We start from the raw sequence: 72,089 nt of genomic DNA, 5'->3' as shown, positions 1-72,089 counted from the left end.
ACACACACTCCATCTCTCAGGAACACACTTGTAGTCAGGAGCCCTGAGTCAGTCCTGGTTCGGCCACTAACAGGCTGTGTGACCTTTGGCACTCTTTCAGACCTCAGTTTCCCCACCTGTAACAATAAGAGCTATTGTATAATTGATCTGGGGACCCCTTCTGCCTGCTGCAGCTTGCCATTCGATTTTCTCTCTCTCAGCCTCTCCCTCTTCCTGTCCAGTCGAGGCTGATTGAGAAAATCACCTCTGGGAGGGTCACTCAGAGATGTCCATAAGATGACGCTCCTTATGAAGTGAGGCCTCTGTCGGCACACTGTGAACTCACCCCAGCCCCCCACACAGCCCCAGAGCTCTAGTCCAGGGTCCAGGGCAGGGGAGGCACAGAGGGCTTTCCTGTTCCCACCCACAGACGCATGCACACCCCCGTTCATGCTGGGGCGCATCATTACCAGCTCCAAGGATGGGATGTATCGCCCAGTGCCCTCCCAGGGCCGGGCCTCGCCCTCCCACGGCCCAGGACCAGCAGCACCATCTGTTCCTTGAATATTTCTCTGAGCATTTAGCTGGCGAGGGGCCAGCCCAGAAGGCCGGAGAAAGAGCATCTAGAGCCAGGAGCCTGAAGGTGGGTTAATTTATGCCCTATGGCTTCTCAGCTAGAGTGGGGCCCTGGGGACAGTTTGGGGGACGGGGTGGACAGAGTCCCCAGGTGGAGGCACAGCCTGGAGATCAGGCTGAGAGTAAACAGAGGTGGTGAGCATGTCACTGAGGGGTGACTTAAACCCCCCCATGTCACTGCAGGTGACAGGGCTTTGCATGTTACTGAAGGGTGACAGGGCCTTGTGAGTCACTGAGGGGTGACGATGTAAGGGTCCTACATATCACTGAGAAGTCACAGGGTTCTGCATGTTATCAAGGGGTGACAGGGTCCTGCGTGTCACTGAGGTGTGACCTAATGGCCCTGTGTGTCGCTGATGGGTGATGTAAGGGCCCTGTACATTGCTGGGAGGTGTCATGAGGGCCCTGCATGTCACTGAGGGGTGACAGGGTCCTGAATCTCACTGAGGGCTAACAGATCTTGCATGTCATTGAGGGGTGACCTAGGGCCCTGTGTGTTACTAATGGGTGATGTAAGGGCCCCGGAAGTCACTGAGAGGTGTCATAAGGGTCCTGCATGTCACTGAGGGGTGGTGTAAGGGCCTTGCCTTGCTGCTCCCTCCCCCACCCTGAAGCCACCTGAGCCCCACTTGTGTGACCAGAGGGCTCCAGGTAAAGGATAAATCCTGCCCCAGCCAAGGAGATTTAAAGAGTCCAGGGCAGGTAACGGGGGCAGGTGCTGCTTGGAGTCTGGCCTGGTTTTGAATCCCAGCCACTGACTCACTGTGGGAGCTGCGCAGCCTCTTTCGCATCTGGGCCTCAGGTTCCTCATCTTCTCAAGGGTGAGCAACCTGCGGGGACCCCACTCGGGTTCCCACCAGGCACAGTGGGGAGGCGTCTGCAGGTGCTCAATAGATGCTTGTTCCATCCCCTCTGCAGCCCCCACAGTGCCGGACTCCAAGTCAGCTGCCAGCAAATACTGATTAACCTGGTGAGATAATAAAAAGAGCTCATGCTTGTATCTGGGCCTCATGGCAGCAAAACCATTGGGAAATTGAGCAGCCAGAGGACCCGCTGGGTGGAGCCGTCGGGGATTTGGCCGTCAGACATCAAGAGGGACGTCTTACCCTTGGGCTGGGTAAGATCTGGATAGAGGAGGGGAAGCCATGCTAGCAGGGGAGAGAGCATGTGAAAAAACAGGGAGGTGAGAAGGGGAGGAGTCGAGCGAGACCACTCACTCTCGTGCTCTCCTGCCAGTGGTGTGACGGGTAAGAGTTTGGGGTTTGGAATCAGACAGACCTGTATATAACTTGCATTTGATGTTGGACCTCAGAAAAGTCCCTCCACCACTTGGAGCCTCAGCATTGTCAGCTGTGAAGTGGGATGATGACACCCCCTACTCATAGCGTTGCTGTGAGGCTGGCATGGGGCATTGTGTGTGTGTATGTAGTGGGGTGGTGATCCCAGCACAGTGCTAGGCTCCCAGGGGATGCTGGGTAATAGGGATGCCCTCTGTCAGTTCATCCAGGACACCTGGCTCCCTCTGTCCCCGGAAGTGGCCTCCTCACCTGGTCACATGTGGTCCCAGAGGAGGGTAGGCTTCAATACAGGGACCTGGGGGGACCATGAACATGTCACCCCCTTTTGGAGAAGGCCACCAGGCTCTTCTTGCCATGAAACACAGGCCCCAGAAGCTTGGAGCTCAGAGGCCCCCTCCATCCCCTTTACTCTGTAGGAATGTGGCACAGACAGGTTAAGAGAGTGGGCCAGTCGCTCGGCCGCCAGCACTGCCCTCCTAGTGCTCTGCTTTCTACTCAGTCTGGGGGGAGGGTCCACTGTCTACAAACATCTGAACAGAGAGCCTCAAGGATTCCTCTTCTCCCTCTGTCCTCCTGCTGCCCTCACACTCACTCGCTCGCTCACTCACTCACTCACTCACTCACTCACTAGACTGAGAAGAACCTAGAAAGGGGACCCAGGTCAGTGATCTGTAGACCCATCCAGCCAAGGCCTGGGCCTGTGCTAGGAAGGGGAGGGTTAAGTCTTCCGCAGCCCTCCCTGATTTTAACTCGCAGTTTCTAAAGGCCATCAGGAGCTCCATAGAGCAAACGTTTTATCTCTTATGACATTGCAGCAAATTAAAAAGGGACCCATCTCCCAGCCAATATTGAAGAGAGACCAACCATTACCCAGAATGGTCTGGCCTGGCAGATGACATAACTTTTCAAGAGATCTTGGTGGAGGAAGGCATGATGCAGAACCAGACTGGGAGGACACGGAGATAGGCTGAGGCTCAGTTCAACACGAAAAAGATCTCCCAGTACTAGTGGGCCGCACGATGACAACAGCTGGCCTCTTTGGGCTGTACTATGTTAAAGGTTGGCTTAGACAGGGACGCTATCTCCATTAATATTCAACAGGGTTAGACTGTGGGCCTGGCAGGGATAACTCCCATGCAGTTATCCAAGCTCTGTCCTCCATCAGGTGTGTGGTCCAAAGGCCAGGTGCTTCAAACCATGCACTGTGCTTGCGGGTAGAAGACAGGGGTCCAGGTCTTGCCTCTCGGACTTTGGAAAAGTGACTTTCCTAACAATAACCCCAACTCCCATTGCTTGAGCACTTGCTACGTGCCTAGCTTGTGCCAGAAGCTTCCATCCAACCTCTCACTTAATCTTCACAATAGGCACGCGGCTCTCCATTTTATACACAAGAGGACAGACTTGGAGATACAGGGGAAGACAAAGGACAAGCTCACCCAGGGGCAGAATGGGATGAAGCAGCTCTTTGGGACACCCACGTGGGTGAGCTTGGAGCAGCTATTCCTCTCATCTGGCTGCAGCTTGGTGACACCTTGATTGCAGCCCTGGGAGACACCCTGAGCTGGAGCCACTGAGCTGAGCCACTTCCAGACTCCTGTCCCACAGAAAATGCGAGATTAGAGATGTTTGTAGTCTTCAGCTATTGAAAGTTTGGGGCAATTTGTTATACCTCAGTAGATAAGTAATACAATCAGTCTCCAGGGTCTTCTGGGGAGGGTGCTGGTGCAGTTCCAGCGCTCCAAGGCACTGAGGTTCCCACCGGGAATAGCCCCTTCCTAGGAAAGGTCCTGGTGCGGCTTCCCCAGCCTGTCCTGTATCATCAGCTCCCGTCATAAACAGCCAAACACTATCTCCACTCTAACCGGCAAAGCAGCCCCCACTTCATGCTAAATGTGTAATTTGCTGCAAATTAAACTTAATTGGGACTAGAGTAATTATGTTGACTTTTTAAAATACTTTCAGATAAAAACATAATTAAGTATCTCAGAATATAATCCTTTTCTATTGTATTTCCCAAGGGAGCTGAGAGAGGAGGCTGAGGCAGGAAAGTCAGAGCAAGCAAGGATGCTGAAGGAGGGGAGGGAGGCCTTAGAAACCTGTTTGAGGATGATCTTAGACCCCTCGTGGGGAGTGGAACCCAGGCCAGCTTTCCAGGAGGGTAACTTCACAACAGGTGTCAAAAACCTTTAAATGTCCATACTTTGACTCAGTGAGAGCAGAGATCTGTCATAAGGAAATAACTAATCAGAGATGGAGACAAATATCTACGTGGAGAGTCAGTCACCCAGTGTCATTGATAATGGCCAAATGCTGGAAACCATCTAACAATGGCGGATTAGCTAAATCAATTATGGATGAAAAATAATTACGATGAAATATTGTGCTGCCATTCAAAATGAAACCTTCAAAAGTAATTTATGTTGGGAAATGCTTATAAATTAAGAGCTAGAGAAAAAAAAGCAGCACATAAAACTGAATATAAAGTACCTTCCAACTTTTGTTGATATACACATGGGACTAATAAAACCCACAAAGATGCATGCGAAAATACCAACAGTTGTTATCTCTGGTGGGGGATTATAGGGGATTTTAATTTTCTTTTCTATTTTTTATGCTTTCCAAATTTTCTGCAATGAACATGTACTACTAATATAGTGTTTTTAATTTTTTAAAATGGATGTAGGTAAGAAAGAATCTCTACATCTCCTTATCCCATGAGAGGACTTCCTGAATTAAGCTCTGGGGTTGAACTCTGACCTCAGGATAACTTTGTCCATATTCAAGTATCCTAGTTCTGGTTGGAACACAGGCTGCTGTTCATCTTCTAGAATCCTATCCTCCCCTTAGCTGCAGAATGCCGATGCAGTTGACCATGTCCATGTGCCTTGCTAAAAAGGCAAAATTCTCACTCATCTCTTATAGATAGATGGCTAGGGAAGGGGTGGCAATAAAATGTGAATAGCTTCCAGAAGAGCTCCCTTGATGGGAGCTTATGCAGCTGGCAGGAGCCTCCATGTTTTCCCTCTTCCTTTTTCTTGCTGGAATGGGGCAGTGATTGCTGGAGCTCCAGCAGCTGCATTGTGTCTATGAAATAATGTGTAAAATGAATTCATGTGCTGTGGATAGTGGAGCAAAAACAAGAAGGGAGTCTAAGACATTGACAAAATTGTGCATGAAGCCACCATAGAAGCCCTGAAACGCTTATGTCCAGAATTCTCTCACATGAGAGAAAAATAAATCTTCAGTTTGTTTAAGCCACTGTCTTTGAGATACCTATGAGTATCTGAATTCATTTCCTCACAGATATACTGAGTCAAGGTGAAAGATGGAAAAGATAAAGCAAGACCCCCAAGAAATTCACAGGAATCTTGATGCAAGGGAGAAAACCTGAGGTTCCTCACAACTCCAAGGACCTCTTACCATAACACGGGCTAGATGGTTAAGTGGTTAGAGTATGGGCAACAGCAGGAAATGTCAGCAGAGGGGAAAGCCTTGAACATTCCACACACATCACCCTCTTCCCTGCTTACCTTCAGCCTCCTCTCTGGCTCCTAGGGCTTCTCAGAGTGTGGGAGGCACAGTGTCAAGCACGAATATCTAGGAAGGGAGTCAACCAATGTCAATGGACAGAGTGAGTTCTGCCTGGCAGTAATGGGCCACATCTTCCATCACATTTTAAATGTGGAAAACACCTTTAGTGGTCTTCTAGTCTAACCCTCCCTGTAAACTCCACGACAGCAGTGGCTTTGTTCATCTTCTTCACTTCTCTATCTCCAATGTTACAAGAGGACCCAGAACATAAGAGCAACCTAAGAAAACTTTATCAAGTTAATTAATTAATCAATGTGACCAGGTTCCCATGCCCTTTTTAGTCTGGAGGCACTTTAGACAAAGGTTAGCTTATCCACGATAGCTCTCTACATCTATTATTACACCAACACCTCACTATACCAATTGTTATAGCTTTATAGTAAATCTGAAAATCAGGTAGTAAGAGTCTCACTTTGTTCTTGTCTTTCAAAACAGTTTTGGCTGTTCTGAGTCCTTTGTTTTTTGCATGAATTTTAGAACCATTTTTGTCAATTTCATCAAAAAAGACCCCCAGGGTTTTTATTGTATTGTATTGAATTGATATGTTCTGGGAGAACTATCTTAACAATATTGAGTCTTCCTATCCATGAACATTGTTTATCTCTTTATTTCTCTAGGTCTTTAATTTTTCTTAACAATGTGACAATCATCTTATCATAAGAAAAAAAATTATAACTATGTATAGGGACAGATGTTAAGTAGACTTATTGCAGTGACCATTTCACAATGTATACAAATATAGAATCATTATGTAGTACAACTGACACTAATATAATGCTATATGTCAATCATACTTCAATATAAAATATTGTGAAAAACCATCACAGCTATGCTAGAAAACATGAATTGAATTTTCAAGTTTTCCATTCACCTGTGACATTAGAGAGTTATCTAGCCTCTTTGGAGTTATCTAGCCTCTTTGGACCCTATCTGAAAATTATATGAGTATTCTTTTTTAATGTATTGGTATAAAAATATTCTCTTTATACCTTTACATTCTTTCTAAAGTCAATTTTATTTTATTTTTCAAAGTAAGTTCTTTTACACAGGATTAGTAAATGTAAACTGTAATATCTGTTTTATTCAAATTAGTTGCAATTATCAATTAAGGATACAAATTAATGAGACTTCACAGTTCTGATAGTTAAGAATTATAAGAAATCTATATAGTTCATATTTCTACTGTGGAGGATTATAAAAATATTCTAACTTCTTTGAAAGAATAAGCTGGCAAATTTTAAAGGCAAATGAGGAACATTTTCATTAATATTAATTATTGAACAAGTTTAGATACTAATGGTTTCATTTTCTTTACATTACCTGAATTATGATGTATCATGAGATACAACCTTGGGAAATACTAATACCAAGTAGCTAAAAAATAAACAGAAGCCAAAAAAAAAGTGACAACCATTTTCTTTTGATTATAGTGTTGGGACTAATTATAATAAAAAACCCACAGATTTATCGAGGAATAATTTATATACAGAAAACTTTACCTTTTTTGTTTTCAGTTTAATGAAGTTTGACAAATGCATAAAGTCATGAAGTCATCATCACAATCACTACATAGAACCATTTATCACTTTAAAAATTTCACTTATGCTCTTCTGTAGTCAACCTCTTTCCCTAAACGTCAGCTCCTGGCAACCACTAATCTAGTCCCTATTCCTTTAATTTTGCCTTTTCCAGAATTAGACTATTTACATTTGATGGAATTACTTTAGTGGTTAAATTTAATTATACCATCTTGTGCTTTGCTTTCTTCTTGTTACATCTGTTCTTTGTACCTCTTATCTTCCCTTCTTTTGGACCAATTGAGTGATATTTTATTATTCCATTTTATCTTTACTATTGGCTTGTTAGTGATACTTCTTTTATTTTTATAGTGATTTCTCTAGCACTTATAATATCCATCTTTAATTTATCACAGTCTACCTTCTTTCATACAATATATTTCTTTACCTACTTTAATTTATCACAGTCTACCTTCTTTCATACAATATATTTCTTTACCTAATCTAATAATGATATAATAGAACACTTCCATTTCCCCCCTCTCATTCTTTCCCTTTAAAGCCTGAATAATGTTCCATTGTACGTATGTATATATCACCTTCTGTTTGTCCATTCATCTGTTGATGGACATTTGGGCTGCTCTCACTTTTTGGCTATTGTGAATAATGCTGCAATGAACATGGGTGTGTACATATCTGTTTGAGTCCCCACTTTCAATTCACTTGGGTATATACTCAGAAGTAGACTTGCTGCATCATATGGTAATTCTATTTTTAGGTTTTTTTGAGGAAGTTCCTTATTGTTTATCACAGTGGCTGCACCATTTTACTTTCCTACCAGTAATGAACAAGAGTTCCAATTTCTCCACATCCTCACCAACGCTTGTTATATAATTTTTAAATATATGTAATAGCCATCCTGATGAGCGTGAAGTGGTACCTTGTACTCACTTTAAGAGTTGCTGAACACTTACACAACATGGGTCCACTGAAATTGTGTGCTTAGGGGGCATCGTGAACATTATATGTAAATGGGGTGGTAAGGATCAGTGGTATACATATAAGCATGTATGTCCTCAGCTCACACACATCCTCCATTGCCACTTCAGACTTCATTTACAAGAGATAAGATTATTAAGAATTCCAAAACAGTGGTAACAGAGTACTAAATCAAGTGTGAGGCCCTTCTGAGAATGGAACTCTGTGCAGATGTATAGGTCACATGTCCAAGAAGCCATCCTTGCTTCTACTGCTTGGAGGAGAAAAGAAGAAGGTGGAGGCTGGGCCAGTGGGTGGTGAGTGGAGAAGGGAGATATAAGATGCTGAAGCTCTGTTCTAATTTCCTCAGTCCCTTGAGGTTCATGGCTGCACACCTTTGCCGCTGTTAGGCATCCTGCTTACAGTATCTTTATTCCCTCATTATGAGTCAAATCCTGCCAATCTCAGCTCAACCCTATTTCACTAGGAAAGTCTTTCCTGACCACCCTGTATCCCTTCTCAGAACCCTGACAGCTTTAACTGTGTACATCAATCATATGGCAATTAGCCAGGTCTTGCCTCCTATAAGTTAGTCATGTTTTTCCAACTAGATGCTGAGACTCCTGGGGGCAAAGCCTTTGTCTCCCACTTTTTTGAACATATCACTATGATGCACTAGCAAGACTTGCACCTCTGTCACCCTCATCCCCCACTCTCCTCCTAACCCACCTGAGAATCCAGCCCAATTAGATCTTTCCATGTCCTCCTCACTTGCCCACTTGCATGGTCTTGAATTGGTTATTTTTCAGCTGTGCATGCCTTTCCTTCCTATAAATACCTGTCCAATTCCTACCCATTTTTCAAAGCCTAACATAGTGTAATAGAAATGGCATGGATTCACAATTTAGAAACACCTAGTTCTAATCCTGACTCTGTCACTCTCTGGGTATGTGGTCTGGCATGTCACTCCTTTTCCCTGAGCCCTTTTTCTTCATTTGCAAAATGAGGAGTTGAAAATAACCCCTGGGAAGGGCTGCTGAAAAGTTTAATGAGAGGGCATTAAAAAGATAGCAGCACAACAGAATGAATTGGTGTATACAAATAAATTTCAAACTTAGATTAAATAGATATCTTTCTATAAAAGTATAACTTACTAAAAGTGACTAAAAAGAAATAGAAAGTCTGCATATCCTTATGCTAGTTTAAGTAAACTGAATTACAAGTTTAAAGTAATTCCATAAAGAAAAATACCAGGCCCAAATTGTTTTATAGAAGACTTCTTTTTCAGCAAACATATCATTTAAAAATTCCAAAAAACAGAAAAGAAAGGGGACAGTTTCTAATGAATTTTAAGAGACAACTATTATATTTATACCAAAAATCAGACAAGGGTATTACAAGAAAGAAAGATTATAGTTCATATACTTCTCATGATTATAGTTGTAAAAATCATAAACCTTATTAAGTTACTGGAAAATAAAATGTATCATGATTGAGGTAGGTTTACCACAGGCATTTAAGGATCAATTTACATTAGAAAAATCTATAAATGACTTTTGCCTATTAGCAGATTAATCTCACTATATGCCTCTGGGAAATTTAACACCCATTAAAAAAATAATTCTTAGCAAACTAGAAACAGAAGGTAGCTTGTTTTACCTGATAAAATACCTCTATCAGAAGCCTACAGCATATGTTGGAATATAGAAGAATTTTCTTTAAAATCAGGAAAGCAAGATAGATTGCTCCTATCACCATTTCCACTCAATACTGTATTGGAGCTTCCAACCTCTCAACCAGAACCAGTGCAATAAGACAAGAAAATGAAATAAAAGGCTAGTGAATAAAAAAAGAAACAAAGTATCATTATCCTAAGATTCCTCGACTCTACTTGTACAAAATCCAAATGATTTTGCAAATTATTAAAACTAATGAAAGACTCAAAGTATATAGATCAACATAGAAACATCATTTTTTATTTCTATTTACCAGCAACAGTTAGACATCATAGTTTAAAAGGTACCATTTACAATAACAATAAAAAATATAAGAGACACAAGAATCTGTCTAATAAAAAAAATGTTCAAGACATTTCGGGAGAAAATTACTGAAAGGTACTCAAGACCTAAATGTGGAGGGCCGGCTGAGTGGCGTGTTGGTTAAGAACTGGCTTGGGATGCCAGAGGGCCCCGGTTCGGATCCCACATATGAGGGCCAGTGACACTGCCCTCAACAGCTAAGATGCTGAACAACAGCTCGACCTGGAGCTGGGCTGCTGTGAGTTGCTGGCGATGGTGTAGGCTGCAGCCCCTGCTGCAGTGGGCTGCTGTAAGCTACCATGTGTAGCCAGTAGCCAGCATCCAGCGTGAGCGGCCAGTAGCCGCGGTGAGCGGCCGTCCAGAAGCCGGTGACTGATCTGCCTCACCCGGGAAGAGCGCAATGATGGTGCCAACTTAGGCCAGTGAAGCGACGTCCTCCACAACTAGACTGAAGAACAAAAACGACGGCAACTTGTCTGTTCCCCTTCCCCCAATTCCCCAGCGCTGTTCCCCTCCCCCAATTCCCCAATTTAAAAAAAAAGACCTAAATGTGGAGACATCTATCATATTCATAGACTTAATGTTGTAAAGATGACGACAGTTCTTAAGTAGTTATACAGATTTAATAAAATTTCAATAAAATTTCCATAGCCTATTTCAAGGAATTTGACAAGCTGATTATATAAATGCGTAAGAAAGAGAATAAAGGGAGAAATAGCCAAGACACAACTGAAGAAGAAGGCAGGGAGCTTGCCGTTTCAGGCTTGCAAAGCCACAGTGATTTAGCATGAGCACATTGGAAGAGAACGGTGCCCAGAAGCAGATGCACATGCATGAACGAAGCCAGTCTATTATGAAGTCGTCACTGAGAAGGGATGAACTACGCTGCAACGATTCATTATCCACATGGGAAAAGGAAATCAAACCCCCAACTCAGAACACTACAAAAATCAATTCCAGATGGACAGAGATTTGAAGTGAAATGCAAAGCTTTAAGTATTTTCAGAGAAAATATAGACTATTTTTATGACCTTGGGTAGGGAAGGATTTCTTTACCACAGCACTAAAAGTACAAACCACAAAAGGAAAAAAAAAATAAGATTGAAAACTTGGACTAAATTACAATAAAGACCGTCTGTTCATCCAAAGACTACAAATAATATAAAAAGATAAGTCTCACATGGGGAGAAGGTATTTATAGCACGGAATCAATACATGGCTATTATTCTAAACGAATAAAGGACTCCTAAAAATCATTAGGATAACAACAAACAAACAGAAAATTAGATGAAAGACATGAATAGTCGTTTCACAGAAGATGAAGCCCAAAAGCTAATAATCTTTTGAAGATATGTTTCTTTTTATTAGGGATCAAGCAAATGAAAATTACGAATGCACAGAATCAACATTTTACACCTACTAGTCTGGTAACAATTTAGAAGACCGACAAGCTTGGGTCTAGATGTGGAGTAACAGGAACTCTTACACACCGGTGGCTGCTGGGAGTGGAAACAGTTACAGTCACGTAATAAAACAACTCGGCACTGTCTTGTAAAGTTGAACACACATCCCACAAGTCAGCAATTCCCCTTGTAGAATATATCCCAGAAAATCTCCTGTGTAGGTCATCAGGAGATGTGTGCATGAATGTTTACAGCAGCCTCATTTATAAGGACAAACAAACAAAAACCCCCACACAGAACAAAAACTGGAAACAACTCATATCCATGGAGAGGAGGATGGATATATAAATTGTGATCTGTTGGCATGATGAAATACCATAGATGCGTAAAATGAATGAACCACAGGTACGCTCAGCTAAGGGAGCATATCTAGAAAAACAGTGTTGAGTGGAAAACGTCAAAACACAGATGGATACATACTGAATGAGACCATTTTCATAAAGGTCACATGAGGCAAAGCCAAACAACGCCTTGCCTGGGTGGTACAGACATATGTGGTCGGACTACAAATGAAAGATGCACAGGGATAAGCACAAAATGCAAGGCCATGGTCCCCTCTGGGAGACTGTGGGACGCAACTGGGGAGGGTCGCCCAGGGGTTCCAGTTCTCTTGGAAGCCTTCTACTTCTCCAACTCTGAATCACAGCAGTTTATTTTATTATGCTTCAGAATTTTCACATTTGTTATACAGTTTTTATACAAATAAAATATTGCATCATAAAAAAGAAGAGATTTAATGAAGTAGTATATGAAAAGCTCCTGGCACAGGGCCCAGCACATACAAATAATGCCAGCCAGGGTTGTCCATGCTCTTTCCTGAGTCGGGCATGGCACCAAGCTATCTACAAGCATGGCCTCCTGTGGTTTTCAAGGCAGCCCTAAGGTATTCACCACACTTTACAGATGAGGAAGCAGACACCCAGAGAGGGCAAGCGACTTGCCATGGGTCACACAGCTAAGAAGGGGACCTGAGAGGGAAGCCCCGGTCTGTGTGACTCCAAATCAGTTCCTCTCAGCCACTGCATCGCGGCCTCTCACACGGCAGGTGCTCAGTCAATGGTGAGGCCGCTCTGATCTCTCCTGTTCTCACAGCAGCACTCCCTCCTGCTCCCAGCCCCACCTGCAGGCTCAGGGCATCACCCTCACTGTGGCCCAGAGCAGAGCCAAAGACCATGTGGGGGCAGATGAACAGAAGCCCCTGTGGCTGTGACCTTGACCATCAACATAAGACAGAAGGTGGAGGAGGAAGGAAAGGGAGGTGAGGAGGGGAAGAGAGGGAGTGAGAGGATTGGGAGGATACAGAGAAGGAGGAGGGGGAAGGGATAGAGAGTAAGGGGACAATGACAAGGAGAGAGAGAGATGGGAAAGGGGACAGAGAAAAGAAGGGACAGGTCAGACACCAGCAAAGCGTAGGGAAGACAGAGGACCATGGACAGAGGACCGCCGGTCAAGCTGGCTGAGCCTTGGTGCCCAAGGAGGACCCATCACGAGTGGATCCTGGTCTAGAAGGCGGTCTCCAGTGGTGTGCCACAGGGCTCTGCTCCCACCCAGGCCTCCTGGCCTACTTGGAAGAAGAACTACAAATACCAACCAACCAGATCCACAGAAGACAGGACCTGGGAGGGACACCGAACCCTGCCGGCCTCCAGCTGATCTCGGGGTGAGATTACGCAGATGGAGTGTAACACAGGCACTTGCAAAAGTTCTGCATTTAGGTTAAAAAATTAATTGCACATGTAGAGAGGGAGGAAGAACTGCCTTGTCAGCAGTGTCTGTAAAAGCCAAGCTGGAGGTTCTGAATGAGTTGGCGGGACTGTGGTTGCTGGAAAAGCTAGTGTGACATTGGGTGATGTAGATGCAAGTAGAGAGTCCAGGGAGAAGGAAGTGAGAGACCACCTTCCTCTGGGCTGACCCAGGGCCATCTGAGCCTGCTCTGTCTGCAAGGAGGGAGAACAAGCAAGGGTGGGGAAGGATGTTCTAGAAGGCTTATAGAGTCAGAGAAGACAGAGGCAGAAGACAGAGTAGCACCAGGAGGCCATGGAGTCAGATGGGGGCCTGGGTGGTAGCCCCATCACTTCCTGTGACCTCTGACAGGCCTTAGCCTCTCTGAGCCTCAGGTTCCTGACCAGTAAAATGGGAGCACAGTTCCCACTTCCCAGGGTTGTTGTGAGGATGCTGTGTGAAGACCTGAGCATCAGTAATCTCTTTGCTGGATTGGACGGCAGCCTCCCTCTCCCCATTGCCACCACATGGCCAATCTGTCTCCTTGAGACAGGAGTGGGATTTTAAGGTGCCAAATACTACCAAATACCACCCCCCAAATCTGACCCCTCCTTACTCTCCTCTCCATCTGTCCCACTCCCAAGCCCCCCAGAATCAACTCCTAGGCCCCTTGCAGGGCAGGCCCCCTACTGGGGAGGACAGGGACTTGCCACTTACTGCTACTACTGTGCACTAGCGTGGCAAGGCCCTTCACATCCCTGGTCATGAGGAGTGCAGGCTTTGTAGTCGGGCCTGGGTTCAAATCAGACCCTGCCACGTATCAGGTGAGTGACATGGGCAAGTCACTCAATTACAGTTTCCTCATCTGAGAAAAGGGGGTCCGACCTGCTTCGTGGGTCAGGATCCAAGAAGGAAATGTTCTCTAAAGTATCCCAAGTACCAGATGGTGCCTGGCACACCGTAGGTGCTCAATAACTAACATTCTAATGGGTGATGCACGTGAAGCTCCTGGAACACAGTAATTATTCAACAAATGATGGTTTAAAATACTTTGTATCTCGAAGCTGTGCTGAGAGCAAGGCAGGGAAAAATCAAGCCTAAAGCCCTGGATAGGTCACCCCCCTCCCCCACCGTGTCCCCCAAGCTGCCATATACCCAGACTCTCACCTGCCTTTGTCTGGCCTCAGGCCAGGCTCAGGAACAGAGCCCTGGATAGTTAGTTCTGTGTCCTCTCTGGATCCTGCTTATCTGCTCCTGGCAGCTCAGAGACCCAGTGCCAACTCATCCGTGTGTGCCCAGCCTGGCAGCAGCAGGGGCTACAGAAGCCAGAGCCCAGGTGGGGAGGGGGCAGAGCTGGCTCTGCCTCTGGAACCCTGGGTGACCTTGGGCAGGTCCATGCGCCCTCTGGGCCTCAGCATCTCCAGCCCTCAATTAAGGTGCATGGACCACAGTGTCCTGGGGCTGCCTGGTGGGGAATGAGGCGGGAGGGCAAGCAGAGGGGTCTCAGAAGCCCCACCCAGCGCCAACAAGAGACTCAGCTTCAGCTGCTCCACACACTGGGCTCCCAGGGGAGGTTTATAAAATTTTTTTTTTTTATATTTGTCTTCCCCGTTTTGGAGACAATTCTGTTACACTAGATATCCTCGATCTACCTGACAGCTCTCAGTTTCTGGGCTCTGAGCCTCTACAATTTTAAATTCTGAGATTCTTAGAGTCCTAAATCCTGGGTTTATGAAACACCAAAACTCCATGTTTCCAGGTTCTGGATTCTAAGTTGTGCTGGGATTCACGCTGCCCCCTGCCAAGTGCACTAGGACACACGCCCTTTGCAAACACCCTTCCGAATGGAACAGCCTCCCAGCTGCACGCCCTTCCCTGCACAGGGACATCTATGCCCACCAGACCTGGGCTGTAGCCAGGCCTCTCCATGTGCGGAGTCTCTGGCCTCCCACCATGAGCTTCATCCACAGGCCTGAGGCCTGGGCTAGAAATGACCCTCAGGGGAGGGGCTGGCAGGATACCTCCAACACACCCACCCGCTAGGAAGATGCCCCATCTATGCCCGTTAACTGTGTCTCTATGCCCAGTGGGCCTCTATGGCCCCTTGGAGGGTGCGCCAGGGCACCAGCCTCACTTCTCCCTGGCAGATGATGACAATAATGGTCCCAGAAGAGGATGAGGATGGAAAGCCCTCCCATCACCCCTACACATGCCCAGATGTCCACGTTCAGCCCCACCTCTAAGACCCGCGTGCTGTCCTTGCAGATGGTTGGAGAGTACAAAGTGGGGCAAAGAGTCAGAGGGGACGGGAACCACCCAATATGCCTGTTGGGACTTGAGTCCCCAGCCTTCTGAGTTGCACAGAACTCGCCATTCTCCCTATGCACACAGACATCTGTTCCTTGTCCCCAGCATGGTCCTGTCTTTCACTCAGGCTCGTCTCCTCACCATCCCCTTATTATCTAAACTCCTACCTCTGAGCCTTTGCTTATACTGTTCCCTGCCAGGAATAGCTTTCCTCTCCTGCCTACCTTTCCAAATTCTCCCCTTTGTTCAGTGGGGGGAGGATGGGTTCTCCTGTCCCACCATCTTTATCCCCTGGGAGGTAAGGAGGACAGTGGATTTCACACCTAGGCCCTAGTTAGGTACCTCAAGGATGGGGGATGGAGCGTGTCAAACACATCCTTGGCCTGGGGCCAGGCGCAGTCCCCCTTCAGGGAGTAGGTGAGGTCTCTACTTTCCTCTCCCACTTCAGGGAAGGGAGAGCTAGAGACACAGAACCCAGAGTCAGCATCTGGCCACCACCACCACCCTGTAGCCCAATCATAGTGGGTCCTCCTCCTTGGCAGAGGCCTGCTCCAGATCTCTGCCAAGGTCCCTCTGTGTCTACCCCCAGGGAGGCATCGATGGGCCCTGCTGCCCAGGCTGGGAAAAGAAGTCCTTGACAAGGTAAAATAAGTGGGACCCTCTTCTGACCCCACAGCTTTGGTTCCTCAGAGCCTGCATTTCATGAAGGACTCAAGGGATGCAGTAGGGGAGGCCACTTACCTTGGTGAGTAGAACGCAGTTCTGCCAGGTCTTCTGAAGGCGCAGAGCTGGGGTCTCAGAACTGCTCACTGAAGCCCCCTCCCTGGCTCTCCCGGGGCTGGAACCTTAGCAGGGACTTCGAGCAAGGGCTCTCTCTTGAGAGTCTCCCTTACTCATTCCCTCCTCACCAGTTAATGAGCTGGAAGCTTCTAAAATGAGGCTGCTTCATCATTTAATGTACTGGAACAGCCTCTGATGGAGAGGGGATGGGATGGGGGAGGGAGAGGGTGCCTGTCACCCCTCAGCCTGGCAGCCGCAGGGTCTGTCCCCAGAATGGTCCCCAGTGTGGAGGGCTCAGTCAGAGAAAAGAGAGGGCCTCTCCCCGCACCCCTGCAGCTCTCACTGTGAAAGCCCCGTGCTTATGGAGTGTGAGGGGGTAGAGGGCCGATTAGGAGCCCAGCCTGCCCCATCCCAGCTGCAGCACACTGGCCTCCCCAGTGATGACAAGCTCCTCTCCTCCATCTAGTCCAGGCACTTCCCGAAAGCACCCTGTGAAAGCCCCTCTGGACACCCTGCCTCTGCCTGGCTCCTGGTGCTTCTCTCTGGAGCCCGAGGCCTGGCAGGCCCTCTTCACCACCAAGCCTTTGCAGACACTGTTCCCTCCTCTGTCTCCAGTTCCCTCCTTGGGCCCCCGTGGTCCCCCTGTCCTTCTCTAATCCTATCTCTCCTCTGAGCTATAAATGAAAGTTCACTCCTCCGACAACCCCATGGAACTAGAAGCCCCTCAGGGCTCTGCGTCTGGCTCAGTCCACTGTTTCCCCAGAGTTCAGGGCAGTGCCTGGCACCTTAGCCAGCATTTACTGAGCACTGACTGTGTGCCGGGGACTGTGCTCAGCCCTTTACAGGCATCTATCAATTAACCTTCAAGATCATCTTCAAGGACGTACTGGACACAAGACAGCATCGCGGCTGGGAGCACAGGCTTGAAGGGCCAGGCCTGCCGGATTTCAATCAGGCTCTGCATTTACTGGCTGGGTGGTGTTTATGGAGTTAAATCAGCTCTTTGTGCCTCAGTTTCCTCATGTAAGATGGAGGAGTACTGAGAGCACTTGCCTCATGGGATGGTTCTGAGGATTTAAACAGTAAATATGTGTTTGCGTGTACACACACACACACATGCACGCACACACACTCTTAGTACGCGCCTGACATATACTAAGTGCTATATAATGTCGGCTATTAGGATTATCTTAGTTCTCCTGCCACCTTCTCCCATTTCTTGTGCCATTGAAACTAAGTGGACAGTGAGCGCAAATAAATGCTTGTTTACTACAGGTTTTTATGCCAATTGAGGGGTGGGCAATTTGCTCTATGTACCTCAGTTGTATTTCTGTGTACCAGCAACCAAAAAACTGGCACGTGAAATAAAAGTACTATTTTCTATTGTAACTCAAACTATACATAAAAAGAGACTAAACCAAAAAAAAAAAAAGTACAAGACCTATGAAAAGTGCAATAAACATGGTCAAAAGACTCCAAGGGACACGTCACAGTGGATATATGATGGCCATTAAGCACATGAAAAGATAGGCACTATTACTAGTTATCAGGGAAATGTGAAATAAAACCGCAACCGATAATCTGCTCCCACGGAAGGGGCGAAAATGAGTAAGACGGAGCCCAGCGAGGTGCTGGCGAGGGTGTGGAGACACTGGGACTCTCAGCACTGCTAGTGGGAGTGTAGGTGGTGCAATGGCTTAGGAAAACAACCTAGCAGCCTCTTCTAAACACACACCTAATCTATGACTTAGTGGTTCCACCCTGGTTATTTCCCTCGAGAAATGAAAACCTATGTCCTCAAAAAGTCTATTAGGAGAATGTGTGTGCAGCTTTATTTGTATGAGCCCCAAATTGGAAACAACTCAAATGCCCATTTCTTTCAGGTTTCTCCCCAGACTTTCCATTAAATCACTTGCACAAGAATCAGCAGCGACCTCAGCTCCCCCCCCCTCACCTTCTTCTGTAAGCAGGGTGGGGGGGAGGGGAGGGGGTTTTTTCTACCTGCCAGGCTCCCAGGAAGGCAGGAGGCATCATCTCAGGATCCCTATCAGCCCAAACTCCTACTATTCAGTCATCTCAATTCTCCCCACACTTGCTCTTAGGAGACCCAACCACAGATCGCTTTCAGCTCTTGCGTGATTAACAGAAGGTTATAAACAAGCCCCAGCTAGAAAGAACGCCAGCGTCTCGTCTCCCCAGGGCAGCCAGTCCTACTGGTAAATGTCACATTACCATGCAACCTATATCTATATATTTCTTTTATTTTTGTGTAGATAAACAGAGCTACTAAGCTAATTAATATGTTTTTCTTTCCTTCTTTAGGTTTTGGATGACAATCCTTTGGCCTCAGGGTGAATTGGTTACCAGGTGTCAGTAAGGGTTTAATCTTTGCAATTTCAGTTCATTGATAGATTTACAAGGAAGATGGGAGGTCCATCTAAGAGGATTGTTTTGCATTTTCTTGTTTAATTACACAGTTATCTCCTGGACTAAAGCTCTCTGAAAAACAGGGGGAATAAACAGACCCACCACCCCATCTGTTCCAGATAGGAATACAATTAATTTGGGGAAAGGTGGGAGCTGCCCAGGGGCTTCCTGCCAACTGGTGTTTCTCCTTTCTGTTTGCAGCAGCCTCATGGCTGGGAGCCTCAGCCACTACAGTCCGGTTGGCATCAGGTGTGTTGGTCTGGGGAGGGGCCTGAGTATCTGGGGATTTGGGTCAAGACAGCCTCGACCTTCTAATGAGCTACCACTTCTTGGGCACCTACTATGTGCTGGACTCATTACGTGGACTCTAACTTAAACTTCACTGTGCTCATTTTATGGACCCATTTCACAGAGAGAGGAACTAAGGCAGGCAGATGTGTGCAGGGCACTGGGCTGGGTGCAGACAGGGCAAGTGATGAACATTTTATAAGTGTTAAAGACGCTCAGAGGTGTGCAGGATTTGCCCAAGGCTCTCGAGTTGGAGCTGGAATTGGAAGTCAGGCCCCTTTTCTCTAAGTTTCTAGTTTATACTCTTTTTTTCTTGCTGTCATCTGTTGGCTCGTCCCTGGCTTCAGTTTCCCCATCTGTGAAACGGGCCCCAGGGGTAGGACTAGATGAGTGTGAAGGCGGTCTTAGGCTTTGGGGCGGTGTGTTTGGAAAAGGGTGGCCTTACAATGGCAAGCACGGGGCTGGTTTGGAAGGGTCTAGCGCTAGGGGGCTCTGTGGTTTAGGAATGAGGGACCTCTAATCCCAGGCACCAGGAGTCGGGCTCAGACTTGGTCAGAGAGAGCTGGTCTCACCTCTGTCACTTGAGGCACATGAGCAGTATCTGATCCCTTTAACGTCCTCCTTCCAAAGCCTTCTGAGGAGAGCATTCAACTCCCTCATGAGGAAACCCCATAAAAGAGAACTGTGCCTTCAGAGAAGGCTGTACCCCTTCTCTAGCTGCCCCCCCTCCTAGATCCCTCACCCCAAGGGGTCCATGCGAGGGTCTGGCAGGTGGGCTCCTCTCCCATCTCCTGGCCTTGAGCTGGGCAGAGGCTTAGCCAGGCCAGGGGGTGGCAGCCCAGATCTGATAGTTATGGGGGTGGCATGGGGGACAATTCGTGGTGACTGATGGAGCCCTGGCACTTACCAATTCATTGCAGGAGTTGTCAAACTTTTTCTGTTAAAAGCCAGATATTAAATATTTTAGGACTGGTGGGCCAAGAGACAAATCAAGGACACAATGTAGGTATTTGTGCAACCAGACAGAAAAGAAATCTCCACAGTCTTTTCTATGACACAATTCAAAATTTACTTATGACACTGAATTTTGAATTTTACATAATATTCACATCATGAAATCGTCTCTTGATTATTTTTTAATCATCTCAAAATGTCACGACCATCCTTGGCTCAAATACAGGTGACAGGCAAGATGTGAACAGCGAGTGGTAGCTTGCAGACCTCTGATTTATTGCCTCTCAGCCCCAAACTCCCCCTCGAGTCGCTCGCTGTTCCTGGATTATGGACAGAACCCAGCACTTCTCTTTGGCGCGCGCACTGTGTTATGCGTATCAGTAGAGGGAGCTGTAGGGTCACTGCCGGCAAGGGGCCTCTGCCTGGTTGGCCGTGCTGTTTTGCTTTTTCTTGCTTCTGTTGCACCTTCAGCCAGTGGGAGTATAGGGGGCCATCCAGTGGTGCTTTGCCCCAACTGTGCACCCAGGTTGCGTGGTCCCTCAGCGAACTCCCAGACCACACCGGGTGCATTGACCCCTTCACGGTGGTCTCCGAGGGGATTGTGTGTGCCATAGCCTCATACCAGCAGAGTCCCTACTCCCTCTGTGCACCCCCTACTAGCCTTGGTTGGCCTGTGCCCCCGCAATCTGCTCTGGCTGAACCCAGCAACTTCTCTACCATCTAGGGGATTGCAATCACACTTTCTCCATTGAGGTCTGAACTCTGGCCCCAGGAAGGGTCCCGGTCCAAATTGTCCTTCCTTAGTCCTTGGATTCCCTTCAGACTTCTCTTTATATCCTTATCATCACTACTTGTCGTTGTTTAATAATTCTTTATATTAAGCATCCCTTATTTAAATCACTGTGTGGTTTCTGTCTCCTGATTGAACTCTGACCCATAGGTATTCCAGGAAAGCCCTCAGGCATCCTGGGGAGAACAGTGCACAATCCAAAGGGTGGGCTGAGTCCCTGACATGCTGTGTGACTTTGGGCACATGACTGCCGCTCTGGGTCTCAGTTTGTTCACCTAGGAAAGGGGAGGAACAATTTCCTCTCGCTGGGGCATGGAGACTGAAGGGAGGCTGTGTTTAAGTGCCGAGCACCCGGAGAATGCCCATCGGTGCTCAAGTTTGCAACTAGATCTTTACTGTTAACTGTTGTGAGGGTCACAGGGCCTGGTGAGGAGCTGGGCTCCTAACTCAACCTCCCTCTCTCTCCCGCCTGTCTTCAGGCCAGCCCCTCCCCCAGGCCCTCAGGCCCTAGTTTCTCTCCCCTGGTTCCTGTCCTGGAGCCACCTGTGGAACCTCTTCTGTCTATGCGGTTACTATAGCAGCCACCTCAGCTCCTGGGCACAAGAGAAAATCAGGCCAGAGGGGTAATGAGGCTGCATATCTCTGATCTGTCCCCTGATGGCTTCGCTTCACAAGGCGTCTTCCCACATAGAGGTGGCTGTGGTCACTGTCTGGTCTTTGGGCGAAAGGCCTGGGATGGGTGTGAGCTCCCCTCTGTTTGCATCTGGCCAGCAGCTGCAGAGATGGTCCAGCAGGCCGGGTCAGAGGCCGCAGGAAGCAGATGGGTGAGTGTCCTCAGCCTCCTCACATGCAGGCCTCTGCTCCAGGCTGCGGAGGATGAACCCCCATCACCCCTGTTCCTCTGCTCCGTGGCTAAGTGTGCTGGGCTCTGGGCTCTGGGTTCCCTCTTTGCTGCAGGTGCCCTGGGACCTTCCTGATGAGGTTGGGGTGGGTGGGGAGGGGCTGCCCTGAGATACCACAGGGAACCCACTGTGGATGCAGCCTCCTCCGAATTCCAGCCCCTCCTGCCTGTTCTCCCATTTCTCCCTCCCTGGGATCCAATTCCTTTCTGGAGAAACCAAACTGAACCCGCAGGGCAGCTGTTACTCAGAGTCCGCTGAGAGCCGCCACATTAAACACTGGATATAGGAGATGACCTCTGTGCAGAGCAGGGTGAGTGGATCAGGAAAAACAAACAGGACTGACCTGAAAGTGGGCTCCTGGCTCCCACTCCTTCTGCTGCCTTTTTTCTGAGTGAGCTGCACCAGAAATTTTCCACTGGCATCCAAGCCTGCCACACTGTCCTCGTAGTATTTAATTTCCCAGGGAAAAGTGTGTGCAGCTGGGAGCACGTCTGCTGACAGGCTGGCCTCATAGACTCTGTCACCTGGGGCTTCAGGGACCATTTAGCCCACTCAGCCTGTGGGGGTGGCACAGGAGTCCCCAGGGATTACAACAGTGAATGCTGCCAGGAGCTCTGGGCGGGCAGCAGCAGGGGTGTGCCTATACCCACTGGCTGCCCTGGGTCTGGGGGTGGAGGGGGCAGAGGACAGGAGCTGGAAGGTGTTCCAGCCTATTTTTGGGGGTGTTTCCCAGGGCGTTGTAGGTGGAGGAACCCAAAAAGCAGCTTACAGACAGGTGTCAAGTATAGAGGCCTTCCTGGTAGGGGTCCATCTCTGGCAGGTTAACCAGGTTCTGGTGGTGGTGGGGATGAGGGTGCCTCCGGGATGCTTAGCTCACCCCTAGAGCCCTGCACCCTTGATGGGAGAGACTGGGGTGAGCCGGGTGATGACAGGAAGGAGAGGGGGAGTGTGGGGTCAGGGACTCCGGGGACCCACATCTTAGTGTGGAGAGGAGCTTGCTGCTCACCGCCCAGGTGTCCCCCCTTTGTAGACACTGAAACTTGAGAAGGGAAGGTCTTGGAACCTTTTTCTCACAACGTCAAGGATTTTCACACCTGTTCTTCTCTTTTATGGCATCTGTGATGCACAGGACCTTGGAATTAGAGCTTCTCTCATATACTCAAAGCTACCTTAACAGAGTCTTTGAATTACAGTGTCCGAGAGTCTTATTCCTTTCACAAAACCCTAGAATTATAGGATGGCAGATGCATTCATAGAACCACAGGCCTAAAGAATCTTAGAATTCAGGAATTGCTCGGAAAGACTTGTAATCACATTCACGGCATGCTTGGCCCTTAGAAATATGGAATGAACCAGGGAAGTGTGGGGTTGAAATAGACATCCTGGAACCAGAATCTTAGCACAGGATGCGGCCTTAGTCCAGCTCCCCCCAGTAGTGCAGGAAGCCCTCTTCGCTGTCCTGTGAGTAATGACTTGGGTCCTTACAGGGATGGGGAGCTCACCCTCTGACAAGGGAACCTGTCCCCCTGTTGGACAGATGCTTCCCTCTCTCTCCCTCTCCCCTTCCTCCTTCTGTTGGGTCCCTGCCTCCCTCCCTCCCTCCCTCCCTAACCTTTCTCTTCTCCATCTTCCTCCTCTCCTCCCTTCCAGGCTCAGAGCATCCAGCGAGGGGCCAGCCTGGCTCCAGCCTCCATCGTGGGGTCTCCCTAGCCCTGCCTCAAGGCTCACCCTCTGATCTCTTCAGCTTGAAAACCCTCCTTTCCTCTGAATTTTTGCTTTGCCTGGGGGTGAGGGTGGGGGTGAGGGGCAGCTGCTAATCCACGGGCTGGCCTCCCAGCATCTCCCATGCAAAAGCTCCTTAAAAAGAAATCCACACCCTGGAATAATTCCTATTTTCTAGTGAGCGGGGAAATATTAATTATGATCAGTGCTTTCATTGTCTCTTTTGAAAAACCTCAGTCTCGGAGCACTTCAATAAAGGAACTAAATCCTAATTAATAAAAGACAACACCAGGCTGAATCTGTGTTTTCCTGTTCTCTGAGATTATAACCAGCAAGGGAGGATGAAGGCGAAAGGTAGGGAGGGAGGAAAAGGAAACAAGAACAGAGAGAAAGAACAGCCGTTCAGCTGGGGGAGGGGTGCACAGGGCTCTGAGAACACAGCCAGGCCTCGAGTGATCCCTGAGACGGACAGCGGGTGACCGTGGCTGAGACCACTAAACCCCACAGAATTGGATATTTGTTTCTAGACCTCGGATATCTGGGCACATTATCCTCTTCATGTTGTGGTGAAAAGTTGATTTGTTCTAAGAAAATGAAATATGCTGCTGAGCTCTCCGTGTCCTGGGTACCAATCTGGGTAGGCGAGTGTGGCAGTGTCTCCTGTACCAACAGTTCCCACACCCAGCTGCTCTGGTGCCAGCTGTGGGTGCTAATAGTTCCCAGGCTGTGGATAGGACGGTGGCAGCTGAGGCAGCTGTACTGAGGGCCCGCTGCCTGCTCCCCGGTCCCACCCTCAGGGGACCCTCCCACTGGGCTGACGTAGCCAATGGGGGCAGTGTCCATTTTCTGTGTGGAGGTGATTCTGAGAGCTGAGCCTGTAGATGGGTGCATTTAGTCAAGGCGTGTCCTGAACAAATTCTTCATCTGTGTGAATTTTCACTCATCCCTTGACAGTTGTTTATTTGCCTTGTGAAGTGACAAAAACAGCCTTTCCAGCAGATTAATGCTTAAGAGTTGTCCCAGGAGGGGGCGTGACTGAGGAAGCAGGGAGGAGGGACAGACCTTCGGGAGGCAGGAGATCTGGAGCAGGCGCCATTCTCTAGCTGACCTGCTGTGTGGCCCTGGGCAGGTTGTTAGCTGTCTCGGAGCCTCAGTTTCCTAGAATGTCAACCCAGGAGGGTCTTAGAAATAATTCAGTGCAACTCATTCTTCACCAGTGAGGAATATGAGGCTCGGAGAGGGCAAGCGACTTGTAGGAGGCCCCTCAGCTTCAGTATCTGAGCGGAACAGAGGCCGTACTTCCTGGGTGACCCCTGCAGTGGGAGGCCTTAAAGACCCAAGGGTAGGTCTGAATCCCAGGGCTTGCTCACCAGCTGGGTGACCTTGGGCTAATTACCTGACTTCTTTCTCTGTGCCTCAGTTTCTTCATCTCAGGAAGCCCATTCACAGAAAAGCAACTCATCAAATGGGTGGTGGGCTTCCTTCTCTTTCAACAGTGGTCCCCGCGGGCCCCGGTTTTTGCAGACATGTCCTGGCCCTTTGTAGCTGTGGCCCTAACCTCTGTTTCCGCTTCTCTGGTTTCTAGGCCAAGACCAGGGCTAATGTGTCGGCCTGTCACTGGGTATCTCATGGATCACTGGGCAAATGGATTTTTGGTAAATTGGTCATTTAATGGATTGACTGTTTCCTAAATGGGTTTTCAGCAAATTAGCACAGAACCTCTATTTTTTTGGGGTTGTTTAAAAGATTAAATGAGATAGTGCATGAAAAACATAGCATAGGGCTGGTACATTGTTGGCGCTTGCTAAATATGTCCACTATTATTATTACTATTATTATTATTGAGGCTGTTGTTGTAGTGACAAGGTATGGTGGATGCTGGGTAAGTGAGGGTGGCAATACCCTGAGCTTGGTGGAGGGGGCAGTGGGACACTGATTTGAAGGGAGGGGCTGCAGGAGCAGAGCTGGGCCTCAGACCAGCTAGGCTTGAGCCCAGGCAGAGGACCCGTTAGGGGCCAGACTAGAGCTGGGTGCAGACATGGCCAAGCTCGGGTTCTCTGAGCAGGAATGGAGGCCTGGGGGTTGCCGCTGAGCTGCCAACAGGTAGCAGGGTGGCTCAGCTGGTGAGAGCACATGCTCCTAACAACAAGGTTTCCTGTTGGATGGTGTGCTATGCCCGCCCACAACTAAAGATGGAACTCAGCACCTTGAGCTGAGCTGCCGCCCGGGTGGCTCAGGAGAAGGAAGCTGAGGCTGGGTCTGCAATCTCAACCAAAGCGAAAGATGTTTTTGAAAACTTTAGGCCACAGCTGGCATTCCCTGGGTGCCACTATGTGCTGGGCACTTTCCCACATCACGTGCTATACCCACCCACCCTCCATGCTGGAGGTGTGACGTGGAGGCTCAGGGAGGCCAACAGTAGCAGAACCTGAAACACCCGGGTCTGTACCCGCCTCCATCCTGGCTCCACCCTGGTGGTGATGGTGAAGACTGCCTCTGAGGATTCCTCTCTCCCTCCCTTCCTCCCTCCCTCCTTCCCTCTTTCCCTCCTTTCCTCATTCACCTCTTCCTTTAGCAAACATTGCTGAGGACCCACGAGGTATCAGGTCCTTGGGAAGCTTGGGGGTCCAGTACAGGCCCCAGAAAAGACACTAGTGGGCAGTGGGGTCCAGAGCATTTTAGAGGAGCTGCGGGGAGGCGGGGGCACTGATTTGGCTCATAGGGGAGCAGGGAAAGTGAACTGGAACTCTCTGGTCAGGAGGGCCCTCCAGGCTGGCTGAAGTCAAAGCTGGGAACTGATTACATGAGTGGAGATATGTGTGCCAAGGACAGACCTAAGAGATAGGGAGAGGACAGCCGGCCCTGAGGAAGAAAGACTGCCTAGACCCCCCCCACTCTGTGATCCCTGCTCCGTACCTCCCTCCACAGTCCAGCCTTCTCTCTTTGCTGTCCATGTGGTGACTTGGGCCAAGGTCTGTCTCCCACTACTGGCCACCAGCAGGGGCTGGCCAGGGCCTCTCAGGCCAAATCCAAGCCTGATTGGTCTGGCCTGGGTCAAATATACAACCCTGGTCCAATCAGCTAAGGCTGGGGGCGTGGTGGTCCCACCGCTGGTTCCCCCCACCCTCAGGGCTGAGGATGGGGGCTGTGGGGGAGACAGGAGGTTGCTGAGAGCTGGGTGGGCCCCAGGAAATGTCACCCACAGAGGAGCTTGAGGGAGCCACTGAGCCAGGTGCTGAGGAGCAACCAGGAGCTGGTGGGGTGCACAGGGGGAGGGGGTGTGCCATAGGCCACGTGGGACACGGAGGGGGCAGCTCAATGGTCACCAGGGAGTTCAGGGCCTGCAGACACTGGTGTGGTGTGTCGTGTTGTTTCTTCCTCACTAAGGAGAAAGATCCTCCTAGAAACAGCATCATTCTCTTTTACTGCGCCCTATTTTTTCTCTGCCTTCGTTGTCCCAGCTGTAATGGTTTAATTCATGTTTCTGGTGTCTTGATGCTTGTTGGGCATGTCAGTTCCAGGAGGAGGGCACCCCATCTGTCCCCGTCACTGCTGTCATCCTGGGGGCAGCGCTGCTGGACTATGGAAGGTGCCCAGTTTATGTGTGGAATGAATGAATGAATGAATGCTAACAGGGAGCAGAAGTCTCAAAACAGAAGGAAGTAACAACTCCTGGTTTTACATTTTATTCAAGCAGTTGTTATAAGTATAATCAGCATTAATAATAAAAACAAAGGTGCATTGCCAATTTAGTACCTGCGGGGCCCTGTGCTGAGAGCTTCTCACCTGATTTCTTATTTGACCTCCAACCACAACCTTTGAGGAGGTGAAGGTGCTCTCACATTTTACAGAGGAGAGAAGGAGACCCTCAGCTACAAAATGCCTGGGTCACGTGTCTGGTAAAGAGAAAAGCTGGGACTCGTAGTCCCGCCCATCTGCCTCCAGGTCCCTGCTGGGAAAGTAAGTGCCCCAAGAGCAGGGACTTCTGTGTCTCATTCACTGCTTATCCCTGGGGCTTGGTGCAGTGTCAGCATGTAATAGGTGCTCAGTAAGTGTTTGGTAAATAAATGAACGAACATAAAATCCCTTTTGTTTCCCCAACCTTTTCACAACAGGGAGGTTTTTTTAAAATATTTTTATTGGGGAACTGGGGAAGGGGAACAGCGCTGGGGAATTGGGGAAGGGGAACAGACAAGTTGCTGTCCTTTTGTTCTTCAGTCTAGTTGTGGAGGACGTTGCTTCACTGGCCCAAGTTGGCACCATCATTGCGCTCTTCCTAGGCAAGGCAGATCAGTCGCCGGCTTCTGGACGGCCGCTCATGGCGGCTGCTGGCCGCTCACGCTGGCTGCTGGCTACACACAGTAGCCCATGGCAGCCCACTGCAGCAGGGGCTGCAGCATACGCTGCCGCCAGTACTCACGGCAGCCCAGCTCCAGGTTGAGCTGTTGTTCAGCATCTTAGCTGTAGAGGGCAGTGTCACTGGCCCTCATATGTGGGATCCGAACCGGGGCCCTCTGGCGTGCCAAGCCAGCTCTTACCCAACGCGCCACTCGGCTGGCCCATAACAGGGAGGTTTTACATTCAGCCCAGGCTCACCCAGGCCAGGGCTATGAGCCCAGTTTTTAGAGTAAAGTGCTCTTGGTTTGCAGAGGCTTCAAGGCTCACCCAGGGCTCCACAGGGCTCCACGTGGACTTGAACTTGGGCTCGAGGCTCCTAGAGAATCCTGTATGGTATGCTGGAGGTATAGTGGGCCGGAGCGTAGACTCTGGGCACAGACACATCTAATTCAAGTCATAATTCTGCCTTTTCACAGGTGTGGCACTGCAGGTGACGTACTTAGCCTCTCTGAGTTTCAGCTCCCTTTTCTGTAAAACGGGATTAATAATAATCCTACTTCACGGGACAGTTGTGAGGGTTCTGTGAGAAATGGCTGTAGCACTGGGATTCTCCACCTTGTCCCGGTTGTCGTCTGTGCAGATAATTCCGGGTTGTGGGGCGCTGTCCTGTGCAATGCAGGATGTGTAACAGCACCCCTAGCCTCTACCTGCTACATGCCAGGAGCATTCCCTACCTCCCCCAACGTGTGACAACCAGAAATGTCTCCGGACTTTGCTAAATGTCCCCTGGGTGGGCTCCACTGGTGTGAAGCTTTTAGCACAGAGCCAGCACATAGAGAGCACAAAGGACTGTTATTTACTCAGGTCATCATCATGATGCTGGTGCAGGGGGCAGAGGCCTCACCTGGCCTGTTGCTGCTGTGTCCCTGGGGCCAAGCTGGTCTGGCACACAGCAAGTGCTCAGTGCAAGGGAATGGAGCACCTCAAGATTCACTGCCGGCGGCTGGGGTCTCCTCTGCACGGCTGGATGGGACCTCCCTGGTGCGTCTTCTGCCAAAGGGACAACAGCCGAATTACATGACTCAAAGAAGAACCAATTTCATAGAACTCTGTTTCTCTTTCTCTCTCATTCTTGCTCTTAATCTCCATTAGCGTGCCAGCAGGGCTCTGGCAGAGCTGGCAGCGAAATGACAGGGGGCCAAGGTCTCAGCGCCCTTTGCTCCGGCTTTTTATCTACCCAATTTCACACAGCCGAAGGCCTGGCTGCCACTCAGCTGGAGAAATGTCAAGACAATATTAAATCATAGGGCATGAGTGAGCAGTAAGAGAGCACTTGTCACCCATCTCCTGCCTGTTCCCCGAGGCTCCCGCGTCCCAGCGGAGAGGGACCTTCTTGGCCTGTCTCATTTCCCCGGCCCCTTGTCACGATCACACCTGTGGAATTTGAAGTGATTTTGCTGAAATGAGAGCTGGAGGAGGTTGCGAGTGTTCGTCCACAAGCGGTAGCAAGTGACGGCCATAATGCCAGGCCCATAAACCCCAAGCCAGGGCCATGCAGGGGTGCAGAGTGCAGCTGAGTATAGTATCTATGTGTATTAGCATATTTTAGCAGCTTTATTGAGGTATAACTGACAGTCAATAAGCTTCCTTTTTAAGGTATGTGTGCAGTTTGGTAAGTTTGACACCCACGAAACCATCCCTACCTTCAGATAGTAAACACTCCATCACCCCTAACTTTCCTTGTGTCCCTTTGGTCACCCCACCATCCCACCCCTCTCCACTGCCTCCTCTGGAGAAATGTCAAGATTATATTAAATCATGTATGATTAGCTTGCTGTCACTAGAGATTAGACTTCATTTTCTACAATTTTATATCAGTGGAATCATACGGTATGTCTACTCAGCGTGGTTATTTTGAGATTTGTCTGTGTTGTATGTATCAGTAGTTCATTTCTTTTTAATGCTGAGTGGTATTCTATTATGAGGATATAGAACAATTTGTTTATTCATTCACCTATTAATGGATATTTGAGTAGTTTCCAGTTTGGAGCTATTTCAAAAAAACCTGCTATGAACATTTGTCCACAAGCCTTTGTATGGATATATGCTTTTTTTTTTTGGAACAAATACTAAAGAATGGAATGAATGGATCATATATAAGTATATGTCGAAGATTTTAAGAAATGAACATGCTGTCTGTCTTCCAAAGCAGTATATGGCATCACCGTGTAAGTTTTAGTTTTTCCACACCCTCACCAACACTTAGTATGGTCAGTCTTTTTAAGTTTAGCCATTCTAATTAGTTTAGGTAAGTAGCGGCATCTCATTGTGGTTTTAATTTGCATTTCCCTAATGACTAATGGTGTTTAACATTTTTGCACGTGCTTATTTCCCATCCCTATTGTCTTTTTGGTGAACTTTCTGTTTAAATCACTGGCCAGTTTTTATTGAGTTGTTACTATTCTTATTATTGTGGAGCTATGCCAGCTAAGCCCAGGGGGGGCTTTCCTGGGCCCCCAGCTTAAAGATGGCAGACTCCTCAGCCTCCACCATTCCATCAGGCAATCCCTCATAATCTTTTCTATATATCTATGTATCTATGTGTCTATGTATCTATATATTTCTATATATTTGTATATATCCTATTGGTTCTGTTTCTCTGGAGAATCCTGACGAATACATGTGGCAAGTGTGTGTTTAACTTTATAAGAACTTGCCAAACCGTTTTCCAGCGTGGCTGTCCTATGCTGCCTTCCCACCAGCGGTGTACAGCAATGCGTGGGGAGGGGAGCTGAGACTGAGGCACTTCCTGTGAGCCGGGCCCTGCACTGGGCCTTTACGATGCTAAGTCTCTTGGCTCTCCTGCCCACTCTGTGAGGTAGGTACTATTATTATCCCTTCTTCACAGATGGGGAAACTGAGGTAAACTTCCTTGCCCAGGGTCACATAGTTACTATGAATGGGGCAGGAGACAGAGCCCCAGGCTGGACACTTCCATGGGCTCCTGCAGAGAAGGTGGAATCAGGCCTCAGCTACTGACCATCCTGCAATCAGGCCTCGGTGGCCTCACCTGTAAAATGGAGAGAATGACACATCCCTGGGGCATGGCTGGTTGAGAAAGATCAGCAGGGGACCCTTGGGGTTCCTATAAGGTCAGCCACGGTTGGGCCCCCAGCTAGTCCTCTCAGGAAAAGTATGTGTGGCTTTTGTTAGGACCTGGAGAGGCTCAGTGGGCCACACCCAGCCTGGCCAGGCAGAGGTGCCCATTTACTCTCTCTCCCTCCACTGAGACATATGGGGCACGCTAAGCACTGCACCTCGCACACAGTCAGTGCTCAATGCATGTTAGCTGCTGTTTGCCATTTGCAGAGGGCTTTAAATTATAAGCGCCACAGGGATTTTTGTATTCTGTCAACTGCTGACGCAAGTGCCTAGAACAGAGCCTGGCACATAGTAGATGCTCAGGGAATATTTGCCAAATGTCTTAGTCTTTTTGAGCTGCTATAACAAAGTACCACGGACTGGTGGTTTATAAACCACCGAAATGTATTTCTCACAGTTCTGGGGGCTGGAAGTCTGGGATCAGGGTTCCGATATGGTCAAGTTCTGGTGAGGGCCCCGTTCCGGGTTGCGGACTGCCGACTTGTTGTATTGTTATGTTCTCACATGGCAGAGAGAATGCTAGAGAGCTCCCTAGGGTCTCTTTACAAGGGCACAAATCCCCTGTAAAATCCCCAGAGGGCCCCACTCTTACGACCTCCTCTAACCTTTATTACGTCCCAAAGGCCCCATCCCCAGATACCATCACACTGGAGAATAAGGTTTCAACACATGAATTTTGGGAGGACAGTTCATAACACTGAACGAATGGACGTCAGTGTGGTTTTTTAAAGCCTAATGTGATAGGGCCTCAGCCAGGCTGCAGGCCCTTCTGGGCTGTGAGACTCCTTTGCGACTGTGTCTCTAGAGCTGCCTGGGAGCCTCACTCCTGCTCTGGGCAGCTGGGGAAGCTTCACTGATGGTGCCAGGGGTTAAAAGTGTGTCTGAGCTGCCTCCTGCTGTGCACTGTTACTGAGGCACTCTCTCTCTCCCTCTCTCTCTCTCTCTCTCTCTCTCTCTCTCTCTCTCTCTCTCTCACACACACACACACACACACACACACACACACACGAGCACACGCACGTTAGACATTAGACTAACAATGGTCCTTCCTGAGGTCCTTGCATCTCCATGATGTTTTGGCCTTGAGGGGGGGCAGGATCAGTGGTCAGGAAGCTGGAGGGTCCCCTTCCACCAAGGTGCTGTCTCTCTGCTGCCTGAGAATCTTAGTGCCCTTTTCCTAGAAAGTGGAAGGTGCCGCCCTGGGGGCACCAGGCACCAGCCCCTCCCCCCTCCTCAGCTAGTCACTCTGCAATGAGAGTGGGTTTCAGGGCCTTTCCTGGGTACAGTGTTGATGGGAGAAGGGACAGAGAACACAGGAGCTGGGGGTCTGGGGGAGACAGAAGGTGCCGGAAAGGAGGTGGGAGTCACCAGAGACCCAACCCTCCCTCCCACACTATGGCCAGCATGGCTGCCCTCATTTATTAGGTGCCTTTGGCAAAGATTCACCGAGGGGCTCTACTGAGGGGATCCCAACCCCCAGGGATGTCTCCAGGGCTTCCCTTTCCCTGCTCTAGGTCCTGCGATCCCCTCTTGCTCTGTACACCTCATATTCTTTAAGGGCATCTAGTTCAGGTGTCTCATTTCTCCCGTGGAAAATGAGGCTCACAGAGGGACAGCAACCTGCCCAAAGTCACACAGTATGTTGGCGCAGGTTCAAGGTCACATCCTGGGTCTCTTGACTCTGGCATGAGTCCTTCCCTGAGGCTGGTGATCCTAACAGTCCAGCCAAGGGCAGCTGGTCTGGGCTGTGTGACTGCGATGACCTGGAGTCAGTGCTGCGAGGGCCTTGGTGAAAGCAGCTGCTTTTGTCTCAAGTCTGGCTTTTATTTCTCTCTCTTAATGATTCCAATTTCAGGAGCTTTTTTTGTGTGTGTTTTTATTCTCTCGTCTTTCATTGTGCTTTCTCTCTGGGTAATCCGAGGCTTGCAGGCAGCTAACTACGACGTGTACATTCAAATGAAATGCCATAAAATATAATTGAATGTATTTCTTTCATATCTGAGCAGTACATTAATCTCCCTATCACTTCCTATTTCCTCTGTGCTCCCTCTGCTTTTTCTCTGAGTATTTTCCTCGCCTCCCCAGAATCTCTGGGATTTGAATGTCCCTGTGGCCTCTGCTCACTGCAGATACACAGATGAACCTGACTTTACAGCTCAAGTACCTGTGATCAATAGATGATATTCCCGGGACTGAGGAGAGGGCACCGCCAGTATCCATGTGGGCCTGGGAAGGCTGCCAGCCCCTGGTGGGGAGAGGAGAGGGGTATCCGCTGATGAGGAGCTGAGAGAGTGTCTGTGGGCAAGACTGAGGGGTCTCCTGTGGGCGCACCTGTTACATAGGCAGGGACCCTCCTGGGCAGATACACTTGTCTTTGCACATGAACTGGGACAATGTAGGATCTCTGTTGCTCTGGAACTGAGGCTGGATGTTTGTGATCATGACTTTCAGCCAAAGCATCCATCGTGGGTCCCCAGTGAGGGACGGGTTAAGTAGGCACGCCCTGGGTGTGACCATGAAGCATGGCCTCAGCTCAGGATGAGAATGAGAAGCATCAGATGGAGGTGAGCTAGAAGGGTTCTATTGTCTCAGCTTATTCACTGTGAGACCTTGGACAAGCGAGCCAACCCCCTGAACCTCAGTTTCCCTGGCCATAACATGGGCATATATCAGTACACAGTTCAAGGGGTTGAGGAGTAAATGAAATGGTGCTTGTAAAATATCAGCACAGTGCCTGGTCCCCAGTTGGTACTGAATAGACGAAGTTAGTAACATTCACCCATTCATTCATCCATATATTTATTCATTCATTCACTCATTCATTCATCTGTCTAGCTCACTTTTAGAGCTATTATACTATCTGCCTACCTGTGTGCCAGGCATCAGGGAAAGAATAAAATCTGTTGCCTCCAGTAGCTCACAGTATAGTGGTGAGACTGCAACAAGCTCTGTTAGAGGGACATAAGCTGGGTTTTCCGGGAATGGAGGAGGGACAAGCAAAGTTGGCACCAGAAGAAATGGAAGAAGGCCTCCTGGAGGAGGTGACACTTGAGCTGAGCCTTGAAGGGAACTTGAGCTTCAGAAGGCAGGGGACGGGGGAGGGGTATTCCAGGAGACAGGACAGCAGGGCAAAGGCAGTTTCTCTTTACTCCTTCACTGCCTCCTCTCCTGGTGTCCAGCCCATTCCCACCTTTAAAAAATAACGCAGCAAAGAATTGCAGCTGGCAGAATGATAACGATTTGGTTTCTCACAGCAATTTTTTAAGAGAGAAAATGGCAGAGCACAGAGCCTTGTCTGTCAGTGTCTGTTGGGGGAGGGAGAGAGGCGCTGGCTGTCTAAGGCTCCAGCAGCCCAGGGGGATGGCTGCACAGGGGGTGGTGGGATTTGACAGGCCTGACCTGACATCGTGCGAGCAGGATGGAGAGACAGAGGGACATGGGGCGTGGCGGTGCCTTGTTCCTGCTGGAGCAAAGGGCGGCTGCTTCTTCTCTATCCCTGCTCCGCTCCGCACCTCTTCCATCTCTCATCTTCATGTAACTGCCAGGAACTTATCTTGTATTTGCAAAGCTTTTTTACATACAGTATGTTCATTGAATCATTCATTTACTTCTCCCGTCATTCATTCATGCTATTCAGCTTATGGCAATTGGGTCTCACCGTGGGCTGTGACTCATGTGGGGTTCTGGAGTTCAGGCCCAACAAGATAAAACATTCATTTTCAGAAGTCCAGGGTCTGCTAGAGGAGATAGAGGTGTAGACAAATTGCCGTGACTCTGGGTGTGGAGGGTTATGAGAGACATCAACTGGGTCTCTAGTAGGCGCTTCAATCAGTTAGAATGTGTTGAGTATCAAGTAATAGAAAATCCAACAATAATGGCTCAAGCACTTGATGCATGTAATGATGGTGCACAGAAAGGTGTCTGGAGGGAGGTAGTTCCGGGGTTGGTCAGGTGCTTGGTGATGCCAAAAAAGACCTAGGGTCTTTTTCTCTTTTCTGTTTATCACCCTTGACCATCCTTTTTCCTTAACTTATTGCCTTATGGTTGCAAGGTGGCTGCCACAGCTCCAAACATCACATCTCACTGCAGCATTCAAGTCTAGAAAAAAGGAGTAAAGTGATGCAGAAGAACTATTTCCCAGAAGCACTCCCTTCCTCCACCAGCAGATTTTCCCTCACACCTCAATGGACAGATTTGGGTCACATGACCACTCCTAAATTAATCTCTGGAGAAAGTTTGGCTTCACCCCGGGGATGGGAAGGCCTGCCAGGTCTGAGATTATTGCAGCAGAACAAACCCAGGGTTCTGTGAGTGAAGGAAGGAGGGGGTGGCTGCTGGGTGGTCAGCCACATGTGTCCACCTTTTCATCAGTGCTTGTGACTCTGTCCCAGGCAGTGTGGGGTCTGGGGTGGTGGCCAAGCTCGGGTCACGGGGGCAGAAAGCCCTGCTCTGAGCCTCTGCCCACTGAGGACCGTGTGACCTGGGAAGTACTTGACCCTCCCTTGGCACAGCCTCCTCCACTGTGTAGCGGGGGCCATAACAGCACCTACCAGGTGGGGTAGTTGTGAAGGTGACACGGGGTTGTGTGTGTAATTGCCTGGTACAGCGGGTGTTAACTGTTAGCTATTTCAGCAATGAGGCCCATCTGTAAAATGGGCCCATGGTGCCTCCTCTGTAACAGTCCAGGGGTGACAACAGTGGGAGCGCCAGTTCACACATGTGAACACTTCCTGTGTGCGCTGGGCACCCTCACTTACATTCGCTTGCTTCTTCCTCACAGCCCCCCATGAGAGGGGTCTGTTCTCACCCTATTCTACAGCTGAGGACACTGAGGCTCAGGGAGGTGACTCAGGCCAGGATTGTCAGATTCCAGCTGCCATGCTCTGACCCACTGCAGGGTCTGGGGGGAGCCTCACAGGCAGGTGCTCAGGTAACCCCTCCCGCCCTTCTGTCACCTGGGTCTAGGTGGTGGCTGGGGCTGACCTCTGTCCTGATTTCACTCTCTGTCCCTCCTGGATCTCCAGGGCCCCAGAACTTGTCTGTGGTGTGGGGAGATTTGCCCACTGTCCCAACTGATCCTCCACTCCAGGATCATGAATGGACATCTTTTGTGTCTTTGGTGGTTGGGGACACACTATTGTCAGGCTGGTGTCACTGTGTCTTGATGGTGAATTGGCAACTTGCATTCTTGGGGAAAAAAATGTGCACTTAGGTAGAACATAAGCGTATGCTAATGATGGATAATTACACTCCATATTTATAGATTGCTCAAATATGCAAAACAGCTCCTGACAATTGAACACCTACAAGTACATCCCAGCTTAATCAGTGCACACGAGGTCCTTGGCCAGCGCCGTAGTGTAAGCTTGGGTACCAAGTGCAAGTGAAATGTGCAGCCCAGCCCTGCTGGAAGGGTTTGGCCAGTCACCACTGCCAGTGCCCCACTCAGACCTGTGCCCCACTCAGACCTGTGCCCATCTACACTGTTCCATCTTCCTGGTCCTCTCTGATTCCCAGAGAGACAGAGTTTGTGGGGAGTAAGCCTGGGAGAGACCCTGAAGACCAAAGAGAGTGACTTCCCCCTTTTTCAGATGGGGAAGGTGAGGCTCATTCACCGGTTCATTCTCTCTCCCAACAGTTTACTGAGGGCCTACTATGTGCCTGGCTCTGTTCATGGGGGATCCAGCTGGTGTTCTGGGGGAGAGATGGACGATGGCAGGTGGTGGTGACAGAGTGAAGAGACCTAGAGTGGGCAGGGGAGAGAGTGATGGAGGGAGCCATGGGGCGCGGGACGGCGGTGGTCTCACTGAGCAGGCGACATTGAGCAGAGAATTGAGGGAGTGAGGGTGGAGCCCTGCTGGTCCCTAGCGGAGAACATGTGCACAGCCTTGGCAGGCAGGGGACTGAGCCTGCGCAGGGAGGATGTCCCTTTATCCACCCGCTGGTCACATGCCCCCATGCTCAGGGTGAGGCAAGCAGGGAGGTGCAAGCGCTAGTTCTTGTCCTCAGGGCCTCCTTGGGGACACAGGGGTCGGATAAATGACGACAATCCATGGTGGTCAGGCTGCTGACGGGGTGGGGGGGGTGGGCATGTCCCAGGAGCTGAGAGGTGCAGACGGAGCATAGGGTGGACCCAGACAGGCCTGGGCTCAGTCCTCATGTGGGCACTTCTTTCTTCAGCTCTCGAGCCTCTGTTTTTCCATCTTTACAATGGGGAGCTTGGTATTTATAATGTCTTCCCCATGGCAGGGTGGACGCCCGCACTAGGCCATGAGCTGGAAGGAGCAAGGCCTGGGGTAGGTCAGCCAGTGGCGTCTCTAACATTCCCAGAGAGAGGGGCCGGAGCCACTGCTCTGCACAGCAGGCTCACGTTTCCTGGCCCTGCCTTGCTCAGAGCCACCCAAAGGCTCCCTAGAGCCTGCTGGGAAAGCTCCGAGTCCTCCTGCTATGCCAGCACTCAGGGCCCCAGGACTGGGGCCTGCCTCACTGCACCCTCCCGTCTCATCTCCACTTCCTCGAGGACCTTCCTGGCTGGACAGTGGATGAAGCACAGATCAATGGACATAAAACAGACGTTTCATTTCTGAGCCACTCAGTGCCAGGCCTGTGCTAGCTCACCACAAATTCACAATCCTCCCTGAGGTTGGCGCTGCTCCTGCCCTGCCCTGATGTCCTTGAGAAATGGAGGTACAAGGGTCCCAGGGTGAGGATTTCAGCTCTCATCTCTATCCGAGGCCACAGCTGCCACTATCTCCACCTCCTAAGCTTCATTCTTTATGCATTTGTTCATCCATTTAATAGTGTTTACTGTGCATTGACTCTGAGCCAAGCCCAGTTCTGGGCCGAGGGTGCAGCAGGGACAAACTTGACCCACGCTGCTGGCGTGGGGCCTGCCAAGGGGTTGCTCTAAACCCTCAGGGGATTCCAACAGACAACCCGGGGTCTGGAGGTTTCAGAGGACTCCGTCTAGTCTTGACTTTATATTTGACATCTGTCTAGCTCTAGCTCTATAGCTATCTATCTATCATCTATCTATCTCATCATCTATCTATGTATATCTATTTATCCATCCATCTCTGCATCTACATCTATCAGTCACAAGGAGTCACACAGCACCTAGTCTGCACATTCACCCCTCACACCATTCACGACTTACTGACTCTATGAAGGGAGCTCTCACTCTCCCCACTTTCCAGAGGAGGTTGGGGAGGGATCCCAGAGTTCACCAGCAGCAGAGCTGACTACATGCAGGCCCCGCCCCTTGGCCCCTGTCTCACACTATGTGCACCTCGCTGTGTCCCAGAGGCTGTCATACTGTTTCCAAGGTCCTGTGACGTTAACATTCTACGGGCCTAGGAGGGTCCCGTTCTTACATCCGGCTGTCCTGTCCGGTAGCCCTTACGTTATGAGTGTGACAGTCATCTTATGCTCTGCGTTGCTAACCTGCAATGATGTTAACATTTCTTTACCCAGCTGTGCTTAACCTGCTCCCGTTCTGAAATTCTGTGAGTGTAGCTTTCAGTGAATCTAAGAGAAGACACCCTGTCCCCAGAATGCACAGCCAGTCGCCCCAGCCTGAGCGTCACTGTTTCCCTTTGAATCTTGCCCAAACCATCCAAGGCCTCTCCCTCTCTTGGGTCCACTTCAGACTTTCTGAGTTTATGGCTATCATACAGTGTTATTAGCCATGACAATGACAATTAGAACAATTATGCTGGATCATAAATTTCTGCAGGATTCAGGGCTGATAGTGAGTTTCTGGAGCTGAGGTGGACACCAGCCACCCGAGCTGCGCCCGACGGGCCTCCACATGGCAGACAGTGATGGCCACAGCCACGAAGTGATGCTGCCCCTCTCTAGCAGCGCGTCCTGTGTCACCCGGGGTCCCTGTGCGGAGCCCACCCAGTTTGTTTGCTGTTTTGGTTCCCAGTTCCACCCCCCCACCCCCGCCCCTTCCTCCTCTGAGCCTCCTGCTCTCTTCTCTCCCTGTTCTTAGGACCTCAGCTCTCTGTTTATCTCTGGGGGCCTCTCCAGAGGCTGTTGTTACATCCTGGTTCCAAGCCCTGAGGGAGGAGGCCCAGTCCCTGTTAATGGCCCTGAGCCCCAGGCTTGGTAGAGGGAGGCAGTGTGGCAAAGTGATTAGGCCACCGGTTTGAATGGCCCTGGTTTCATCCGGGCTTTGCCACTTCCTCACTGTGAGATGGTGGGCAAGTTACTTAACCTGTCTGAGCCACATCAGTTTTCCCCTCTGTAACACGGGCACTGTAATAATGAATACACTTGGTTATTGTAAGGATTTGACAAAATAAAGCAGCAGGAGGCAGCTTCCTGAGCTCACATGACACTTGTGGGCAGCATTTGGGGGTGGGACTCTGGGCAAACCCAGGGCCTCTCTGTGCCTCAGATCTTCATCTGTAACATGGCGAATGCGACAATCAGTTGCATAGGACATTGTGGGGACTCTGCACTCTAATGTGTGTTCAATGCCTGATACACAGCGAGCCCTAAATGCATGTTAACTGGCATTGTTACTATTATTATTATTATTATTATTATTATTATTATCATTATCACTATTCAGTTTGCAGGCAAATGCCCCCATCTTGTCTTTGTGCATCAAGCCCCTGATACAGGGTCCGGGCACAACAAAGGCTGACACTCAGTAGACCAGGAAGAACAGGGACTTGAGAGCAGACTCGATCCCTTCTGCGCTGTGTGACCTCGGACAAGTTTCTAAATCTCTCTGAGCTTCAGTATCTTCATCTGTAACATGGGAGGATAGTAATAGTAAGATTGTTACTTGTGGTCCTTTGCAGGACTGTTGAAATAATTTAGTGGACCAATGCATGCTCAGCATAGCACCTGGCACACGGCGCTGGCTTTGATTATTCTGGGCCCCATGGGAGCGTTGGCATGGACGGGGCTCTAAACATCTCCCTTTCTGCCACCACTGCGCTTAGAGATGGAGAAACTGAGGCCAAGAGACGCGAAATTAAATGCCTGAGAACAAGACAGTAGATGGCCATGCTAAATTATGCAGGGTTGGACAATTAGAGAACAAAACGATCTCCACTAAAGGGCTAATTGGGCAGAACAGACGCCAAGTGCACCGGGAGCCTGAGATGGGGGTGGGGGCTGTGCAGCCTGGGACTGGCCGGCCTCGGCCAGGGCCCAGGTACCTCGTTAACAATAGTGATTTTTCTTTTAATATAAGGAATGTATACTTACTGTAAAACACTTAGAATGTGCAAAATGGGTATGAAGCACTGGCTTCTCACCTCCAAATATAGTAGTTGATGGCTTTCTTCATTCTTTTGCTACTTATATACAAGCAAATATTTTCATAATTGATTGCTCATTAGCATGACTATTCTGATCACTTCCTAGTCACCTTACTGGTGAGGGAGGGATCCCCTGTCCTAAATAGAATGAAATGGGTAAACACACACCTGTCCCTGGACAGATGAGAGCAGCAGCACAGGTACTCACAGCCTGGGGGAGGAGGATGCTGTGTGCAATGCAGAGCCACACGGGGGCTTACACTCAGGAGCAGAGTGACCCAGAGGGACAACGGGAGGCAGGCTTTGTAGTAACAGGTGGGCGGGGTGCCCACCAGTTTTCATGGGAGGATGTGAGTGGTTTGTGTGAATAATTCCACACTGGCGGGCAGCTGAAGCCAGTTAGGTGAGGATGTGGTGAGCACCCCCAGGAGAACGCATGTCCCCATCACCTTGATGTCAGGGTGCCGGGAGACTTGCTCTGGCCAATGCAACTTGAAAAGAGGTGGAGAGTGTCCCTTTCAGGTGGAAGCATTTAAGGGTCAGAGCTCAAATCTGTTGGCTGTTCCCTGTCACGGTGATGGAGAAGCACATGTGGAGATGCTGACATCCTAAGACAGTGGAGCCTCTGTCAGCCTGAGTCCCTGGGTCTGTGGTGAGCAGAGCCCACCCTGCTGACCACGGTGGACATGTAACATGAGCGACAAATAACCTTTGTGGTTTCAGGAAAGGAAGGGGATTATCATGTCATATCCCAGCTTATCCTGACAATCTGTGCTGTAAGCCCTAAAATTTCATGTGTTTTCCTTGACACCTTTGCACCTCACGGACCTCAAAGGCCTAACAGAGAGTTCCCTAGATCCTGCCAGATATGTCTCCAGACGGAAACATGAGGCAGAAGAGCAAAGAAGCCCCCAAAACACATAACAGAGGGGCTGGACAGGGCTGCCCATTCCCTTTCCAGGTCGGAGTCACACCCAAGTTCATGAAGTTCTGAAGGACCCCTTGGAGTCAGGCCTCTCCCCTTCCCCTGCCTCCTTCCATTTTTCTTTGCTTAAACTAGATAGAGTATTTTCCTGTTACTTACAAGAGGAATTGACTCAATGCCAAGGAAACCTGTTCATTTAAAAAATCTGCATTATAAAAGCTCTCTTTCTAACAGTGAGTCTCTCTCTCTCTCTCAGAAAGCCCTCATAAATAACAGAAAGAAAGTTTTTGCAAACCTTTATAGAAATTAAACCCACAAGCTGGGCACACACTTGTTTAACAAGTGATAATTAACTGCCGACAATATAATTTCAGCTTGGATGCAAACATGTTTTTCATTAAAAAATAATCAAAGATCCTTGCGTTGAGGAGTCCGGTCCCATCTGTGGAGCTCAGCCCCTCTGCTGACAGCTTCAGAGTTGGTGTTGAGGGTCCACTGCTCTCTGCTAGGTAGGATTTGGACTCCAGAAGTGATGCTAGCATGGGTCTCTGGACTTTCTGGGCTCCGCAGGCTCCGGGCAATTCCCAGAAGACAGCTCACCCAGGTCCCCTCTCACTAAGGGTCTATCCTCTCTGGAATGTCCGGAGCCCCTGAATGTGCCTGGAACCAGAGCAGAGACTTGGCACCAACTGCAGCTTCAGGGAGGGAGGTGGCACTCTGGTCTCTGCTGCCCCTGCCATGCCTCGTGTCCTGCAGGGGTCCTAGCCCATCCTCCACTTGACAGAGAGGGAAACTGAGGCTCATAAAAAGGGAAAACTTGAGTCACTTACTCAAGGCCACATAGCTCTTGAGATGTGAGCTCTGACTTGCTCCATCCCCCCAGCTCCCTTTCTCTAATAAACTCATTTGTTCTTTGCTTCAGTTTCATCATCTGTACATTGGGGACCATATTGGGTCGTCAGGCAAGTCATGACATATTTTTCTATGTTTTTCAATAAAAAATGCATCATGACTTTCCCAACAACCCAATACTAATACTCTCCTTATGATGTTGTTTGAGGATTATATAAGGTGATTATCTATCTGTCTATCTATCTATCTATCTATCTATCTATCTATCTATCTATCTATCTATCTACACACAGCTCTTAGAACAGTGCTTGGCACATAATAAGCCCGTAACATGTGTTAAGTATAATGTGTATTAATTATCGTTATTAATATTATGACTATTAATGATAACAAATACTGATATTATCAATATATCATTATAAATAATTAATACTAACAATAATATCAGTGTCATGCTGATGTACGAGGCAAACTTCTTTCTTCCAACCCACATGTCAGATGGTTCTGCCCCTTTAATCACTTCCGTGTCCCCTCTGGGATGCTGTCCAGTTCTCCAGCACCCATTTATGAAGGGAAAGTGACAGGGACTTCGATCCTGAGTGTAGGGTGAGGAGCTGCCTCCAGGTTCTTGAAGGTCCGAGCCTTCTAAGGACAGACATATCTGTTTTCTGTTGGCTGGCGTCACAAAGCCCCCAGTTCTCTGACCCGTGCTCAGCTGTGGCCATCTGTGACCTGTTGGAGCATTTCTGTCCCCATTTCTGTCCCCTAGGTCTTCCTAGGAGTCTCCTGAATTGACACCCCCTCCTATTCTGCCTGACCACACCAGCTACGAAGAGCCACCTACTGCTCCCAGAACATTCCACACCCTTTAGCATCTCCAACCTTTGCACAGCCTCTTCCTCTGCCTGGAAAACCTTTCCCTTTATTTCCCACCTGGTGAAATGTTGGGTCCTGAGGCTCAACCCAAACACGTCTTCCTTGGTGATGCCTCGAGCCCAGGTCTGTCTGCCCTGACGGAGCTCAGAGCAGAGGCTCCTGATCCATTTCCTCAGGCACCACGATGTGCTCGGCGCACTGGCCAGTGAGTTATCTTGGTCTTCTCAGCACCCTCACGGTGGACTTTATTATCTCTGTTTTCCAGCAGAGGCTCAGGGAAAAAAACTGACTTGCCCAAATTCACACATCTAGAAAGTGCTAGAACCCAAGTGGAGATGCAGGTCTGGTCAACACAAATCCTGGGCTGTTGATAGAGCCCCTGTCTGCCTCCTTTCCACTTTTTGATCATAGAAATCCAGATTGTTCCTCCTGTAAAGGCAGCAGGGTGGGGTGCCGCTCAAGTTTGCACGCGTATCTGTCACTGATCCAGACCTCCGACACAAGAGTTCCCAGTTCTGCCTATGCAAGGCCAGGCACACAGGGACACAGGAACAAACCCCAGGTACACCTCTGTGGACACTTGAATGCTCCCAAAAGTGTTAGTAAATACATCTGCTGTACTCCAAATCCACATCCGTCCTCCAGCCCCCTGTGCTGAGCCCTGATTCATATGCGTATATCCAGTTGCCTCCCAGACCCCTGCCCTGGGTGCCCTGTGGGACCCTCAGACACAGTGAGCCCAGAAGGGCCTGGGGTGGGCAGGGCAGGAGACAGATCCAACTTAGAGACTGGGTTCTGACTTCCGGTCCTGAAAATCTTCCCTCTACAAACCCTAGAAGCATTTGATCAAATATAGTGAAAAGGGCAGGGACATCCCCAGGGAGTGGAGAGGAACTGACAACCAGGGTGGCAAGTGTGTGAACTAGGGCTGCCATGCTGGGGATAGGAGTGAGATTGTGAGTCTTGGTAACTCAAGGACTTGGGCTTAATATTGTCACAGGGACAAATGAGGCCTTATGGACCACATGAGCCCGGGAGTTGAGTATTTGGTCCCCACGCAGAGCTGGGACCTTTGACGTACCACATCCTCAGTGAAAGAGTGTATTAGAAAAATATATTCTATTCTATTCAGAGGAACTAGGAGATTACAGGGAAACTTATCTGCCTCTGTCTGGACTCTGGGTAGAGCAATAGCTACAACTAATTCTCTGGGGAAATTGTAAACATGGGCCTGCATCGTCCTTGGGCTTACGGTTTTAATTTACTTCTTAAGTTTGATTTTTATTGTTATTATTAGTTTCAGGTGTACAAAACAATGCAATAGTTATCTTTTTCATCCCTCACAAAGTGACAACCCCCCTCCCCTACCCACTGCCCCCCCACCCCCAATATCATATATATCTATGACAATTCCATTGACTCCATTCCCACACTATTTCTGAACAGAGAAATCAAGGAACTAATCCATAATTCGTCCCAGGCTGACGATCCTTATGGGGCATCTGAGGAAGCCAACCCGGAATAGTTCAGTACAGCCACAATCTCAGGCTATACAGGATTCCCACAGATGAGGCCCTAAAGAAGATGAGCTCAGAAACCAAAATTCCAAAACAAATGAAGAATGGACATCATACATGAGAGGTAGCAGACAAAGAAGAGTAGGAAGATAATCCAAAGAATGACTGCAAGGGAAACTCTAACATAAGTATACTTCAAATAAAGGCATGAAAGAAAGACTTAAAATCATAAGAATGGTGGGGGAGGAATAAACAGGTGGAGGACAGAGGGTTTTGGGGACAGTGAAAATGTTTGTATATCATTATAATGGCAGATACATGTCATTATACATTTGTCCAAACCCGTAGAACGTACAACACCAAGAGCGAACCCTAAGGTAAACTGTGGGCTTTGGTTTATTTGTCAGTGTAGGTTCATCAATTGTAACAAATGTAGCACCTGGTGGGATGTCGATAATAAGAAAAGCTATGCATGTGGGGAGGCAGGGGGTATGTGGGAAATCTCTGTACCTTCCTCTCAATTTTGCTGTGAACCTGAAAGTCCTCTAAAATAAAGAAAGTCCTTTAAAAAACCCCATAAGAATAGAACCAGATATTGTTGGGGGAAAAAAAGCAGGCATATTGGGAAAGGAAATATTTTCCTAAAAGTAAAATACATAATTTTTTAAATAACAACTCAGTGAATAAATAAAATAGCAAATTAGGCAAAGCTAGGAAGAGGAAAATAAGTGAACAGGAATGTAGACAAAAGGAAAGTTCCCAGAATACAGATCAGAAAAGTCAATTGACGGAAACTATGAAAGTGAGATTAAGAGACATTAGATTAGAATAAGATGAGCCACCATACATGAAGTAGGGGTTCTAGAATATAAGAGAAGAAGTAATGAAAGAGGAAATGACTATACTTATATCTAGACCTAGAGCTACTTCATAGATTTAGCTATACCTCTCCCTATACCTGTATCTGTATCAATGGGAATTGATGGACTACAACTACAACTGTAATGTTGAGAAGAAAAAAAAAAAGACACAAATGGGATCATGCTGTATAATTCTATTTATAAAAAGTTCTAAAACAGGCACACCTAATCTACAGTGTTACAGCTGGCTAGAACTGGTGGAGTGGTAGTGATTAAAAGGGAGCATGAAGGACCTCTGGATACACATTAAAATACTATATATATATATATATATATGTATATATATGTATATATATATATATCTATATCTATATATGCAATCAGGGAAAGGACAGATCAGCTAAAGAAAGACAGAATGACAGTAGACTACCCCATAGCAACAATAGAGACCAGAAAACGCACTGGAATACTATTTTTGATGCCAACAGGAATAACTACCAAAGTAGAATTCTAGTTTTAGCTAAACCATCAGTCAAAATTGATGGAGAAAAAAAAAGATATTTTCAGATAAAAATTAAGAGAGTTTACCAGTCACCAGGTCTTGCTAAAAGAAGGAATAAAAGATCGCTTCTGAAAGAAGAACCCTGAACCTAAAAGGAAGGAAGAGGATGAAGAAGGCAAGAAAGGCCTGCAGAAGCATCCCTGTACTTGGGGTAACTCTAATTACTCGCTGAATTTATGAAACACGAGGAAAACCATTACAGTAACAGTAAGAACTAAGTTGGGAGAGGTAGAGAAAATAGATCAGACCGTAACACTGGAGGAAACCAACATTAAGATGAGAGGGGAGGGGCGGCCGGTTAGCTCAGGTGGTTAGAGCTCAGTGCTCATAACACCAAGGTTGCCAGTTCGATCCCCACATGGGCCATTGAGCTGCGCCCTCCACAACTAGATTGAAACAACTACTTGACTTGGAGCTGAAAAAAGATGAGAGGGGAGATTAGAGTTAAGGCATTGGAAGGCGTTTGTGTGATTCAGAGGGAGGGGAGAGATGTTGATTAGCTTTAGACTGTGTTTGTTAAATCTAAATAGACACATTTCTTTCATTTAAGGTAACTAATAACTGGAGAGAAACGGAGTGCAGACTTTTGAAACAATAGATGCAGAAAGATAATATTTGACTGCTATAATGAACAGAAGAAAACGGGTCCAAAAGAAAGCAAAGAAAAAAGCTAAAGGAGAAAACCAGGATGGATAGAAAGCATTATAAGATGAAGGAATCTGACTCTGCTATTCATCATCTTGTGACTCTTTAGTGAGTGACTCCACCCCTCTGAGCCTCAGTTTGCTCATCTGCAAACTGGAGATAACGGCACCTTTTGTTAAAGGGTTATAACAGCAAGTTCCATATAAGGGCTACCAGCAGGGTTAAGTGCAGCAAGCACCATAGGAGAGGGAGTTGTTATCATCCTCACAGTTGCTCTGCGCCGGGCACAGCCCCATGTGTGTCCCACACACTGTTTTACTTACCCCTCACCACAGACCCCCTCAGGCAGGTACTGCTGTCGTCATCACTTTGCTGGCGAGGAAATGGGCTCAGAGGAGAGAGGCTTGCTGAGGTCTCACAGCTGGGGAATGGCTGAGCCTGGACACAAAATGGAGTTCTCTGACCTGGAAGCTACTCTATGACTTTGAGAAGCTTGCTGGGCCTCAGTTTCCTAATCTGCATTTTGCGTCACAGGGAGGTCTAAGGCTGGGCAGAAACGAAGCACAGGGTGACCGGTCAATAAATGCTGTTATCGCCTGCATTGTGCAGGCAAGGAGCCTGAGGCTTAGGCAGGTCAAGAGCTGGCGTGACCTTGCTGATCTGTGCTGACCTGTAGGCATCAGGCCTCCGGCTGGAGTGTGAGCTCTAGGTGGGGGCCTTGTCTGTCTGGTTTCATTGACTCATACCCAGGGCTGACCTGGGGAATGAATGAATAAATGAATGAGTGAATGAATGAACAAATGAATTGTCCTTGAGTCCTACTCCACACGCACATCCATATTCCTGTAAGAATGTTCTTCATGCCCAGGACCCTGCCCAGCAGGAAGCAGCGCTGAGAAACCTCATGGCGGCAGGACACAGGCAAACCTTTCATTAGGATAAAGGAGGCCATCTAACGTCCAGCTGTTTTTCTCCTTCACACTTATCACCACCTGACACATTCTACACCTTCATTCCTTATAATCTGTTACCCCCAGTACCAGGGGAGCAGGGACTTGGTTCACTGCTGAGTCTCACATGGCAGGTGCTTAGAAACATCTGTTGTTGAAGTGATGTCACTCTCTGAGCCTCAGTTTCCTCATCTGCACAACTGGAGGATGACGCCACCATGCAGCTGTTGCGGGGGCGCAAAGAAACTCTGCCCTTTGCCAGGGTGACTGACACAGGCACTGGCCAGGGGTTGTTCCCAGGCGTGTGTAAGAAGTGGATTTTGTGGACATCGCAGTGATAATAAAACTTGGATGAGAGAGCTTCCTGCAGTCAAGCTTTATTTTATCAGAAAAATAAGAAATTATCAAACTGGCTCAAGCAGTCCATCAGGGAAATTTCCAAAGGAACGACGAGGCAAGAAGCCTCTCTCTCCAGAGACAGCCTCTGCTTTATCTTTACTCTTCGCTTAGTTGATAACAGCAGCAACTGTGTGTTGAGTGTTTGCAGCATCCCAAGGGCTGCGCTGTTTTATCCACATTCTTTTACTTACACCTGTGACAGCGGCACCATCGCCCACTTCAGAAATGAGGAGTCGGAGGTTTGGAAGGTGAAGAGAAACCTGCACAAGGACGTGGCTGAGCTGAGACCATCCACATCTGTCTGACACTCTGAACCCTCCTGTTCTTTGCTCCTTAAATACCCGGAAACCTCCAGTTCTTTCATTATCAAATATGTTCCCTAACAGGAGTCAGTGCATAATATGATAAGGTCATTTTAAACGTCTGTTCATATAGAAGGAACCATGATCTCATTTCCTAGGAGCCACTGCTGCCCATTTCTTCTTCAATTATTATACCTTCTTCTACCTCTAAGGACAGTTTGTGATAATCAAGGGCAATTTGAGGAATTCGGCAAACATAAAAAGAGGAGCCCTGGCCGCCTGTGTCCTTGGAGGTGTCCTTGGCAGTCTCATACCTCAGCTAAGCAGGAACCCCCTGATCCAGTTCCTGGGGAACTGGCTAGGGCTGCCCCCCTGAGACTGGACTTGCTGGGAGAGCAGAGGGCGTGTAGGACTCGGGGCCAGCACAGCCCCGCTGGGCAGAGCTCGTGTATGTGACAGGCCGGATGGTCCCTAGGTCTCTATGCCCAACATCATCGGCTGAGATAGGAGATAGACAGGTCCTGGAAATGGCGGAGGATCTTATAGGTGAGAGACCTTGAGGTAGCTATGGTCATGTGGTTTCCTGGGCCCAGTAAGGTCACCTCCAGGCTCCTGAACCCCTGGGCCAGAGCGCTGCTAAGCCCAGCTGCACAGACTGACTGCGGTGCTCTCCCCTCCTGCTCCTTGTTGCTGATGGAGATGGAGTGTAAGTTCCTCCCCCTGGGCTCAGGACCTTTGTCATTGGCCCTGGCCTCCCCCTCAGGCTGGTCTTCTCCCATCTCACCCCTGCCATGGCCAAGTCTATCAGGGCTGATAGGGGAGGGACCGGTTGTCACCCAAATGGTGAAGAGGGCAGACAGACAAGGGAATGATGGACTGTCTGTTGCACCTTCAGGCTGGACAGGCCGGACCTCATTCGGTGTGGTTTCCAGTGCCTTAAAGAGAGAAGACCGTTGGAGCGAGCTGGGTGACTTGGGAAAGCAGATTCTGGAAGCAGGCAGAAATTCCAGAATCACAGGCGTGGATACGCAGGATTCAGTCTACACGATGGACAACACGGATGCCACTGAACCTCTTGTCAATGCTGGAGGTGTGAAGACCCAGAGGTTCGATATTTCCTCGTGCACTTTTTTGCTCAGAGCAGAGGCCCTCGGCCCCTCATCAGAGCCCGTTGGTAACTACTTACTGCACAATCATACCAGCTTGTTTCCATACTTTCCAGGCCCCCAGATATTAGAGCAGCACACAGGCAGTGGGGGAGGGGCCGAGTCAGGCAGACACTGATGGGGGATGAAGTGAAGGGAACACCTGGAAGAGCGTCAGAGCCAGGGGAGCCATGACAAGGTCCGAGAGGATATTGATGAGGGGCCATCTGCTTATCATACCTGGTTGTTCTGAAAGGGACTTAAGGCCACTTCTATAACCCTCACTTCACAAGATCCCTCTGTTCTTCCCACCCACGTTCACTGAGCACCTACTGCGTGCAGACACTGCGCCGTGTGCTGAGTGTGCGTGAGGTTCCTACACTCAGTCTGGGGGAGAAACACACATCAAAAGGAGGCCCTGTTACCCTGAGATGAGGGATGTGCCCTGTGCTGTGGGGGGCACAGGATGGGGACAGCGAGGAACTCTGACTAGAAGAAGAACCCCCGATTCTCCCAGGAAGGCTGGAAATTAGGGCAACCAACCTTATCGCATAGGGAAGGGACTGAGGCTCAGATGGGGGAGTGACTTGTGTAATGTCAATGACAGTGGATGGGACTACTGGGTCCCCAGACAGAGTCCCATGTATTGCTGAACAATCACTGCAACAGCTTCGACTCCTTTCCTCATTCCTGGGCCACACAGCAAACTAGTGATTATTAAAATCACGCTGGGGGTTTGCTACATAAAGGGAAATTACCTGTGACCTAATTGTGAAAACAACATAGTCAGTCTATTTAGCTCTTCCCCCTGGACCCAGTTTATGCCAGGGAGTGGCTCACTCCATGACATCATTGATATTGGTTTAACAGTGTTCTTCTTAAATCCAAACTGAAGTCACCTTCGGCCACTTCCCTGAGAGGAACATGCTCGTTGCCAAGAGCTTGGCCCCAGGTGTGAGTGGAGACACTTTGTTCTTAGCGTTGAGTTTTCTGCCCTGCAAATTACTTCCCCCATCACGTCCAGCCAGAACACATCAAACCATTTATCCACTTATGCATTTATATGGTTATTCTTTGCTTATTGTTTCTCATGCTTTTATATCTACTCATTCATTCATTCACTTCCTTCGTTTTTTTTCTTTTTATCCATTTATTGTTTCGTTCATGCCTTCACAAACTCATTCCTGTGTTAATTTATTCCTCGATTCACTCCTTGGTTCATTCATTCCCGCTTCCACTGTGTATCCTTTTATTCATTCTTCGTTCCATTGTCCATCTGCGCACTCAGCTCCTCACTCAGTCACCAGGGATTCCTTCTTTCATTGACTCATTGATACACTCACTGCTGAATGTGCTCATCCGTTCATTGCCTCATTCATGCATTTATTCACTATTCTTTGCTTTATTCATTTCCTCAATGGTTCATGTATTTTCTAATTAATTCATTCGTTCACACATCATTTGACAAAATTAACGTCTTTGTACATGTGCTCTGGGTGCTGGGTATCTGTCCAGTGTGACTCCTGCCACCTCACCCCTCCAGCATATTCCGGGCATCTCAGTAAAAAAGGGTCCTGTTCTTTTTTATAAACACACATTCGTTATGCCATAATGTAACATATATATATAAAGGAAAGCATGCACACTGTAAGCGTACAGCTCAAAGAACTCCCACTAACTGGACATACCCTTGGGATGAGCACCCTCCCAGAATGCCCCTGTGCCCCTCTCTGTTTCTCAGTTATCATCTTAGTTTGGGGTTCCCTGGTGGCAGAACCTATGACAAGGAGTCAGTGTCTGCGATTATGTTGGGAGGTGAAGAAAACCTGTGAGGGCAGTGGAGAGGTGAGACAGGAGGGTAAGCCCTCCAATAAAGGCCGTTTTATCACCTCAATTACCACTGTGGGTGGCCAGAGGGTGATCGGATGGGAAACCACCCACCAGGGCAGTGCGGGAGCTGGTTGTTTATATATAGCGCCTGCTACCTCGGCACTGGCGGAGGGCTCTTCCCAGGGCAAGGGCATTATTGCCCAGATGGTTAAATTCTGCCACACAGGGCATTGGAATGGGATTTGGTGACCAGAGAAAACCCCCCAGGCAACTGCAGGGGCTGGTGGCTGAACGTGGATCCTGGACTGAAGTGGTAAAGACAATGGCACGTTCATCATGGTGGTCCTTCCCGACTCCTTTCCACACCCTGCTCACTTACCATCCTCCGGCCAGGCCTCACCTAGACTTATTATCATGTTTGACTCAGAAGGTGCCTTAGACGCCAATTGGCCCAATAGCTCTATTTTACACATCGGGGACCCTGAGACTAGGGAGAGACAGCAACAGCTTACCAGATCACCATCCCACCCAGGAGTCCGGCCCTGCCCAGGCCCCTGCTCAGATGTGCCCCCCCACCCCCATACTCTCTGGGGTGATGTTTTATCTCGCCTCTGGATTCTGTGCCAGAAACATTCAGGCTCGAAGCACTGCCTTTGAAAAGCTGGAGGCTGATTTGCCCTGTGGCTCGCTTTGCTTTTTAGAGCCCCACCCCTCACCACTTGCACTGAAAAGCCACATTTGCTGATCCAAAGTGGCTGTCAGTCTCACTCCAAATGAAATACATGTGCTCTGTCTCCCACGTGAACAGAGCATACTGCTGACGCATTTTACATCCAGTTCAAATTCCATCTGGAGAATATATCAGAGGGGGAAAAGGTTGACCTGGGAGAATTCAGTCACCATGTGTTACTTGGATGCCATCAACTTTATTTATTTTGAGAAGAAGACATAGCCTTTAAAGGTTACCTTCCTCTTCAAATTGGATGGAGCACATGTTGAACACAGAAAAGGTTAGTGCCTGTCACTTACCTAATCCTGCCCTCTTGTCTTTCTCTACTGCTGTGAACATCTCACCCTCTGCACAAGGGACCCACTGCCCCTGCAACTCACCATTAGCACATTTTCTGTGCAGCCTGAGAGTTTGTCGTTTTCATCTCCTTGAACAGACTGGACCCAGCTCCTGGGCCAAGAGATGCGAGGCCAGGCAGCTGAGAGATTCCATTTCAAATATCTCAGCTCCATCCATGCACTACGGATGACAGCTACCATCTCGGGAGAGCCCACTGTATGCCAGGCACTGTGTCAGGCGCTTTCCACTAACATTCATGACAACCCTGCAGAATGGAGGCTTATTTATGGTCCCATCATCATCTCCAGCTGCCCAACTGGTCTCTGACTCCACAGCTCTGCCTGCCTGTAAACCCTATTCCACTCCTGCCTATGGGCACAGTGAAACCGACCAGTCTTGCTCTCAGAGTGAATTTTGGTCACTGAGCAAGCAGGATGGATGCAAGTTCCTCCCTGATCTCTAATTTAGGAGGTGGGGGCCAGGCAGTGAGTTGTCATGGCCTGGCAGCCCACTGCTGCAGGAAGGAAAGTGCATACTGGCTGGCGTATTATGGCTGGCAGTGGCTCCAGTGCCCATGTAGAAATATCCACTGGTCAGGTCATCAGAGAAAATTTGGCCTTTAGGTCCTCCTTGACCCTCGGGCCAGGGGGCGTGAGCGCTGGCTCATCTACCAGATGTATCTGGGACAATGGGCATCTTTTCCCCCTCGAGACCATGTGATTACTAGAATAACAATGAAAGCCACCATTTGTTGAGCATCTACTTCACTCTTTCAATAAATATCTACGAAGTGCCTACTATGTGCTGGGCACAGTGACTCCCACAAACCTGGTAATGATGCACATGGGTCAGCTGGAATCCCTGCTCTGTCCACTGTCTCTCACCACATGAGAGCTCCCATTCCATGCTCCAGCCCCTTTTGATGCTAAGTTTCAGGCACCGTTTTCCCCACTCATCACAGCTGGTCCTTGGTCTGCTCTTCTCCTTGGATCTGGGGCTGGCGGGAGGGGAGGAAACAAAGAGGCACATGGAGGACAAATCACAGAGCCACGTGGGGATCTCCTTCCTGTTTCTTCCCCTAAGAAATGACAAGTTCTACACAGATTCATTAAGCTCCACCCATAACTAAAGCAGAAGCCAGTTAGAGCCATTTTCTTATTTAGCTTGTACAAGTCTAGGATTAATCTACTCATCAGCCTAGTTCATCAGGAGGAAACATGCTTCTTCAGTTTTCTAACTGAAAATAAATGTCTCATTAAGTTAAACATATTAACCTGAGAACAGTATTGATGTCAGACAGACTAATGAATGCCATTGCAGGGAATGCACAATAATCCTCAGAGGGACCAGACTGGCCATTAGGAATTCTCTGCAAATGCGCTCAGCTATAGTACAAGGGACAGAATCACTGATGGGATGGGGGAAGGGAGAGAGATGGAAAAGGAGCTGGTGTGGAGCTACGGTCGTCCCTGGGAGTGGTGCTCCGATGAATTCCGGCACCTTTGAATGTTGTGAAGGGTGCAGGACCAAGGGAGGTGCTGGATGTGACATGACTCATTGTTGGGTCCAAGGGCATGGTGCTGATTTAGCCTCTGCAGAGGAGGGAGGGCAGGAGGGTCAGAGTTAGGGCATCAGAACACTGGATTCTCGTCCCAGGTCATCACTTCACAGGGGACGAGGTTTGGTTCCAGCTGATCTTTACTAAGCTGAGCACTGTGCTGGGCACTTTCACATGTGTGATGCTCATGCAACCCTCGCAGAATTCCAGGGAGACAGGCCTTTGGCCCAGGATTAAAGATGGAGAAACTGAGGCTCAGAGGAGCTAAGTGGTCACCAGTGTGTGGGTGGGAGACCTGAGGCTGAGACCCTGGCTGGCTGACCCGGTGGAGGTTTCCTCACCTGGCCTCTCCCTCCTGGTGGTCTGTACTGAAAGCCCTCACCACTCCATCCTCCAGGACTCTGTAAGACCTTAATTAGAGTTGTGTGGGGGAGATCTCTCTTTACCACCACACAAGGGACACCAAGGCATAAAACAAGTCACAGGGCTTAGGAGCCAGGGAGGCCTTGATTTAAATATGTCCCAGGAACACCCCAGCTGTGAGCCCTGGGCCAGATCAGTGCTCTGAGTCTCAGATTCTTTACCAAGAAAACAGAAATGGATACTGCCATCCCATAGGCTTGTGGTGAGGATCAAATGAGCTAGTAAAGGTGACGTCCCCAATATATAGTAGATGCTCTTACTTACTGTGTACTGGGTTCCTGGTCCATCCAGCTGGATTTGGTCTTTGGTGAAGTACCGGGCAGGTGGAAGGCAGAGGAGCAGAGCTGCCCTCCCTGCCATCCGGGTCAAACCCCATGGCCCACACACATCCCTCGGGGGCCTGGCATACGCCTGGTTTCAATGTAGAGATGACCTCGCCATGGTCTCCCTAAACAGGGAATTTGTATTTGAGTGAGGGAGATGACCTGAGGGCATTGGAGAAAGTTCAGTCCCTAAAGGTGGGGACAAAGAAGAGTGGGCGGAGCCTGGAGACAGAGGTGGAGCCACTGGGAATGGCACAGAAAATCTGGGAGGGCGTGGAGGTGCCTGGGCCAGGGGAACATTCTGTATAAAGAGCCAGGTGAGCTAGAGGCCTGGTCCAATGTGAGGTAAGAGGGGAAAAAGTAGAAATTCATATGTGCAGCTGTCTAAACTCCTAGCATTCTCTGCATCTTTCTCACCATTGATTTATGAGGAAAGGCATATATATACGTATGTGAGGCACGCATCCAGGCCATCACGTTGAAGATCTCATTTGACTCTAAAAGTGAAACAATCCCTGAAAGGTGATTATTATCAGCTCCACGTGTCTGGTGAGGAAACTGGGGCCCAGAGAGGCTGAGTGACTAGCCCAGGGTCACACAGCTCTTAAGAGCCAGGATTCACACTCAGATCTGCCCAACCTCAAGGGCCATGATTTCCCCACTGGCCATGGTGCCTCCCACATCAGCAGGTCCAGCTGGACAGTGTTTGTTTCCCCTGCAGACTACAGACATCCAGAAAATGGCTGCTGGCCCCTCTCCCACACTGATTTGACTCTAAGGTAGAATGCGTCTCATGACAGGAGGCTTGAAGATGCATGAACTCTTCCCAGCCCTGCCACCATATGTCAGCACAAGCCTGAGGGACCTGGCACAGACCTGCTGTGACTCCTCTGATGCAGAGCCCATGATCCCACCTCACAGAGTGAGCCCAGCTGTTCCCTGAGAGGTGTGAGCTCCCCTGCTTGTGAGCACCTGCTATCTCATAGGGAGGGGGGAGAGGGGGGGAGAGGGAGAGCTCTGCGCATTCTGGCTGAGCACTGCGGCTACAGCTTAATCGCAGGGGTGGGATGGTGCAAAGTTGTGTTTAATTCCGCTGCAATTGTTGCTGCTATTATGAGTTTGGCACTGTTCTCCCCTGTAAGCTCTTCCTTGGAGAGCTGCCTCCAGCTTTGTCCAACAAGGTAAAAGGAGGCGGGATCCTCAAGCTTTGTCAGAGCAGCAAGCTTCGTGAAGGATGTGTGATGAGTAATGGTGAAGGCAATGGGACCGTAAAACCTGGAGATGAAAAACCCTGTGGAGACACAAGTTGTCTTCAAATACAGGAAGGGCTGCCACAGGGAAGGAGTAACTATCCTCAATGTGGCCTGAAGGGCTTTCCAACAGTGAAAGCTGTCAAGATGGAATGGTCTACTTTGGTGAGTGGTGAGCTCCCTGTCCTTGGGGGTATGCAAGTAAGAATTAGATGACTACTTATTGAAAGGCATAATATAAGGACCACCTAGGTTTGAATCACATCACAGCTTTTGGGTGTTTTAGAGCAAATGGCTTTACCTCTTTGAGCCTCAGTTTCCCCCACTGTAAAGGTGTCATTTTACATGTCACGTTATGGTGTCATTGGGTTATTATGCAGTTTAAATGAAGTAATACATGTAAAGCTTTTAGCAAAGCTTTTAGCACAGGACTGGTCACATAATAAGCTGCCAGTGGCTGGGAGCTGATCTTATTTCTAAAAGGTGTCAATTTTTTTGTGGGGATCCTAGCATCATATGAAGCTTTGGGCCTTTGCCCCTTTCCAGCACTCAGAATCTTCAGAAATCACCCCTTTTTTCAGGTGTTCTAGAACTAGGGGAACATTTCTTTCCCCCCTTTTCCTCCCCCATGGCCTCTAAAAATGGTCTTTGCTAGTTCAGAATCCCCGAATGTCCCCCTTTCTTGATAAACAGTGGTGCTGAGGTGGCATTTTAGGGTTCCTTGATCCCCACTGTCCCTGTTGGGTGCCCAAACCAACTGCAGTGGGTGGGTAGAGGGGGGCTGTGGGAACCTGAGGCTGTTCCCAACATAGCCACTGGGTTTAAGGAACAGAGATCCCTTTGGGGGTGATCCGTGAGGGCCCCCTTTCCACCAGGAGGGGCTGATTTGCTCTAGAATGAGCCTCCTTTAATCCTCCTCTCAGGACTCAGAAATAAAGTTTCATTTCAACCACTGGGGAAAAATAAAATAGCAAGACTGATAAAGCCCCTACATAAATCCCACTCTAGGGCCCACAACAGGACAGCCAGTTAGCTTTCATATTGCTTATTCTTAGTCAAAGACCTTTACCTTTAGCAATTGGCCATTTTTCACTTGCTAATAGGTTTAATTTCCACAGACTCCGGGTGTTTCCTTGGAACTGATCTTCCTGAGAAAAAATATGCTTTGGGAGACATGAAATAACCATCAGAGCGCCTTAAATGAATGACTCTTTAATCCAGTGGAGAAAACAATGCATCTGAAACATGCGTTACGAGGGAACTGAAGGGCTGGAGCGCTTCTGGTCTGGGTGGGCAGGGTTAGGGCTGGGCGTGTGCTTGTGCTGCTGCCCCGGGGAACACTGCCCCGGATCACTCCTCAGCCATATGATGTGGCATTTCTTGCTCCACTTGCCACCCCAACTCTGCCCCCACAGGGAGAGGGCGTGCCTGAGTCATTCTCCTCCCATCTGGGGGCGTGATGGCTATGCCTGGAGAGCACCCGGGGCTGAGAACGAGCAAACGCCACCCTCCCATGACCAACCCAACCCCTGCCAGAGAGAGACGTGTCCTTGTGCTGCTTCCAGGTCCCCCGAATCCGCATGCCCCCCACTCTCCCCTCAGCCCCAGCCCACCTGCAGGGTGGAGAGAGGGCTCAGCCTGGACTTCTGTGTGTCTTGGATACTCTTGGGTCCCTTCCTCCTGGTTGCCAGATGGTTTCTAGCCCAACTTGAGTCCAGCAAAGAAGAGAGAGCTTCCCCGCTCCAACAGCTGATGAAAGCTTCTGAGCCTAACTCCCATGGGCCCCTTGGGGGTGTGGGGTTCCACAAAGGAAATTCTGGATGTTTTTCCAGGTACTGGGTGGGAAAGCCCCACAGATATCTTCTTCTGAGTTGGGATTGGGAGAGCCAAGAAAAACAAACCCAATCAGAAACCAGAGGGAAGAGGAGAGAAACACCCCACTAGTATGTATGGAACATGGCAGATCTCATTTCATGCTCCCAATAACCTAATGACTTCGGAACTACTTTTATCCTAAGTCCAGGATCCTATTGTTTCAGAGCTGGAGGTTATCTCCATAATTCCTTAGTCATGCCCAGACCTTGGTTTCTAATACTGTTCTCCAATAAAAGGAAGCACAGTACCTTAGAGAAACGGCTGATCCTAGGACTGAGAAAGGGTTCTACAGGGTGAGCGTGAAGCATCTTCTCGTGCCAGGAAGCAAGTGCTTGAAAAACAGAGCGATGGCCAGGAATACAGCCATCCTGAAAGGCAGCCCAAAACGGAACATCCAGTTATGGCTCTGACACCACTTCCAAGTTGAACTCCGCTTTGAACCGCTAGTGGGACGTTTTCTGAAGTGGTCTTTGTGGAGGACACTTGAGGAGCACCTATCACAATTCAAAAAGCACTTATCTTTTGACTCAGCAATTTCACATCTAGAAGTGAGTGATTCTGAAAAAGCTCAAGGATATGCCGGTATGCAAGGAGGCTCTCTACAGCATTACTTGTAATAACAAAGAAGACATTGGGGACACCTAAATGTCCATCAATAAGAGACTGGTTAAATAAATAATGGTGCATTCATACCATTGAATGCTAAGCAGCCATTAACAAGATTGAACTTGGTTTCCATGCACTCGCATGGGAGGATCTCTACAACATATTTTTGAATAAAGAAAACAAGCTGCTCGAAAATATGAGCAGAATGCTGCAAAAACATTCTATCCATATCCATCTTGGGTTGTGCACAGATCCATGTCTGGAAGGATGTGCACTTTTGTTGGGAGGCCCTGGGGAAAATTCATCATGAATCTGAGACTTATGTGTCCCTTGTCAAGGCCATTTGTGCATTAGGTCTCATCCTTTCTGGTCTGCTCAAAATGTCACTCAAGCAGCCCTCCCTTCCCTCCTGCATTATCAAAGTTCCCTTCTCCACTGGATCACCCCCATTAGTGTGCAAACATGCCATATTTATTTCTACAACCACAAAGAATAAAACATACAAAACAAAACAAAACTCTCCTGCTACAAGCACATTGCTTCGCTTTTTCTTTACAGTCAAACCCCTTGAAAGCATTATCTAGACTCACAATCTCCTACTTCTGTCCTCCAATTTTCTCTCACCACACTACTCTCAGGTTTTTACTCCCACCCCTCCATCCAAAACTGCTGCTGTGAAAGTTATCAGTGACCTCTATGCTGTCACATCCAGTAATCAGTTTTTAGTTGTCATCTTTCTCAACCCATCACTCCCTCCTCCTTGAAACCCCCACTTCCTGCTTCCACTCTCCCCTGGCTTTCCTCCTACCCACCTGGCTGTCCCTCTCAGCCTCCTTTGCTGACTCCTCCATGGCTCCTGGACCTGTACACTTGTGCTGTCTCTGGGCTCTGACCTTGGTCCTTTGTCCCCTTCTTCTTATCCTCCCTCACTCCCTTGGGTACCTCACCAGCCATGCAGTCATTACATGCCATTCGTATGCTGGTGGCTCCCACATTTCCATCTCAGCCTGGACCACTCCCTGAACCCCAGGCTTGTATATCCAAATACCTATTCAATATCTCCACCTGAGTATCCAACAGGTATCCAACATCCTTCACACATTCTGATAAAGACTGACTGGAACTTTAAATGAACCTCATCAGTCATGAAGTTCTATGGGAGAGCTAGGGCTTATGGGAGGAGTTCTCTCACTTTCTGTCATCTGTGAGAACTCTACAGGAAGAACTCTATGCTTACAAGAAAGCTCTACGGTTGTCACTGCCCCTCCCCTTAACTTCCTTTCCCCACCTCTATAAATACCCCCTCCATCTTGGCACACACTCTTCAGTGCATGTACGTGGCTTGCATGTTTGCATGCACTGGGTTGCAATGTTTTTTTTCCTGAATAAATCCTTTTTGGTGATGAAACACCTAGTCGATATTGTTTTCCAATCCACAGTCCCAACTGCAATCTTGTTCTCCACCTGTCTTGCTTCGAAACTTGCTGCTCCCACCATCCTCCTTATCTCAGTTAAGGCAAGTCCATCCTTCCAGTTGCTCAGGCCAGAAACCTGGAGTTTGGCTCGGTTCTCTATTCCTCTCACATCCCATGTCACATCTATCAGCAAGCCTGCTGGCTTTCTTTCAAAACAGTTTCAGAACCTGGCCATGTCTCATCACCTCCACAGCTACCTCTTCGGTCTCCTGACCCCAGTCACCATCCTCTTTGTCTGGAATGATTGTGGTAGCCTCCTAACTGTTCTCCTTGCTTCTTCCCTGTTCCACTGAGTCAGCTCCTCACAGATTCAGCCTGTGTGATCCTACTAAACTTGTCAGATCATGTCCATAATCTGCTCAGAAGCTTTCAATGATCTCATCTCAGTATGAAAAGACGCCAGGGTCCCCCCAGCCCTGCATGAACTGAGGCCCCACCCTGATCACCTCAACTTAACCTCACGCCTATTACTCTCCCCGCTGCTCCTCTCTCATGCAATTGCAATCAGATTGTGGCTACAGCTGGGATGGGGGCCCGATGGGGGCATCTGGGGACTGTCCAGGCATCTTTTTCCTCCCTCTTGTAATCTCAAAGCTTCTCTATTTTGATGGATGGGTTTGAGCTTCCTCACCATGGTGACCTTGGGGCAGTCAGAATATTGAAATGGCAGCTCAAGTCTCCAGCATGACTATTCCCAAGAACCAGGCACAGACTTCATTACCTGTTATGACTTGGAAGCCACACAGTGTTACTTCTGCTGTACTTGATTGATTGGCCAGTAACTAAGCTTACCCCATATTTGAGGCGATGTGACATAGAACTTACTTTCCTGATGGAAGAGCATCAAAGAATTTGCGAGCATGTTTTGAAAATGAATCACATAATGTGTATTATTCTTAAAATCTTGCAAGATTCTGAGTGGCCTTGCGGTAGAAAGGCTACATGTCTGTACAAAGAGAAGAAAACGCGAATTGACTGCAAATGCCTGTCTAAAATTCACTTTGTCTAGAAATTATATCCAGACAGACCGCTGTTTCTGGCCAAGATGGAGTCGCCTCATTCCTCCCAGGCCCTCCTTCTGATAACTGAAATCCCTGGACATAATGCAACCAAAATTCAAAGGAAGACTCTAGAAGGTGGAAAGAAGAAGGCAGGCTGCATACAATCTCAGAGTTTTAGGAATAACATGGGGGTGAGTTCCCTCATTATGTCCCAACCTGGAACAACCCACAGGCACAGACAAAAGGCAAGCTCCAAGAAAAGCCTGTTTTCCCCAAGCAAATAACCAAGGAAAGGGTCATCTAACGGAACAGAAATTATTCCAGCCAAATGCCAATAGGAAAACCTCTCGCACCTTCGTGGCATGACTAGAACAAGCAGAGAGACAATCTGCCCCTCTCCTCACACACCTGCAAAGTAAGTTAAGTGGTGGTGCTCTGATTCCCCCACTGGTGCTGTCAGCAGCGCCCAATGCTGAGAGGACATTCCACCGCCACCCAGCCTCAGCAATGATTGAATGAGGTACTATGACGCAGGGTCAGTTAGCACTCCACTCATCCCCTACCCACTCCCAGTCTCAGCAGGGAACAGTGGGGAGATAAACACAGACCAGGCAGCAATGAGATTAAATGAGAAAGTGAGAAACAGGGCTAGTCAGCCTCTTGGTGTCTCCCACCTACCCGAGTATCCAGGGGGCTCAGTGAGGAGCTGAGCCTTCACCCCCACCTGGAATTGACAAGGCAGAATGCGGTGGTTCTGCGGGGTAGGATTACCTGCCACTCTACTCTCCTTGCCCCATGTCAGTGAGGACCGAGTGACACCTTCCGGTTTCTTACGTGTGGACTGGAAATTGGAAGCCTCTAGAAATTGTTGTGGCTGTTGTTTTTAGACTTCTTGTGGGTTTTCCATGTAGAAAATCATGTCATCCACAAATAGGGACAGTTTTATGTCTTCATTTCTAGTCTGTATACCTTTATTTATTTTTCTTACCTTATTGTGCTGGCTAGTACATCAATACTGTGTTGGATAAGGTGAGAGCACACATCCTGGCTTTGTTCCCAGTCTTACGGGGAAAGCATTTAGTCTTTTACCATCAAATACAATATTAGCTGTAGGTTTTGGTGCTGTTGTTTGGGTAGATTCTCTTATTACATTTAGTAAGTTCCTCTCTATTCCTGGCATGTCCAGTGTTTTTATTATGGATAGGCATTGGACTTTATCAAATGGTTTTAGTCCATCACTGCATACCTAGCAGAATGGTTAAAATAAAAATCAGTGATAGCGGCGGCCAGTTAGCTCAGGTGGTGAGAGCGTGGGCTCATAACACCAAGGTTGCCGGTTCAATTCCCACATGGGCCACAGAGCTGCACCCTCCACAACTAGACTGAAGACAACTACTTGAGTTGGAGCTGATGGGTCCTGGAAAAACACACTATTCCCCCGTAAAATTTCTTAAAAAAAAATATCAGTGATAATAGCAAATGCTTCTGAGGATGTGGAGAAATGGATTACTTCATACACTGATGGCGGGAAGGTAACATGACACAGTCACTCTGGGAAAGAGTATAGCAATTTCTGCAAAAGTAAATCGATATGTAATAACCTTGATTTATGGATGCTTCTGTTTAAATACAGCTTATTTAATATATGAGGTTGATTCATGAGCATTGAACTCATGGCTCACAGAATTATAACCTATGCCTGGAAGACGCGTCTCTCACACATGTATTTTCTCCCTCAGGCACTTGACAGTCTTCTTGTGCTTAGAAACACTGGACCGCACTTCAGCGCTATGCTTGGAGGCCATTGTAAACAGCAAAAATCACCAACGAAAAGCACAAAAAAATGTAAAAAACCTGGCACTACATAGGGAAAAAGACACTTGTGTTAGCCTGAGAGCTGAAACACATCGGCGGAGCTTCACCTCAGTTGACTTCAGCTGGGATCATGTGCGCATTGCGCATGTCTTTGAGCGACAACAAAAGCACCACCAGAATTGATTTTTTCAGGTTACAAATAAATTTTAGTGAACATGCAACTATGGAATCCATGAATAATGAAGATTGACTCATTAGATAGATATTGAGAGAGAGAGAGAGAGAGAGAGAGAGCGAGAGAGAGAGAGCGAGAGAGAGAGAGAGAGCGAGAGAGCGAGCGATCCAGCTTTGGGAGTAAAGGCTATTTACAGTTGAAAGAAACTCTACAGTTTACCAAAAGATTTGCCCGAGGCTCCCTTGAAGTGCTGTGCTCTCCAGAGGCCAACAACAAAGGATTTGGATTTACAAACAGTTTCTCTCCATGCTCTGATTCCACCTTTGAGAGCTTGTTCATGTTTCAAGTTCTGTCTAGTTCAACCAGAAGCTTCCTACATGTCTACTGATGTGCCAGCACTGTGCTTGGCACTGTGGGGAAACCGAAGTGAGCGAGATAAGGTCTGTGTTCAAAGGGCAGCTGGTGCTGTCCACTCTCTCACAGAGGAGGCTTTTCAGGAAGAGCCGTTCAGAAGCTGGGCCAGGGGCTATTTAGCAAGTCCCTCTTTACTGTCCCCATATCCACTCAGAAGCCAGATGGCAGAGGCACCTGTGGTCTCACAGACCTGTGGGGTGTCCACAGGGATTCAACGGCAGGCACAGGGGCAACTGGAGGGAGGAGAGGGGGCTGCTCTGCCTCCCTCACCACTACCACTGAGCATCCTGCATAAAAGGGACATCTTATGAACATTTTTTTAGGTTATATGTTGGCAAGATGGTCTCTGGAGCTATGACAAAAAGAAGTATGTACATGGAAGCTTGTGAAGGTGCATTTTAGTTCTACCCGGAGAAAGCCAATGAGGAGCGAGAGGTTTCTTTTCAGAGTCTTGGTTCTCCACCCACCAGGCATGGGCCTTGTAGTTTACTTTTAGGGTCACCCGCCCCATTTTGGAACCTTCTGCTTGTCTTAACTGGGCAAACAGAGAAATGTGCTCCTGGCAGAGGGAATAACATGAGAAAAGGCCCTGAGGTGGGAGGGAACATGGCCAATCTGAGGTGCTCTAAGAAGGCCTGTGTGCCCGGGGTGGGAACATTTGGGGGGAGCACTAGTGGTGGCCATTGAGGCTGGAGAGAGGAGAGGTGAGGCGAGGCTGGAGCTGTGTCTCATCCTAGCAGCAGGGGGAAGTCAGGAAGCTGCTCTCTGTGTTGCTCAAGGAGATGAGAGCTGGGGGCGCCAGGAAGGTGGAGAGACAGAGCCCGCCCATTAACTCAACTCATTTAGCCACCTGCGTGGAGCACACCCATGTGGTTATGTTTTATTCCGATTTTCCAAAGTTTGGGGCCACCACTCAGGCCTGTCAACAAACTTCTGTCAATGTTTTTCTTCCTGGAAACCGCTTTGTTTGGAGACAGGACAGCGCGGGGCTCAGAAAGGCCCTGAAGCAGGTGCATCTTACCCCTGTTCCACATCATCCTCCCCTCTCCTAGCAGGTGAGGCAGCCTGGACCCTGGCCAGCAGGGGAATGGGGCAGGGGTGGGGGAAGAGGAGCTCAAGGCCGAGGCCCAGGTGCCAGCCTGTCGCAGCTTAGCAGTTAGTCCTGGAGGCTCCAAGGAGGTGGGATTCAGAGAGAGGGATGTACGGATGAATGATCAACATTGCAGGAGTTTCCCGGGACTTGGCAGGGCCCAAAGGTAGGGCTGGAGCTCAGGGGTCAACTGGGAGCACAGCCCCGGGAGCCCCGGGCAGAAAGAATGGACCACAGAACAGATGCAGGCTGAGGCCCAAGTCAGCGCTGGCCAGCAGGAGAGAGCACGTTGCTCCAGCTGATGTCATCTCCCACCTGCATCACAGGCTCACCAGGCATCAGCCGTCAGGCATCAGGCACAGAGCTTGCGGCTGCATCCAGAGCTGGTCCATCGCTTCTCAGCTTCTGTAGGGCAGGGCTGAGCCCACGGGTGGGTGTGTAGCTGTCCCAGGATGGGAGAGGAGGGAGCAGAGATAGGACCCTGTTCTGTCCACATGTCTGGTTTGTGTAACACCCGGCTTCCTCCTGCCTCGCTGTGGAAGGCCTGAGAGGGGCGCAGGCTGGAGCTCAATACTGGCCACACTAACGATAGTGAGCAACTACTGAGTGATTTCTGTATACCTGGCATGCTGCTAGAGGCTCACACATTTCATTTCCTTTCATCCCACGAGGTAGTAATTGTCATTATTCTTGTTGAACAGACGAGGAAAATGAGATCAAGAGATTTACCTGAAGTCACCCGGTGTGTAGCATGTAGAGCTGGGATTTGACTTCTGGTCTGTGTGGCTCTAGCTCAAAGTTTCGCCACTACCCCGTGCCTCCTTGTTGGTGAGTGGCTAAGAGTGGCCCCAGGAGGACGGCAATGCGCTTCCTCCTAGAACACGCTTTCTGGCCTTCTTGCTGGGCAGCTGCCTCCTTTCCCAGAGTCCATCCTGGGTCCATGTCTGGGAGTCACATTAGAATCACCAAAGAAGCCACACAGCAAGAGCGAGGCCACACTAGCCACAGACTAGTGAACGCTCAATGTAAATGCGCCAGTGACAGGCGCAGGTCACAGTCACTCTCCTTGTCTTAAGGACGCGTTTGCTCTCCCCAGCTCCGGCCATGCCCCATGACGTGGGCCTCACCTCCCTGAGCTCGCTTCTGATGCCTCTCCCTGTCACTGGCCTTCCCTGGCCTGGCTAGCTTTCTCGCTGGCCTATGAGTGCACCTGCGCTGCTTCACCAGGGGGCCCTCATGCACGCCGCTCCCTCCCTTGGAACCACGCCTACCCCAGACCTGGTCGGGCCCAGCGACTTGTCCTTGCTTCCGACCAGCCCCCCAGCCACCCATCCCCCCTGATCCAAATCAGGTCCCTGGCTCTCACTGCTCATTACGTCTTTAACTTTTTTATATCATCTATCAAAACCCACAATCATATATTAATTAGTGACCCTTTACCACCTGTGAGCCCTGGCTCTGTTGGACTGTTGACTACCCGAGGAGGGGCCGGGGCTGTGCAGTTCTCCTTGTGGCTCCATATCTAATACAGAGCCAGGTGTCTGTATAGTAGCTACTCAATAAACACGTGGTAAATGAAGAAATGGTAGTGGTGTCATCCCCATTTTATTGGTGTAGGAACTGAGATGCAGAGAAGTTATGCCAATGTCCAGGGTCGCCAGCTGATCAGAGGCTGAGCTGGATCTGACCTTGGGTCTGTCTGACTCTCAAACTGGTGCTCATGACCACTGCGTTCTGCCCATCCCTCCCCAAGCTTCAAGTAGAAATGACTCCTTCAGTCAAAGACACACGATGTCTGTGAAGTTCCAGGCCCTGTGGTAGATGGTGGAAATGACAAAAAGGACAAAGACACAGTGCCTGCCCTTGGGCAATGAGCCAGAGATGTGTAGCAGGAGGATGGCAGCCCTGAGGAGGGAGGGGCTCACTCCACCTGATAGCTGGAAGGAGGGGGGGGGGTCAGGAATTCACATGGCCAGGGCCTTGGAAGGTCAGTAGAGCTTCCCCTGCAGAGCAGGAAGCTGTGCATCTGGCAGAGGAAGCAGTGGGGACATTATTTAAGTGTATGCTGCTATTCACACACGGAAAGAAGTCCCGTAGGTATCACTCATGGGAAAACAGGGAGAAGGGACCCCAGGCACCAGCTTCTCCAGGCTCATTTGTCACCAGTTGCCCCACCCCTTAAACACACATCCCATTCTCTAGCCATTCAGAGCCAGGTGTTCTTCCTTGCACAGGCTAAATGCTTCTGAGCCTCTGCACATGCTGTTCCCCCTCTCTGGAGTGCCCTTCCCACCACATACACTTGACAAGCTCTTATTCACCCTTCTCCGTTCAATGTCATCTCCTCTGTGAAGCTTGCCTGCACGACTCAGGCAGATGCAGACAAGCCCTGCTAGGAGCTCCCCAGCCCCCACATATCTCCACAGCCAGCTCCTCTCACTGCACTAGATGCACCTATTCCTGGGGTTTTTTGCTCACCAGGCTTAAATCTCCTGGAGGACCAGGCCAGGGCTTATAAAATGGTAAATAAATGCCCCTGGGTGAACAAATGTGTCAGTGAATGAATGAGTGAATGAGTGAGCAAGAATGCATCGGACCAGGGAGAAGTGAAGGGGCCACTGCAGTCATTCCCCATCCTCCTGAAGTGTTAACCTCAAAGGTCACCAACCCTGCGATGATACAAAGAGGTTTCAGGAACTGGAAATGGCATGAAAAGGTTTTCCAGTCCATCCTCCTCCCTCTAGGCAGGAAAGAAGTGTCATCGCAAGCTCTCTCTCTCTCTCTCTCTCTCTCTCTCAAAATTTTTATTAAAAATATAGCTAACATACAATATTATATTAGTTTCAGGGGTACATCATAGTTATTCAACATTTATATACCCAAAAAAGTGATCACCACGATAAGTTCAGCAACCACCTGACACTGTGCTACGCTATCACAATATTATTGACTATATTCCCCATGCTGTACACTATATCCCCATGACTTATTTGCTTTATACTTGGAAATTTGGACCTCTTATTCCCCTTCACCTTTTCCCTCCCTTTTTAATTTTTCAATTACTGTAGAAACTCAATATTATTTTATATTAATTTCAGGTGTACAACATAGTGTTTAGACATTTATATAATTTAAGAAGAGATCTCCCTGACTAGTCTAGTACCCACCTAGCATCATACATAGATATTACCATATTATTGACTATATTCTCTATGCTTTACATCCCCATGACTATTTTGTAATTTACCAAATGGTACTTCTTAATCTCTTCACCTTTTTCACCCTGCCCCCCAACCCCCTCCAATCTATCACCTAAACAAATCTAGCACCCATCTGACACTATACATAGTTATTGCAATATTATTGACTATATTCCTTGTGCTATACTTCATTGCTATGACTACTATGTAACAACCAATTCGTACTTCTTAATCCCTCCCCCTTTTTATACCCATACCCCAAAGCCCCCTCCCATCTGAAAATCACCAGAATGTTCTCTGTATCTGTGAGTTTGTTTCTGTGTTGTTTCTTAATTTTGTTCTTAGATTCCGCATATATGCAAAATCACATTGCATCCGTCTTTCTCTGTCTGACACTCCACTCAGCACAGTACCTTCCAGGTCCATCCATGCTGCCACAGATGGCAAGAATCCATTCCCTTTCTTGGCTGAGCAATATTCCATTGTAGATATGTCCTTTTTAGTGCTTGCTATCTCTTTGTCGAAGTTCTCACTAAGTTCCTTGAGCATCCTTATAACAATTGTTTTGAACTCTGTATCTGACAGGTTGCTTGCCTCCATTTCATTTAATTATTTTTCTGGAGTTTTCTCCTGTTCTTTTATTTGGGATATATTTTTTTGCTTTCTCATTTTGGCTGCCTCTCTGTGTTTGTTTCTATGTATTAGGTAAATCTGCTGTATCTTCTCAGTCTTGGCCAGGTGGCCTTATGTAGTAGGTGCCCTGTGGGGTCCTGGCACAGTCTCTCTGTTCACATGTTCTGGGTGCTGCATGAGTGTCCCTTTTGTGTGTTGTGTGTGCCCCCCTGTTGTAGTTCAGTCTTGATTGCCATTGGCACATCAGTAGATGAGATTGTCCCCCAGGCTGATTGGCTGTGGGGTTTGGCTACATCCACAGAATATGGGCTGCTGTGTCAGGGGCTTACCCCACTGAGTGGGATTCACCCTAGTGAGCTCTGGTGCCTGTTGAGATCACCCTTAGGGTGTGCCACTAGTGGGGCTAATTGGGTTGTGCTCTGCTGTGGTCTGAAGCTAACCTCCAAGTATGGAAGCCCAGGTCATCTGCTGCCCATGACCAGCCAGGGCTACAAAGTGGTCCACAGTTGTTTGCTGCCTGTGCTAAACCTGGAGGCATGTGAGAGAGGCCATGCTGCAAACTGAGGACGTCTGCCACCAGTATCAGGCCTGCGGTAGCTCTGCAAAAAGCCAGGACACCCCAAGTCCTGCTGCCACCTGCCGGCTCCCTTAAGGTTCAGCTGCTGACAGAGCCTCATGCAGTACACAAGTTGGGTGAGGCAGGGTCTCAGGGAGCCACTAGAGTGGGAAAAGTTGTGGTCATCAGGTTAATGTAAATTTTGGCTTGGTGCCAGTGCTGAGCCTGGAGCTACTCAGAGCACAGCGAGGTCAGTCACCGCTTGCTTGGGGCCTACAGACTTTAATAGTTTTCCAAGAAAGAGTGCAATGCCAGTAGGGCTGGCTGCTCACTGAGAAAGTACCTCTGGTGTTGGGGGCAGTATCCCAGTGAGTCAGCAGGGTAAAGCAAGTGGAGCTCATCAGACCAATCAGATGCATAGTTTGCCATTTGGGGGTGGGCTCAACGCAGGCAACATGGCCCCTGCCTTCCCGCTGCCTGCTGCAGAGGAGAAGGACCCCTCACAGGGAAAATGGCAACGATCTTCCAGCCCTCGCTCCACAGCTCCACATTTCAGTCTGCCCCGCGTATGCCTTGGACGTCCCCCCCCCCCGTCACCGTCCCTCCACTGGAGCCCAAGGTGAGTGCCTGCGAACCAGCAAGTCTGTGTGTGGGTCATTTAAGAGGATGTCTGGGTTTCCCGCAGCTTTCCATCTTACCTGGATAGTTGGAATCCCCACTGTTTTTCACAGCCAGATGTTGTGGGGGCTCCTTTTCTTGGCACACGTATTCTGGGCTGGGGAGGTTGTTGTGGAGCTGTGGTCCCTCATTTCTCTGGGGGGAACTTCTGAGATATCCCTCCTGATTTTCATCCCCCAGGTGTGGGGCCCGTTCCCTGTCTCTGCTCCTCTTACCAGTCTTGATGTGGCTTCTTCTTTATATCCTTAGTAATAGAACTTCTGTTTAGCCAGACTTCAGATGGTGCTCCAGGTTGATTGTTCTGTAATTTAGCTGTAATTTTAATGCGTTCACAGAAGGAAGCAGGCACAGTGTTTATTTACTCTGTCATCTTGGATCTGTCTTGCAGGTCTTTTAAAAATAGCTGTACTGTGATAAAAGTTGCATACCATAAAATGTACTCTTTTAATGTGCACGTATCAGTAGTTTTTAGTATATTCATAGAGTTGTGCAAACACTACTACTATTCTATTCCAGAACATTTTCATCACCCCCCAAAGAAGCCCTGTAACTATTAGCAGTTACTCCCCATTTCCCTTCCCCAACCCCTGGCAGCTATTAATCTACTTTATGTCTTTCTGAATTTGCCTATTCTACACATTTCATATAAATGGAACTGTCTTAGTAAGGTTGGGCTATTATAACAAATACCATAGCCTGGGGGACTTAAACCACAGAAGTTTATTTCTCACAGTTCTAGAGGCTGGTCAGTTCTGGCGAGAGCTCTCTTCCTGGCTTTCAGATAGTCACTTTCTTGCTGTATCCTCACATGGCAGAGAGAGAGAGAGAGAGAGAGAGAGAGAGAGAGAGATTTTCTCCCTCATGTCTCTTTTCATAGGGCACTAATCCCATTCATGACGGATCCACTCTCATGAGCTAATTACTTCTCGAAGGCCCTACCTCCAAAGACCGTTATATTGTGGACTAGGCATCAACACATAAATTTGGGGGTTGGTGAATACAGTCTATAGCAGGAATCATACAATATGTGATCTTTTGTGACTGGCTTCTTTCACATAGCTCAATGTTTTCAAAGTTAATTTATGTTGTAGCATGTGTCAGTACTTCATTTCTTTTAACTGTTGAATAATATTCCATTGTGTGAGTATACCATGTTTTGATTATCCATTCACCAGTCAATGAACATTTGTTTTTTTTTCAGATTTTTAGTATTAAGAATAATGCTTCTATAAACATTCGTGTAAATGTTTTTGTGTGGACATATGTTTTCATTTCTCTTGGGCATATACCTAGGAGTGGAATTGCTGGGTCATACATTACTCTATGTTTAATTTTTTGAGGAACTGTCAAACTATTTTTCAAAATAACTGCACCATTTTATATTTTCACTAGCAATGTGTGAGGATTCCAATTTATCTACATCCTTGACAACACTGGTTGTAATTTGTCTTTTTGATTATAACCATTCAGAGTCCAGAGTGCTAACCATTACACTGAGGTGATTATAGCCATTCTACTGGCTATGAAGTAGCATCTCACTGTAGCTTTGATTTGCATTTCTCTAATGAGTAATGAAGCTGAACATCTTTTTATGTGATTATTGGCCATTCATATATCTTTTTTGGAAAAATGTCTATTCAGGCCCTTTATCCTTTTAACAAATTGGGTTATTTGTCTTTTAATTGTTGAGTTATAAGAGTTCTATATATAATCTGGATACTAGTTCCCTATCAGATATATGACTTGCAAATATTTTCTTTCATTGTGTAGGTGGTCTTCTCATTTTCTTTGATGGTATCCTTTGAAGCAAATTTTTTTTTAATTTCGATAAAGTAATTTTATCTATTTTTTCTTTTGTTATTTGTGTCATAATTAAGAAATCATCCCCTAACCCAAGGTCACAAAGATTTATTCCTATGTTTACTTCTAAGAGTTTTATATTTTAACTCCCACATTTGGTCTATGGTCTATTTTGAGTTAAATTTTGTGCATGGTGTATGGTGGGAGTCCAACTTCACTCATGTGTTTATCCAGTTGTATCACTATCATTTGTTGAAACGACTATTCTATCTCCATTTAATTATCCTGGTATACTTGTTGAAACCAATTGACCATAAGTACCTTACTTTTATTTGTAGACATTTTATTGTTTTTGGTGCAATTACAAATGGAATTGTTTTCTTAATTTAATTTTCAGATTGTTCATTCTAGTGTATAGAAATACAACTGGCTTTTGTATACTAATCTTATATATGCTGCAATTTTGCTTAACTCATTTATGAGTTCTAATAGTTTTATTCTGTGAATTCCTTAGGGTTTTCTATATTCAAAGTCATGTTATCTGTGAAAGGAGATAACTTTACTTCCCGCTTTCCAATATGGATGCCTTTCTTTTTCTTGCTCAATTTCCCTGGCTACCCGCCCCCCCAGGTCAACAATAAGTAGAAATGGCCAGAGTGGACATCTTTGTTTTGTTCTTGATATTAGAGGAGAAGCATTCACTCTTTATGATTAAGTATGATATTAGCTGTGGATTTTCCCTTTATTATGTCCTTTATTAGGCTGAGGAAGTTTCCTACCATTCTAGTTTTAGAGATGAATCACCAAGGCCAGAGAAATTAAAGCACTTGACCAAAATCACACAACCAACACCCAGGACAAACACCTTGGTTTTCATCACCCACAATCATCATTAGCCATGATAACTTGAGCAGCCTGGCAGCTACAGGCATTGAGTGCACAGCATGTGCCTGGCCCTGTGCTGTGGGCATTGTAGTATCTCATTTAACCCTCAACTACAACCCCGTGAGATGCCTAATTCTATTTCTTTATATTTATTAATTTTATTTACTTATAATTCCACTGTATTTTATTTTCTCATCATAAAGGAAAATATATACTTGTTTTAAAG

The 72,089-nt window shown here is 48.3% G+C and overlaps 1 long non-coding RNA gene across 5 annotated transcripts; it reads right to left on the bottom strand.

Moving 5' to 3' along the window:
• Positions 1–47,841: 47,841 nt before the first annotated feature.
• On the bottom strand, positions 47,842–59,890 carry LOC109390624 (uncharacterized). 5 transcript variants are annotated; one of them, XR_002125611.1, is made up of 4 exons: positions 59,606–59,890; positions 54,352–57,903; positions 52,935–53,103; positions 47,842–48,997 (listed from the first exon to the last, which is right to left on the bottom strand). It is a non-coding gene; the product is annotated as an uncharacterized LOC109390624 (long non-coding RNA). The 5 variants fall into 5 exon arrangements; XR_002125612.1 differs by lacking the exon at positions 47,842–48,997 and having other exon boundaries at positions 50,497–53,103; positions 54,352–54,535; positions 56,730–57,903; XR_002125613.1 differs by lacking the exon at positions 47,842–48,997 and having other exon boundaries at positions 50,497–53,103; positions 54,352–56,808; positions 57,274–57,903.
• Between the last annotated feature and the right edge of the window lie 12,199 nt (positions 59,891–72,089).

The sequence above is a fragment of the Hipposideros armiger genome, unplaced genomic scaffold (assembly GCF_001890085.2).
Source record: "Hipposideros armiger isolate ML-2016 unplaced genomic scaffold, ASM189008v1 scaffold_10, whole genome shotgun sequence".
Taxonomy (NCBI): Eukaryota; Metazoa; Chordata; class Mammalia; order Chiroptera; family Hipposideridae; genus Hipposideros; species Hipposideros armiger.
Note: the sequence above shows the minus strand (reverse complement) of the source record. Positions and strands in the feature narration are given on the sequence as shown.